Below are 72,089 nucleotides of genomic sequence, written 5' to 3'. Positions count from 1 at the left end.
CATATACGGAAATAACTCTCTCTCTCTCTCTCTGACGGTTGATTAGCAGAGTGTGTTTTTGTACCTCATTAGATCTATGTATCTAGTTCTGACACACGTACTAATCGAACCTACCGTTTATAAAACTGACAGTTAAACCCATTAGCGGCTGAAATGCACATAAGCCTCATTTCATTTCAGTGAAATATTTATGCAAGATGCAATGTACATACTATATGCCACCTGTTGAGGAATTATCTTGGTACGATCACTCAATACATTATCACATAATTAGTCTCTGTTTCTGTCTGTCTAATACTTTGGTTGCATATTTCAATATTTGTATGTAGACTAGTGTTTGTTTATGTTTTGGTTGTTACTTTCATTACAGATTTCCTATTGTAATCAAGTTACTGAGCACAACATTTAACTTCTGTGGAAGGAAAGAAAGAGGAAGTGGATGAGGTAACATTTACACAGCACCGTCCTTAACTAACGGGATTCGCGATTTTTATCATTTTGCCTCCCCTTCCCGGACTTACGCGTGGGGCCCCTGTGAGCAGGGCATTTGAAAATAAACTTTTAAACACGTTTTATATGATTTTAAAATTAAACTTTTATTCCATCACTTTAAAACTACTTTTTGTCAATATACACGTGTGTGTGTGTGTGTGTGGAAATGTACAAAACCAGGGTGTGAGTAAGAATGCGCAGAATATACTGCGAACACAATTTAACACGGGGACGTACCGTATTTTGATAGCGGCAGAGGTAGATTGCCACGACCTTACTTTGCTACAAAAAAAAAAAACAGAAATAAGAGCATCTAAGCATATCTCCGTTTGCTATGGATATTTTTGCATCATGCCATACAAACAAGCACTCACGTCCCATTCAACTGATAACGTTGTGTATGAGTCGAAATAAAATGCTTTCCAATCCAAAATAAATATATATATAAATCAATAAGCAATTAATACTGTAACAACTTAGATTAAGCTGAAATTAATGAAGTTTAGTTATACTGACTTTTGACTTGTACGAAGTAAATAACATTACTTATTTAAACAGAAAATATCTGGTTTGTAGCACCGTGCAGTCAGTGAGTTTGTGATTAACGTCGTGAACCAATCCGATGACAGAGATGCAGATTTAACGAGTACCGAAATACCTTTCCAGCAAAAAGTGTTGTGCTTTCTAATCTATCTAAAAACAAAACAGAGACATACCTATCACAGGCTAACTTTAGAGTGATTCATTGCAAATAATAATAATAATAATAATAATAATAATAATAATCATGATAATAAATAAATAAATAAATAAATAAATAAATCATTTGCTCAGCTAAAATCATAAAACCTGAATAAATGAATATGCGTAATTAGACATTGCCCATCATTAATAATTTATTCTCAGACCCTTTCTTTATTTAGTTCACTTTTCAAATGAGGGAGATTCATTATACTTGAAATAACCACAAATGGGTTGAGTCACACACAATATACAAAAAATACACTAAGCAGTGATAAATCAAATCTGAACCGAGACAGAACATAAATCCCCATTATATAGTGATGCACATTTCCCGTAGAAGTGTGTGTGTGTGTGTGTGTGTGTGTGTGTGTGTGTGTGTGTGTGTGTGTGATTAGGATTTTTAACGTAGCTTTAATAATTTTTCATTCACATCGCTACTATGTCTGTAGTGTGGTAGTTTATAGTCATGTCTAGCACTGGAGCATCATGCCGCAGACATGTAGCATGATGTCCTACCCAGTCGCATTATCCTGACACCAGGCCGACCAGTCCTAACACTACCCTCTTAATGCGGAAGCGTGGCAGCTGTTAGTACCATTTTTGCAAGTATGACTCGGCCGGGGTTCGAACCCAAGACCTTCCGCTTCCGAGGCGGACTCTCTAACTACTAAGCTACTGGAGCGGTCGGAGAAAAAACAATTTGACTAATAATTGGGTTGCCTTCGTACAGTCTATTATTTGCAGAATTTTATATGGGCCTTAACTTTCTTTACTGCTAGGTTTATTTAATTTTGTTCAGTAAGTAAATGAATTTAAAATATACAAAACCTTTAAGTAAGTAACATCGTGTTCCAAGATGCCGTTGCGTGCAAAAATAAACAATATCATCCAGTGTCTCTCAATAACCACTATATTTTATAGGTCATATTGACAAAATTTATCAATCAAAATGCAGCAGGAATGATTTATATTTTATTCTCATCGCACGTGCAATGTAGTGTATGTGTAACAAAATAGGTTAATCAAGTACATTTTGCGCTGTACTTATATATCTATGAATATAATACTATAAGTTATGACATTTATTTATGTATTTATTTATCTAACTTCCATTCAGATCTTAAAGCCTATGTCACTGTTGCAAAAAATGTATATTTGCCTATAGATTCCATTTTCCAATGGTGAGATACTTTTTATTGGAATGTTGCAGGCGTCTTCATCACAATCATTAAAAAGTTATTATTACACTGGACAACAAATTTTTACAAAAGTCATGTTACTGAAATAAAATTAGTCAATTCTTATCAATTTTTATGTGCTGAACACGAATATGACAGTCAAATTGCAAAATTGGCTCTAGTTTTTTTGTAATCTGCAAGAAATTAATGTTTACATAACAAAATGCATTCCAATAGTAAAAGGTCAACTGTCATAGCCTACCTATAAAAAATCAAGTCATTGACTACATCTTAGATTTCTTCGCCTGTCTCTTGTACAGCTGTTCGGGAGCATCTCTGAGGAGTGTCCAGCAGTAGTCAGCCAGCATTGTAGTGGACCATTTTCCCTGGTATCTTTGTTCCATTGTTGCGATATCTTGATGAAAACGTTCGCCGTGTTCATCACTAACAATACCACAGTTGCTAGGAAAGAAATCCAAATGGGAATGAAGGAAGTGAATCTTTAGAGACATATTGCAGCCAAGTTTCTTATACTTCATCAACATGTCTTCTACTAGTTCCTTATAGTTTTCTGCCCTAACATTTCCGAGGAAGTTTGTAGAAACTAGGCGAAAAGCATTCCATGCTTGTTTCGCGTCACCTTCCAGCAAGTTGTTGAACCGGTCATCTTTGAAAAGCTCTTGAATCTGAGGACCCACAAAAACTCCCTCTTTAATCTTTGCTTCGCTGAGTCGAGGGAATTTTTCATGCAGGTATCGGAATGCTGGCAAAGTCCGGTCAATGGCTTTCACGAAGTTCTTCATCAAACCTAGTTTGATGTGAAGGGGTGGTAGCAAGATTTTCTGAGCCTCAACCAGAGCTGGGTGTTGGATATTCTTCTCTCCAATGGCTACATTCTGCCTGTGAGTCCATTCCTTCCTCATGTAGTGCATTTCCCTTGCTCGGCTATCCCACTCGCATAAGAAACACATGTATTTTGTATATCCTTGCTGCAGTCCCATTAAAAGGGCAACTACCTTCAAATCACCACAGAGGTGCCAGCTGTACTTGTTATACTCAATGGAATTCAGTAGCTGCCTTAAGTTATCGTATGTCTCTTTCATGTGGACAGCATACGCTACTGGAATAGATGGAAGAATGTTTCCATTGTGCAAAAGCACAGCCTTGAGACTCAGTTTCGAAGAGTCCACAAATAGTCTCCATTCTTGTGGGTCATGAGTGATTTTTAAAGCATTCATGAGGCCCTCAATATCGGAACAGAATATCAGATTACTTTCCTTTCTGAAGAAAGGCTCCAATTGCTGGTGGCGCTTTCGATATGCAGTAATTGTGACATCTTCTTCTAGAAGATTCCATTGTTGGAGTCTTGATCCTAGCAATTCTGCCTTGTTCTTTGATAAGTCCAAATCACGAATCAGGTCATTTAGTTCTTCCTGTGTTATTCTGTGTGGGGTTGATGATGCACCACAGTGAAAATCTGGATCACTGCATGCTGATGGACCAGGAGAAGAACAGGTCGACTCACCTTTGTCTTCGTCAGATGAATCAAGAGAATATTCTGCTGGAGGTTCTGGAATAGGAAGTCCCTCACCATGTGGAACTGGTCTCAATGCAGACGGAATGTTTGGGTAGATTATTCTCGACTTCTTTCGCTTCGTTATTCCGCCGGAAAGAGGAGGAACCAAGCAGAAGTAACAGTCATTTAGGTGGTTGCTTGGCTCTCTCCACACCATTGGGACTGCAAACGGCATTGATGACCTTTTGCAATTCAACCACTGTGAAAGCTGTGTTGTACATGTAGCACAGCATATATGCGGAGCCCAAGGCTTGTCTTGGTCACCAACCTTGCATCCGAAGTAAAGATGATATGCCTTCTTCACTTGAGAATTGATACTTTTCTTCTGGTTGGCAAATGTCACTTCCCCACAAATATAGCAAAAATTGTCCGCGGTATTAACACACTTTCGAGGCATTACTGTTCTTTATTGTACGTAAATGGATAAAATAATAAGTTTTATGTAACAGTAGCTTGAACTGTCTCGCACAACGTCTAAAATATTTTAAATGCTGAACCTATCTGATTGGGCTTTATATAGTACACTGCTTACGTCAGCTTCAGCAGCCGCCTGGCATTAGTATAATAGGCCTACACATGTATAGTACACTGCTGACGTCAACTTACTTCAGCAGCCGCATGGCATTAGTATTGCATTGCATCAGAAAATGATGCAATCAACTGTGGATGATGTGAGCATGATGGTATTATGCAATGTTACATCATTATTCCGGATGTTGCTGCAGTCCTACTGGAGAAATTTACACAGTGAAACATAGAAAATGAGGTATATGAATATCTTCAAAACGAGAGCCAATACAAATTTTTCACGGTTATATTCGTGTTCGGCACACCAAAATACTACAGATTAGGGCCTTTTCAAGTCAGTAATGATTTCACTGTTGACCAGTGTTATTATTATTATTATTATTATTGATATATATAGAAACCAACATTAGTTCCATATTTCATAGAACAGACAGAGTTGCTTAGATCACTAAGGCCACAACGTTTACAAACATTTCTAAACGTATACACTATACAATAACTGAATAGACGCCATTTAATTTAACCGATTCAAACTCATCCTTTATTCCAATATGTTCATTAAGGTTACCGATGACAGCTATTTATTTAAATTATTTAATTAATATACTTGTAACTGGGAAAATAAGAATCTATGAAACTTTTCAATTTCACAATTAACTCCGCACACATTTATGCAAGTGAGAGAAAGAACAAATCTACTCTATTAACAACCGATGGACTTTCGTGTTGCATAAATGACTGTGGAAATTCACCCAGAAAACATATACATACATTTTGTAAAGGTTTGACTAACAAATTAATGTATGTCGATTCCTTTATCAACTTTTAACAGTGGTGATATGGGATGTTTGCTTCAAAGGAGATGAAGACATTTTGACAAGAGATATCAGATCAATGAGCACATATTACTTTATGTATAATAAATTAGTCCTCTGTTACGACCGCATTGTGGGCCTAGGTTTGTTTTAGCAATATATTTGTCTTTTTGCACGTTAAAGTAATTCAATACTGACAAAGTGAATTGATAACATAAGATTAATTAATATACCCACTCAAATACTCTTGCAACAAGTAGTGATTATATTTCAACTTATTTGAACAATGGAGCAAATAAGTTGCCTTTTTTATCTACACGAACTATTTACTACTATATCAATCCGAACTAGTTTACTGTGCGAATAGAGACTAAGCAACGCTGTCTATCGATTTAGATTATTGTGTTTAATATTAGATATTACGAAGGTGTGTGGGTCTCCCAGTAGTATCTTCGTGTACTTAGTTGACATATTATACATGATACGATTCAATTCAATCTTCATTATTTGATCAGTAACACCCTTCATTTGACAGCACGATGATCAATGAATTGAGTATATATCCAGATTACAAAAGGTGTGTGGTGGGGTGGGAGTGGGATATTATAGGTGCCAGGGTATCGAACACGCAATATAATATCGCTGGTTCGATACCCACTGGAGCTGCCCGGGTTGTCTGCCTATGTGTGTCCCATAGGCAATAAGCAAAGATGACTTAATCCCTTATATCTTGTGAGACACATAACTCAGATAACCATAATTAATTCAGTCCTAAATCACGTATAACAATGGCAATAGAATGTAACATAAAACAATATATTTTTTAAATGGTACTATTTTTTCAGTAGCGAGTCTTGGGCAACTAGGTCTAATGAGGATCAAGATGCTCATAGAAACAAACAAGTGTCTCCAAACCGTTCAATATATATGTGCATTTTATAGCTACGTCATTTCTCGTTGGCTTCGTCATATCTATTACATCCTAAATAATAGCCGTTTTTAATAATGGTATCTCGTTCTAGAAGACCACTCTTTTTACCACATATCCTAAGTACATTGTAGAAGATCAATGTCTCTGTCACGTCTGTTTTATTCTTGCATATCGCTGAAGATCGCTGCTTTTATCACATAACATATATTATATTCTATACGATCGCTTTGTCAAATCTATTACATTACAGAATATAGATCTCTGTATCACATCTAATACGTTCTACAACATCACTGTCTAACACACATATTACATTCCAGAAAATCACTGTCTTGATCACATCGCATACATTACATTCTAGAAGATCGCTGTATTTATTGCGTCACACAAAAACAAAAATTAAATAAATATGGGTCAGCTGTGTTCTAGAATCTTCCTGTCAAACCATAGACTAGATAAAATAAATAAATAAATAATGTTCCAGTGCTGTCAACGCCCCTTTAAGTATTGATTCATGTTATGAGATCTTGACAATAATACAACTATATTTATATTGATTCTTTACATCCTGTAGTGACGACACACGTGTCCAGCTAAGCCCCACTGCAAAATATACATATCAAAGAGTAATCCGTTGCTTCTCTGAATTTTGTTTTAATTATTTTCCACTGACAATTGTCTATTGACTGTTAAAAGTTGATCTTTATATCCAAATGTCCCCACCATTGGTATTAATTGAGGACACAAATCATGATAAACAAACATGCTAATCATCATGAATGCTTTGCGCTGCAGCGAAACGTTATCAGAATTATGGGCCATACTGGGTGAATGAAATGACTGTTGCCGATCTATGTTGTTGCCGACATCATTCTTACGCCAAGTCCGTATATCACAATGGCAATATTTGATTTACATGTTAATTTCACATAGTCAGAATCGAGCTTTATTTTACGATACTGAACACTCGTAGTGCACGCACTTGCAAGAGATGTGTGTCTAAAGGAACTACTTTGCAAACAAGCCAAGTACACTCATGTAGTAGACTTTAGGTTTCAGTTTATTATATTTGTCTGTGGATGAACTAAAACAGCTGATTAGTTTATTTAAAGGTAAAGACGATAAATGGATGTGCGAGAGTTTACCGAGTCACAAATGAAATTTTAAAACAAGCAAACTAATGAACGTGATCGCGCAGTATTCAAAATACCACTCTGATCATTTAAACAGTTATTTAGGAGACATGTTCGTAACATTTCGGTAATGGAATTGTTCAGACTATGACCAGTAATTTATGTGGTATAAAAAAAAACATAAAAAGCATACCGAGGGCAAGGGCTATCTCATATATATCAGATACGTACCATTGTCTACGTGAATGTACTAAATTCGTGCGGGAAAAAAGGAAATTACGGTATTATTTCCGCTGGGTGAATGTATTGCGATACAACAGACGCTTGTGTATTAATAGTATTGTTGTTTACTGATGAATCTGTGCGTGCGTATTTATTTTGAAATTCAGCATAAAATTAATTACCTTGTTTCTTGCATTGTGTTTTTGTTTATATAATTAAGCATTAGGTTGAATTAGGAAATGAATATAAATAAAAAGGTTACTACATTTGTATGGGAAAATATGAACTCGTTTTGTAGGATGGATATACTGCTATCCCAAGGTCGTGCAATATCCATCCAACAAAACTCGTTTACATTTTCGTATACAAAAGCGGTAACCTATAAAAATATTTTCTTTATCTAACTAGATTGTCTACAAGGCAAGAAAACCATTGATTCTCGAATACAATTGTACTATTTCTTTGATCACCAGATTCTGAGATTATTAGTAATATAATGCAGCATAACTTCTATCTTCTGGTAAAGAATGCTCGACATGCCAGGACCTTTTTGGTGCAAATATAACTACCCTGGCAAGTAATGGTTGGCTGATACAATTCCTGATTCATAACCACGTATCATATGTTGACTGTGAAAAAGCAAGTAACGCTGCAACAATGGCGCAACTACTATCAAAAGGCCCTTGAATATACAATCTCAGTTTTGAGTGAAGCACTTCTCAAAGATTACATGATGTTTCGTCTTTATAAAGTACAAGATAATAATTACAGCACGCCATAATTTTAAAATAAGTGGGTACAGCCGTGGGTAAGCAACGGGGAATCTTAACTCACGGATAGCTTCATAAACAATGAACAGAGGCAATATTTCCAGCTGAGTACATACTTTCGTTAAGAAGTTTTATAAAAGCAGGACCTGGTCACCTATTTTATTTCATTCCGACTTTTAATTCAGGCGAAGCTGTACAGTTCTTTGGCCATGTTGAAGTACCATCCAAAACGTGGCGAAGAGATGCAGGCATAAAATGTGTTATGGTAAACTAGGTTGTTGTGACCCATTTTTAAAACTGTCATTTTTAGTTCCACATTGACATTGGAACGGGCAGGTGAATGTTTATTATAGTTTATGTTTAGGCAACTACTACTATGTAGTAAATAACAGTGATTTGATATTCAATATCAGTCTTTCTCACATACACGTTATATCGAATTTCCACTGTTATAGCTCTTTGTCATACAATTTATTGTGCGATATTCAATATCCACTTTTCTAGCTCTTTGTCATACACTTTATTGTGCGATATTAAATATCCACTTTTCTAGCTCTTTGTCATACACTTTATTGTGCGATATTAAATATCCACTTTTCTAGCTCTTTGTCATACACTTTATTGTGCGATATTCAATATCCACTTTTCTAGCTCTTTGTCATACAATTTATTGTGCGATATTCAATACCCATATTTCTAGATCTATGTCATGTCATTTAATGTGCTAATATGTATTTTTGTGTTAATATCAACGAATAGTGAATTTATGAAGCTTCTAATCTATTAAGTATTAGCATGACGCAAATGGGCGATTGATATCCACTGAATACTCAAATTTCTAGAAAACTACATATTTCATAAAATAGATATCCAATAAACATTGTAAGATATCTCAAGAATTCTATAAGATAACCTATGAAATGTTTGATTGAATGTTTTAGAAGATATATATTATACGTTTATCATATGTATAAATGAATTTACCTGCAGTTATGTCCTCCACTGCAGATGCCCGGAGTCAAAAGAACCTTTCATTCTATCCATAGCTCTAAATATGGCATATTCTAGAAATGAAACTCCAATATCTTGGAATTTTTGAAACAGCTAAAATGTAAAAAGGTAAATAAAAGTGACAATGTCAAAACAACCAATATAATGTTGGTCAAGAGTTTATTACTTTCTTAACAGTTACATAAATGCAATAATTAGGTAGATGTTAATGTAATTGTAATATACACAATTCACTTAGTGGATTCCAGTCTATCTTCGGTATTTTTGCTAACTACATTTGAAGGCTTTGCAAACACAAAAGTGTATTGTATAATACTTTATTAATTACAGCCACATAACTTGGGAAGCACCAACACTTCTCTCTCTCTCTCTCTCTCTCTCTCTCTCTCCAAACCGATCGCCTTGTTCCACTCCTCCACATTTTTATTGCATTCATTTCTTGACAGAGTGACATCATCCTGGTATGAATAATTGGTTTTATAACATTATCTGTCACTCTGGAAAATATTTTTGTAAAACGACAGTTTTGTTATTAATGCAACGTAAACATGTATTTGTCACATTACTGGACAAATCAGTATCCCATGATCATACCAAAACAGATATTAAAGTCTAATTGCTAACCTGTTTAAACTTAATGAAGTGCACGCAATTACACACACACACATACACACACAAACACACACTGTATATAAATGTTATCTTATAATTTATTTAAAACACGTATTGCCTTTGTAGGGGTGAACATTTCAGACTCGATTTTCGAATGATTTCAGTTTCGCAAACTTTCGCTGACTGTCCTTGGATTGCGCTAACAGCTGCAGCTACGGCAATAGTTAAAGATGACATATTTAAGTATCTTCTGTTTGACCCAACAAAAGCAATCACAATCGCAGTCTTATCAGACAGGTATATATCCCAGACTAACCCACCTCCCGCCGTATCTGTATTGACTTACGAGTTCACTTTAGTACCACTCGTTTTAATAATTCAATTAATGGCAACAATATGATCGTCATTGTAAAGTTTTTATGCCACGAAGAACAAAGGAAAACGTCCGTTGTTATTACCTAACTATTGTGGATAAATGGGAGGAGTGTATATTACAAGGTATAACTGTACTCAGACACCGATACAGATGAACACTCAGCCATGCAACGACAGGAGATCAACGGCATTATTTTCATCTTTTCGGACCTGATTTCGACATAAAAACAAATAAAGGGTTGGACATAAAAACAAACAAATGTACTGTTATCTCCTGTTAAATACTCTTACTGGTTTCTTTGGGAGCATCATTGTCCGATGCCGCCATAAAATATTTGTAATCATTGCTTGTTATGAGAAATACTACTACTATTACCACTACTACTACTAATAATAATAATAATAATAGACATCGCTTAAGATAATAAGCATATGCAGACTGTGAGGAAGAACTGAGATGGTTTTTAAAACAAATAAAAGAGTGGAGGCTATCAGCCAAAAAGACAATTATTTATTGCAGGTACATACACATACACAATAACCAACTACAAATGCCACGGGGATGTATTTATTTCTTCCTTTCTCCTCCTACTACTACTTCTCCTCCTCATTATTACCATTATTATTATTATTATTATTATTATTATTATTATTATTATTATTATTATTATTTAATATTGAGTATCAAAATTCCTTATTTTCATAATTTATTATTATCTTTATCGTCAATATAGTAGTAGTAGCAGTAGTAGTAGTAGTAGTAGTAGTAGAAACAGTTGCACCATGCCTTAGGATAATGATATTATAATACACCGCGTTTGTCAGTAACTCGGCATGATATATTGATATAGTTTTGATAGATAAGTTGCTGATATGGAGACCGTATGAGTGCTTTCTATATTCCATCGCCTCCTCCCTGGATTCATTTTGATGTGTTGGTTATTGTACATTTAACCGCAGATCAGTATTATTGCGGGTGTGGGGCTGATTTATCGGCCTAATTAATTACATCAATAGCTATTTCATCCTGAGGAAAAGGGAGCTACAGGTCTTTCCGCAGTGTCACAATAACGCGGACGACTCAGGGCTGGTTCGTTATATCGAACCCGCTACACTTCAAGTACAAGTCAGAATTTCTACCAAATGAGATATCCGTGCTCTCTTGTTCATTAAGAGGGCTCACAGGTTCAATACAGGTCAATAACAACTACCGTGTGTGTGTGTGCGTGTGTGTGCTGCTTTTTATTCGCTTGGCGGGTTTTAGAAATATATCAACGAGTAATTTAATGTTTGTAGCCATAACAGGAGGGTAGTCAGGGGATGGAGGTCTGGTCTAATTTATATGGTCCGAAACCAAACCTGGAGTGCGAAAGGATAGTTCATATGGAAAAGATCGTTATTATTATTACTATTATTATTATTATTATTATTATTGTTGTTGTTGTTGTTTCAGAACATACTTTACGATTTTCAATGTTTAGGCATGGTTAGTGGAAGAGATGGTAGACCAAGGTTATATAGGAGAGAAAATCGGCAAAAACAGGATTAATAGAAATGTAACATTCGTCTACTGACAAAGAGACACAATATATAATTTTCAATGAATTTCGAAGACCAGAAAACATACTTCGATATCTTGTTGCTATGATGTCATTCGGAATTGGGATACAAATAAGTGATGTTGATACTTTTATTAAATGGAGTTGCCCAAAGAACGTTTTGAGTTATTGGCAAGAGATTTGGAGACGTGCTAGAGATGGGAGAAAAGGTTATGCTTGTCTCCTGCCTTACATAACAATCATGATGAAGACAACAACAGATGAAACCATAAATTAGTATGTATGTATGTATGTATCTATGTATGTATCTATGTATGTATTTATGTGTATGTGTGTGTATATGTATGTATGCATGTATGTATGTATGTATGCATGCATGTATGTATGTTAGCATATCTTTACATCTCATTACAGGTTTGATTCTTTTAAACATTTATTTATCGTTCTCTCGAGCTCGAATTTCCGATACGTCTGTTTTACTGTCTCTCAAAAGTCTGTCGTTACGATTAGACCGAACCGCAGTTCCGTCCCAAGCATTAGTTTGTTCCTAATGATATGCTCCTCGCTAGAAGGCTTCCGGTCGTTTTTCTTGCCTTGGAGTGATGCCGCTTTCAACTCATGCGTCAGCAATTTAAAAATAAGATCGGTAATAGATGTATACATAGATGTTCTGTTCTGACAAGGATTATTGCTAAAAAGTGAGTGTTCTGAAGGATTTAAAACCATGGTTCAAAATAAAAGGGATTTTAGTTACCATCCGCATACCAAGGTCAGCTGAAATAATTGTATTAATTACTAGCGAGCGTCCGATAGTCAGAACTGATGAGGAGGTTAAAATAGCCTAAAACTTCAGTATGGAATACGGTCCAACAACGTTGCTATCGCTGTCAGAAAGAAATAAATCTGAGACCTACTTGATGGTCCACTGTCAAAAACAAAGGGAGAGACCTGTTTGTTGGTCAAACTATTTAACACACAGAGAAATGTTTACGAAGCAATTTTTAACAATTTGTAGATAACATCTCAGTTGATATTCGGGTAATTTCCTAACTATTGATTAAAGAAGTATATAATTTAAGTAAATCTTTCTCCACGCACAACCAGAGGTCACCTATATAGCTATTCAGAAAGCGCTAAGAAAACATTAAATTAATATGACAAGAAATGTTAAATATTGTTCCAGCAAATGTCACATAATCTTGAGCATATGTAACGATAGGAACAGTGAAACAAACTTCCTGGTCTCAGTTGTGCCTCTCTCCGGGGGCAATGAGTGCCTCTTTTCCGTCCGCCTTGCCTCTGCTGCAAGTCATGTCAACATCCTCTGTGTCTACGCCCCCACCCTCATGCCTTCAGAAGACCAAAAGGATCAGTTATATTGGCAGGTGGACGAACAGATCAAAGCAAAGGATGCCCTAAAGACGAGACAATATTCCTCTTTGGTGACTTTAATGCCAGAGAAGGTGCGGAAAACAAGTCATGGCCTGCCTGCCTCAGACACCATGGCACTGGAAAGACCAACGAAAACTGCCAGAGAATGCTAGAGCTGTGCACCTACAATGATATTTACAAACACATTCTAAAAGTGTAAGCCACAACACAAAATGTCATGGAAACACCAATGTTTCATCGATGGCGCCAGGTTGACTTGGTCATCCTTAGCCGTTCTGCCCTGAACGGCGTCCTCTCCACCAGAAGCTACCATAGTGCAGACTGCGACTCCGATCACGCCCTCTTGATCAGCATGATGCACTTACAGCTACACACACTACACCGTTCCAAACCAACCGGTCGCCCTTGCGTCAACACTGCGCAGATGTGGGTCACCTACAAGATGGAAGAGGATGTGTCCGCCTAGGACAAGGCTCTCCAGGACCTGCCAGAGCACGATGCCACATCCAAGTGGAACAACATGAAGGGTGCCATCTACATTAGAGCCATGTCCACGTTTGGCAAGAAGGAATGGCCCAGGCAGGATTGGTTCAACGTACACCTATCAAGGATGGAACCAATTATCAAGGACAAACGAAACTCCTTCATAGCTTACAAAACATGCCCCAATGAACAGACGCTTGCCGTCCTCAGAAGTGCCCGAATCACCACTCAACGCATCGCCAGGCAGTGCGCGAACGAGTACTATCAACAACTGTGTGAAGGAATCCAGTGCAGGGCAGAGTCAGGAAACATCCAAGGCATGTACAGTGGCATTAAGAATGCCCTAGACCCTACAGTGAAACGGGTCGCCCCCTGAAATCTCTAACGGGAGAGAAAATCACAGATCGTGAGCAACATATGGCTAAATGGGTGGAGCACTACTCACAGCTGTACATCCGAGAAACATCAGTCACCGATGTGACCCATAGCATCATACAGATACTGAACACCATGAAAGAGCTCAGCAAAGCAATTGAATCCCTCCTAAACGACAAATTACAAGGTCACGACAGCATCCCGCCTGAAGCTATCAAACGAGGCAAACCAACATTGCCTCAGCCGCTGCATCAGCTACTCTGCCTCTGCTGTGATGAAGGAGAAGTCACCCAAGACATGCACGACACCACCTTTGTGACCCTTTACAAAACTAAGGGCGACCGCATTGACTGTAACAATTACTTATGGATCTCGCTCCTGATAATCGTTGGCAAAGTGTACGCACGCATTCTCCTCAACAGGCTTCAGCTGCTGACGGACCGTGTGTACTCAGAATCTTAGTGCGGCTTCAATGCAGGCAGGTCGACAAGATAAACGATTCTCTCCCTCTGACAACTTCAAGAGAAGAGCAGAGAGCAAGGTCAACCACTATACATGATGTTCATCGACCTCACTAAGGCATTCGACCTGGTCAGCAGGAATGGCCTATTTGAACTTTTCAGGAAGATAGGCTGCCCCCAAAACTCCGCAGCATGATAATCTCTTTCCAAGCCGAGATGTAGGGAACATACCTGTACGATGGACCCTCCTCAGACTCCTTCCCCATCAACAGCGGCGTAAAGCAGGTCTGCGCAGACCCTTTTAGGGATCTTCTTCTCAATGCTCATGACTTACGCCTTATACTCGTCCACTGATGGCGTATATCTGCACACCAGGTTCAACGGCAGGCTGTTCAACCTGGCACGACTGAGCTTGAAGACCAAAGTGAGGTCAGTGCTTATCTAGGAGATGCTCTTTGCTGATGACGCAGATCTCGTGCCCCACACTGAGATGCCCTCCAGAGTCTGGGAGACGGTTTCGCCTATGGCTGCAAGCAGTTCGGGCTCACCATCAGCCTGAAAAGGTTAAACAGCAGCCCGCAAGATGCCACCACTGCGAGCTTCTTCAGCGTGTAAGTATCCACAACATGTTCTCCCTGCTGAGCAAACGCCGCTTCCGATGACTGGGACACGTCCGACGCATGGAGAATGGGAGGCTGCCAAATGACATCCTATATGGACAGCTGGCCATTGGCAGTAGAAGAGTCGGCCGCCACTTACTTCGGTTTAAGGATGTGTGCAAACGGGACATGAGAGTATGCGACATTTCACTAGAGGCCTCGATAGTGCCGGCCGAGGACCGAGGCACATGGAGACTGACGGTCCAAAAGGGCATAGCAGTTTCTGATGTTCGGAATGGTCAGCTGTCAGCATACATCGTGAGAGAAAGAAGAGTGCGGCAGCATCCTCATCAACTCGGACTAACCAGTACATATGCACCAACTGCAATAGGGACTGTCACTTGCGCATAGGCCTGCACAGTCACAGCAGACGATGCCAAAACTCCAGAGACAAACGACACCCCAACAGCCTACTTGCATGTTCTCCCGAGACTGATCTGCCAATGATGATGATGATGTCGAGATGTAGCGATTGAAAGCGATGTTTGTAAAGACTCATTCATTCAAAGAACCAGTCACTGAAGCAATCACGGTGAAGTCACATTCACTTCGATGTAGACCGAATGTTGAGTCATGGAATTAGCACCTGTGTGTGGAAGACACGAAGCAACGGATACACTTTTTGAAAATTGACCGTTCTGAATCAGTAAGGTTGCTTAAATGGTCATGGATGAAAGGAGTGTAGTGTCTCCTCTACATTTGTGTACTTTATGAGTTTTGAATGCGCAGATAGTATCGGAAAATTAGATCAATGTCATCAAGGAGTTAGACTGTTACCGGCGAGAGTTAGTAACATTGTTTTAATTGGTGAGTGTACACATTAGTTTACGAGGGAAAAAAGTGCCATTGATGTCTAACCAAATCTTCTAAGAAGTTTAGTTTGTTTGAAAATTTGTCAGCTTTGTTTTTTTTTCGCACAGGTTAATTCAGAGTTAAATATGTTTCTCTAGAACACTCGAATACTTTGTACTTATTGTTTCTAATACTGTGATAGCAAATGTTTACTTTGTATAACATGCATATCGATTGCTATCTTGATTTGCAACTGATTATTCTGATTTCTTTGGAAGTAAAAATTTGAAAGGAAAGAAAATTATTTTGTTTTCATAATGTTATTGTTTCCGTATACACATATAATGCATTTCAGCAAAATACAGTTGGAATTATTATTATGTATATTTAAAAGACCTTACTTGGTAATTTATATGAATATATAATAGTCAAACTTGCTTTTTGTGATACAGTTTGAAAAGACTTTACATGGTAATTTATAAGAATATACCATAGTCAAACTTGCTTTTTGTGATACATTTTGAAATGACTTTACATGGTAATTTATAAGAATATACAATAGTCAAACTTGCATTTTGTGATACATTTTGAAATGACTTTACATGGTAATTTATAAGAATATACAATAGTCAAACTTTTGTTTTTGTTTGTGTATCATCATATATCTGTCTCCAATGTTTTGTGAGTCTTGATTGAAATAGAAACAGCATTTGATTTACAAAATACATGTTTTATAAGGTAGAATAGTCTTTAGTTCCATTCAGTATTGAAGATACTTGAAATTTGATAAAATACATTTCATCCTGGAAAAAATCTAGAAACGACCAGGAAATGTATCTTTAAATGCATTGCGTGAACCATGCAGTAGTCTTGTGTCAATATTAGAGACTTTACACTTAACATCTGCTGAATAAATAAGTCTTTAAGTCACCATAATGTGAGATACTATTAATATACAGTTGTACAAGTCCTGCCCACACATTTTAGCCCATGCAGACATGAAATATATAAAACTGTATATAGGAATATTTGCTGCACATGTACCATTATGACAGGATCATTGGTATCGGCTGTTTATGTTTAGTCAATTCAGGTGATAAAGGTAACATTGATATAATATTTTCAGATGTGGTGAAAGCAACTGGGGTTTAAGCCTGAAATGGAGTGTCTCCTGTATTGAATACCTATACAAGAATTCAAGAATTCTTAAGAAGTCTTTTCATGTTTTTTTAAAATTGTTTATTATTTATTCCATATCCTCTGCCTTCATTTATATCTACTGCATTTCACTGTTTCATTAATCAGTATGTAGATGGTGCTGTAAATGTTTGCAGTTGTAAGAATACACTAGTTGCTTCATTTTGGCTACATTAGTACAGACACATTAAACTGATTGCCTCAGTTTGCCTACAGTGGTACAGCCAATTTACCCTGTTTGCCTCAGTTTTGCTACAGTACTACAGACACTTTGCACTCATTTCACCAGCTTGGCAACATTACTACAGACACATTACACCAATTTCCGCTGTCTGTCTACAGCAGTAGAGACACTTTACAATGATTGCGTCAATTTGGATACAGTAGTACAGACACTTTACACTAATTGCCTCAGTTTGGTTACAGTAGTATATACAATTTGCACTGATTGGCTCATTCTGGCTATAGTAGTACAGACACTTTTCACTGATTGCCTCAATCTGTACTACAGTAGTACATACACTTTACAATGATTGCCTCAGTCTGGCTACCAATATTACAGACAATTTACACTGATTGCTTCAGTTTTGCTAAGGTAGTACAGAGACCTTACACTGGTTGCCTCAGTCTGGCTACAGTAATGCATGTAATTTACACTGATTGCCTCAATCTCCCTGGAGTAGTACAGACAACTTTGCACTGATTGTCTCATTCTTGCTAAAGCAGTACATACAATTTACGCTGATTGCCGCAGTTTGGCAACAGTAGTACAGGCAATTTACACTGATTGCCTCAGTCTGCCTACATTAATGCTTATAGCTTACACTGATTGCCTCAGTTTGGCTCCAGTAGTATAGACACTTTACAATGATAGCCTCAGTGTGGCTAAAGTAGTACAGACAATTTACACTGATTGCCTCAGTCTGGATACTGTTGTACAGACCCTTTACACGAATTGCCTCAGTTTGTCTTCAGTAGTACAGACACATTACACTGACTGCATCCGTCTATGTATATTAATACAGACAATTTACACTTATTGCCTCAGTTTCGATACAATGGTACAGACACTTATCAATGATTGCCTCAGTCTGGCTACAGTAATGCATGTACTTAACTGATTGCCAGTGTTTGGCTACAATAGTACAGACACATTTCACTGATTGCTTTAGTCTGGCTACAATAGTAAAGACACTTTACACTGATCGCATCAGTTTGGAAACAGTAGTGCATACAATTTACAATGATTGCTTAGTCTGGCTACAGCAATGCAGGCACTTTACATTCACTCTATCAGTCTGGCTACAGTAATGTAGGCACTTTACACTGATTGCCTCAGTCTGGCTACAGAGGTACAGATATTTTACACTGATTGTCTCAGTCTTGATATAGCAATACACACCTTATACTGATTGCCTCAGTCGGGTTACAATATTACAGACATTTTACACTGATTGCCTCAGTGTGGCTACATTAGTAGAGACACATTGCCCTGATTTCCACAGTTTGCCTACAGTAGTACAAACAATTTACACTGATTGCCTCAGTTTAGCTACAGTAGTACAGACACTCTGCAATGATTTCCGCAGGTTGGCTACAGTAGTACAGACACTTTACACTCATTGCCTTCTTCTGGCTTCGGTAATACAGACACTTAACACTGATTGCCTCAGTTTGGTTACTTTAGTACAGCTACATTAAACTGATTGCCTCAGTGTGCCTACAGTGGTACAGCCAATTTACACTGTTTGCCTCAGTTTTGCTACAGTACTACAGACACTTTGCACTGATTTCACCAGCTTGGCTACAGTACTACGGACACATTACACTAATTGCCGCTGACTGTCTACAGTAGTAGATACACTTTACCCTGATTGCGTCAGTTTGGTTACAGTAGTACATACACTTTGCACTGATTGCCTCATTCTGGCTATATTAGTACAGACACTTTTCACTAATTGCCTCAATCTGGCTACAGTAATGCATGTAGTTTGCACTAAATGCCTCAGTTTGGCTACAGTAATGCATGTACTTTACACTGATTGCCTCAGTCTGGCTACAGTAATGCATGTACTTTACACAGATTGTCTCAGTCTACCTGGAGTAGTACAGACAACTTTGTACTGATTGCCTCTTTCTTGCTAAAGCAGTACATACAATTTACGCTGAATGCCGCAGTTTGACAACAGTAGTACAGACACTTTAAACTGATTGCCTCAGTTTGGCTACTGTAGTACAGGTAATTTACACTGATTGCCTCAGTCTGCCTACATTGATGCTTATAGTTTACACTGATTGCTTCAGTTTGTCTCCAGTAGTATAGACACTTTACACTGATTGCCTCAGTCTGGATGCTGTAGTACAGACCCTTTACACTAGTTACCTCAGTTTGTCTTCAGTAGTACAGACCATTTACACTGATTGCCTCAGTAGTACAGACCCTTTACACTAATTGCCTCAGTTTGTCTTCAGTAGTATAGACACATTACACTGATTGCCTCAGTCTATCTACAGTAGTACAGACACTTTACAATGATTGCCTCAGTATGGCTACAGTATTGCATGTACTTAACTGATTGCCATTTTTTGGCTACAATAGAACAGACATATTTGAATGATTGCTTTATTCTGGCTACAGTAGTAAAGACAATTTACACTGTTCGCATAAGTTTGGAAACAGTACTACAGACAATTTACAATGATTGCTCAGTCTGGCTACAGCAATGCAGGCACTTTTCACTGACTGCCTCAGTCTGGCTACAGAAATGTAGGCACTTTACACTGATTACCTCAGTCTCGCTACATAAGTACACACTTTATACTGCTTGTCTCAGACTGATTACAATATTACAGACACATTACACTGATTGCCTCAGTTTGTCTACAGCAGTACAGAAATTTTACATTGATTGCCTGAGCTTGGATACAGTAGTACAAACACTTACGCTGATTGCCTCAGTCTGGTTACATTAATGCATGTACATTACACTGATTGCCTCGGTTTGGCTACGGTAGTACAGTCACTTTATGTTGATGGCTTCAGTCTGGGTAGAATAGTGCATACACTTTACACTGGTTGCCTCAGTTTTCCTTAATAAACAATTTTACTTATTACCCAGTGAAACAGCAACACACTCTTAACCAAATCAGACTACTTAGAATGTATTGTATGGGGTGATGGTGGAGAATTTAAGTTCTTACATAGAAAGAAAATAGTAAAGGAGAGATGTTACAAAGTCTGGTAACGGTAGGTGGCGGAGAAATCAGGTCCTGAGCAGAACGATATAGTGAATATATGTTACATTACAATAAGTTTTGTATTGTGGTGAGTATCAATGCATACATTTTGCATAGCATTGATCACAGTCATACAGTTTAAGCTACAAACGTATTAATAATAATACTTTACATAAAATGTCTTGAACTTAAAATATAAAGTTCATTTGGCTGTACCTGTAGTAATGTGAATCAATGGGAATTATAGTGCAAGGTTACATGCAGAGCTCAGTCTGTGTTCATTAAGGTTACAGGAATATAATTATATGACACTCTGTGTTCATTAAGGTTACATGAAGAGAATGATATGGCTCCGTTTGTGTTCATTAAGGTAGCAGGCGGAGAAGGAATTGGCATTGCTTCCTGTTCATTAATACAACTGTGCATTTATGTAAATTATAGTTGAAGGTTACAGCTGAGGCTTGCTTGCTATGGCTTAGTTAAAGTTTGGTTATGTGACTGGTACAAAAATAAATAGACAGACAGTGAATGAGAGATAAAATAAAAAAAGATCATGTAGGTTCTAGTACCAGATAGAGCGACAGAGAAATTGAGGAACAAAGTTAATAGCAGGTCACATGAGAATTATAGAGCTAGATAGACTGACTGTAGATGAGAGACAAAATTAGTGACCGATAACATATGATTTCCAGTGATAGACTGACTGACGGAGTGATTTAGAGATCCAATGAACGGCAGGTAGCATGAGAATTATAATACTGGATAGATTGAGAGGACAATTAAGAGATAAGCGTAATGGCAAATCATGAAAGTCCTAGTACTGAAGAGACTGATTGAGTGATTCTAGGAAAAAGTGATGGAAGGTCCCATGTGAGTTCTAGTATTGATAGATGGACAGCATTTGGGACAGAAAATAGACGGTAGCTCATCTGATAATTATAGTACAGGATAGAAAAAGAAGAACAGATATATCTGTTTTAACATGACACAGAACTTAATAACTAGGTATGAAAGTTAAATTATCTCTTGGTTTAACGTCTTTTACTTTTGAAAAGAATATGATTCCATGATTAATCTTCATGTGAACTACTACCGATCATCAGTATCAACAAAGATTTACAACACATACTTTAATAAATAAATTACATATAAGTGTTATAGGTAATTAGTAACAATACAGAGTTGCAACATGTACTTAGATTTTAATATATATATATATATATATATATATATATATATATATATATATATATATATATATACATATACATATATACATACATATATATATAAACAGCTCCGGTGACCTAGTGGTTAGAGCGTGCGGGTGGTCGTGGGTTCGATCCCCGGCCGGTCATACCAAATACTTATAAAAATGTCACTAACAGCATTAAGATGTTGATTAGTATTAGGACTGGTCGGCCTGCTGTCAGGATAATATGACTGGATGGGACATTATGCTATATGTCTGCGGCATGAAGCCCCACTGCTAGACATTACAATAAACTGTAACACTTCAGGCATGGTAGCGATATGACTGAAATGTTTTTAAAGCTGCGTTTAAAATCTAAATCACACACACATATTATTAATATTATATATATCTACATTACAATGTACCCAATCCGATCAAATTAGCAAACCTCTATAACATGGTATTATTAATACTATATATGTACATTACAATATACTCAAACCTGTCAGTAGCAAACCTCTATAACATGGTATCATTCCTACTATACATGTACTTTAGAATGTGCTCAAACCTATCATTAGCAAACCTCTATAACATGATATTATTAATACTATATATGTATATTACAATATACTTAAGCCTATCATTAGTAACCTCTTAAACCCATTTATACTATACATATGTATATATAGTATGTCTCAGTATATCTAAGGACAATTAGAACTTTGAGTTTTTCTTTATAATGATGTCAATGAATGTAATTTATTTTTGTGGGTGCCTCGGGCAGCCGAGTGGCTTAATACTCATGCCTTTATGAATCACTGCCAAATCACTGTGGGTTTAAGTCTTGGGTTCAGTCAATGTGGTGATGTGAGAAAGATTTCAACCAACTTCCTGTGTGTCAGTGGTTCTAGCTGGTGTCTTCTCAGATTCGTCCTCCGTCAGCTTTAATGGCCGTCGTGTATAACCTATGATGGACTGAAAAATTGCGTTAAACACCAAACAAAAGGTATTTTGTATGCACTATATAGTGTAGGACACTCTTTGTTTATGAGTTAAAAGTTTTGGGACACCTTTTCAATTATAATATTGATGCTTGGCTGGTAGAATAATTAACAAGGGTATCAACTATAGCATTTAAAAATGAAATTATTCAAAACTTGCATATCAAAACGTGCACTTAAACATTTATTACAAATAATAAAAAATAGTGTTTTCCACTTTTTCTGTTTTGTTGCAGTATTCATTGCAGTGGTGAAGGCTGATGTGGAATAGTATGCGCTATACAAGTCACACAGGAATAGTATTGGTGTAAGCTAGTGTAGAAAAGTGCATGATATACATGTCACGCAAGAATAATGTTCTTGAAGTCTGGTATGGAATAGTATGTGCTATGCATCTCACATAGGTATAGTAAACCTAGAACCGTGTGTGATATACATGTCATACAATAATAATATTGGTGAAGGCTGTTGTAGAGCAGTGTGTGCCATACATGTTAACAAGCAGTTAGGGCTTTAGTAAACAAGGGGCCTGTTTTTGATCATTTTCCGGGGTCCCCTGGATTTACGTATAGTCCCACCCCTACCCCTGTGAGCAAGGCATTTGGAAATAAACTCTTAAACAATTTTTTTTCTTCATGATATTGAACTTAAAATTTCTTCCATCGCTTTAAAATTACTCTCTCTCTCTCTCTCTCTCTCTCTCTCTCTCTCTCTCTCTCTCTCTAGACATATGTTTAAAAATGACTAACGTATGGGACCCCTGTGAGAGCGGGGCTCGATTGGGCAAAATATGTCCAATCAGCCTAAGGCCTGTAGTTTAAGCTTTAATTTCAGTAGCTTTGAAATATCACTTGACAGTAAAAGTAATCAGATATTCGACATTGGATTGGTTTAGAGCTGATACATACCAGCAGCTGGTTTATGTTATGCATTCACTATGGTTTAATTTCCTTGGGAAAAATACTTTCAGGGCAGTCCTTACTCACCTTCATAGCTGTATCGATGTGTTGTATTTAATAAATAGTATAGAGCGCATTCTGCACTTATTCTTCAATAACAAATAACATTACATGGTAGCAGCGGTAAAAACACAGCATTAACATTATCAGTGTTGAAAATGATTTCATTTCAATTACAAATCCGGACAAATTTGACTTTTCGAGACCTGAAACTTAGGAAACGTGGTTCCAGCGCTTTGAACGTTTAAGTCAAGTGTCTGGACTTATTGAAAAAGCGGAAGAAATGCAAGAAAATACCTTGATTTAGTCCATTGGAAGTGAAGCTGATGACATTTTGTCTTCCTTCATCCTTATAGAGGAAGATCAAAAGAAGTTGCAGCCCATGACAGATGGTTTCGTATGATATTTCATTCCAAAGAAGAATTTAATTTTTGAAAGGCCATAATTTAATCAAAGAAAACAGGAAAAGGGAGAAACAGTGGATAGTTTTGTTACAACTATCTATATGTTAGCAGATAATTGTAATTTCGGGTCACTACATGATGAAATGATCAGAGATCGACTTGTCGTTGGACTGCGAGGTTAAAACCTGTCGGAAAAAGTGCAGTTAGATGTAATTCTAACACTAGAGTAGTCCGCTTGTCACGCTCGACAAAATGAGCTGTCAAAACACAACAAGCAACTATACGAGCAAACGGAGAACGAATGACAGAAATGGATGCAGTAAATAGTCTTCACTGAAATATGGAAAACAGAAACATAAAATCCTCAAAGTTCAACAGAATAATGTCAGCAAAAACGGATTCATGAGATGTAGAAACAAAGTTAATCATTCTCGAGACCAATCTCCAGCAAAAGAAGCAAAAAATGTCACAAGTGTAAGAAAAGAGGACACTATACAAAAGCTGTCAAAATTAGCAGTTCGGTCAATATAATCGAGAGCGGAACTTGGATTTCTAATGACTGTTAGCACAAGGAAGGGTTAGCCGTGGATAACGCGTGTGATATTAAAAACGCTTCACTTTTATTCAAGATTGATACCGGAACTGATGTGACTAATTCCTGACCGCGATTTACGCTAAATCGGAGACCAAACACAACCAATATGTGATCGAAAATTGTATGTAACTGGAAACTCCGAACTTAAAGTGCTGGGAAAATTAACATGTGGACTGGAATCGAACGATGTGTTAAGTGTACAAGACATATTTGTTGTAAAAGGACTGATTCCGGCACTCTTGGGCAGGCCCGTGATTCACGATCATTGAACAGGTAAATGCTCAGTAAACGTCTCAGTTCAAAACTCAAAAGTGCAAGCAAACGTCGCGATAAATCCATAAATATAGATAGGGATTATCGCGATAAATTCCCAAATTTGTTTAAAGATCTAGAGAAAACAAAATGGTTCTTTAACATAAATCTTGACAAAAATGCAAAACCTTAAGCCTTATCTACTTCAAGAAAGGTTACTATTCCTTTACAGATGTTTCCAGATAAGGTAACTAGCAGACGATATTCTGTCCATTTTACCTGAACGATGGGCAATCTGGCAGTTTCTTCTATATGCGATCACCAAAATGTACCATTTTATTGACAAGGCACACTGAGGCAAAGTCAGTATATCAATCACAAATATAGATACTAACAGAAAGCGTGATTAGCGTTCTGTTTAAGTTTGTAAACTTCTTAAATGTTTCTTGAGATTCAATGAATATATTTCAACTTCCAAACACCAAATAAAGTCAACAGTAAATCTGCCCGCTGACCACAAATATGGAGGTTGATGACGTCATTCGGGAACTATATATTGAATAAAATTCAAAAGGAATTGGTTAGAATGGAAACAAGCTGGTGTTATTTCAAAAGTAGACGAGCCCACTGAGTTGTGCGCGGCAATGATTGTCGTTCCGTGGATCTAAATAAACTGAATAAATCAGTTAAAAGAGAGAGCCGCCCACTGCCAACAGTTAAAGAATATCATGCAAGACTAGTAGGTGCAAGGTTTTTCACCAGACTTGATGCAAACTCAGACTTTTGACAGATAAACCAATCGGAAAGATTCGCGCCGCCTTACAACTTTCATCACCCATTTTGGTAGGTTTTATTTTAATTGCCTTCCATCCAGAATCAGTTCCGCACCTGAATTATTTCAGAAAAGGATGTCAGAAACTCCGGAGTGACATGGCCGAACACCCTATCACATAGACGATGTTATTGTTTGCGGGAAAATGCACAAACAGCATGATGAAAGACAAGAAATGGTCATGAAATCAATTCAAATGGCCGGCGTCACTTTGAACGCTGCAAGGTGTGAATTTTCGAGGTCATCCATTAGGTTTCTTGGATATGTTGTTGACGAAAACGGTTGCCGACCTAATCTGGAAAAAGGCAGCGCTATAACTGAAATGGAAACTCTGAAATGCGTAATAGAGATAAGACGATTCCTCGGTATAGTAAATCAGCGTGGCAGATTTAGTCCAAATTTGGCAGAAAAACAAACAACATTACATGAGCTTTTCAAAGATAAAAACTTATGTACTTGGGGTCCAGATCAAAAACAAACCTTTAGAGATATCAAAAAGGAACTGATATCTTAATAATGATCCAAACAGAGAAATAGTTGTATCTGCAGATACATCTTCATTTGGACATGGTTCTGTCCTACGGCAAAAGAACGGCAGCATTCTGAGAACGGTGGCGTTCGCATCGCGAGGTATGTCAGAATCTGAGCAACGCTCTGCTCAAATATAACGAAGGCGTTTGCAATCACCTGGGCATGTGAACGCTTCAGTAGCTATTGAATTGGGTCACAATTCAAGCTTGAAACTGACAATAAGCCATTAGTACCACTAATAAGTACAAAAATCTTGGGAGATTTAACTCCTAGAATTCAACACTTTGGAATGCGTTTAATGAGATTCAACTTTTGTATAGTTCATGTTGCTGGCAAAAATATATTAACTGTTGATGCTCTATCCAGAGAACTTTTAACTTGTCTGTGTAAGAGCGAAAGAGAATTGTAGGCTGAAACTAACGCCTATGTTTATTTCGTAGTTAGTAATTTTCCTGCATCAAATACTCGACTTGAACAAATACAATCTGAATATCGAAGTGATTAATTTGCAAACAATTTATATAATTCTGTGAAAAGGGGTGGCCAGAGAAATCCGTTATTACCGGAAAAATGTAAATCCTACTGGGCAGATAGATGTGAATTTGCAACTCAAAATGGTCTTTTAATAAAAGGTACACACCTGGTCGTACCAGGATCACTTCAGAAAAATCCTAGAGAGAATTCACGATGGTCACCAAGGCATAGTTAAATGCCGAGAACGCGCCAAAACGTCAGTTTGGTGGAAAGGACTAAGTATTCAGCTAGAACACTTGTTAAAGTCTTGCCGAAATTGTATCTAAGACTCAAGACATCAAGCTGAACCAATGATACCAAATGAATTTCCAAATCGACCTTGGCAAAGAGTCCCCCCACACTTGCTTGAACTGAATGGTCAAACATATCTCTTGGTGATTGATTATTTCTCACGATCAATCGAAATAGCAAAATTGCAGGGCACATGTTCAAAAACAATTGTCAATCATCTCAAATCGATCTTTGCGCCACACGGTATACCAGACGTATTAGTTTCAGATAATGGTACGCAATACATATCCGCAATATTCAAAGAATTTGCAACAAATTGTGGATTCCGGCATATTACAATCAGTCCAAAATATCCACATAGCAATGATCTCGATGAAAGAGCTGTTCAAACAATTAAAACAATGCTTAACAAAGCAAACGATCCTGACATAGCTCTTTTGCCATTTTGAGCAACACCATTGCCAAATGGATACAGCACTGCAGAATTATTGACGGGAAGAAAATTACAAACTACTCTGCCAATGGCACCAAACAACTTAGAGCCGAAATGGCCAGATTTAATGAAGCTGAAGAAATCGAAAAACTATCAAAAGCAAACTCAAAAGAGAAATTATGATGATCGACATCGCGCCCGAAATAAGGAAAAAAAACTTCAGGTAGGGAATAAAGTATGGATTAAAGATCTTCTTTCTTCAGAAGTTGTTAAATCTGAGGCATCTACACATCGGTCATACATGGTAGTAACTGACGAGGGAGAGATACGGCACAGTAGGAGAAATTTAATTCCCATGCCTACCACATTATCGGAGCTTCTCATAGTGACTGTTTCAAACCCTAATCCTTTGACTGACTCAGATGACAGCAACACTACAAAAGCACACACTAATTAGCATCACTCCCAGACAAAACGGACTCTTGCAAAGTCACTTGGAAAACACTTGAAGGGAATCCATGGAAAGGAAACCAACCCTAGGACTTAATAGTCCCAAAGTGGTGTGTGAGTACAACCCTAGTTCCAGCACGCAAGGGTTGAAACCAGGCCCACTGCCAGCCTAGGCTCATATATAAAACATATTGAACATGTGTATAATATGTCTCTATACATTTCGTGGCTCATATATATACCATATTGATAACGTGTTTTATGTCTCTATACATTTTGTTGCTCATACATATAACATATTGAACATGTGTATAATATGTCTCAATACATTTCATGGCTCATATTTATAACATACTGAGTGTTTTATAAGTCTTCGTACATTTCATGACTCATATTTACAACATACTGACAATGTGTTTTATGTGTGTCTATACATTTCGTGGCTCAAATCTATAACATACTGACTGTTTTATAAGTCTCCATACATTTCATGGCTCATATTTATGACATATTGAAAATGTGTTTTATATGTCTCTGTACATTTCATGTCTCATTTATATAATATATTGAACATGGGTTTTATATGTCTAAAGATGTATCATGCAACATGTGAGTAATATGTTGACCATGTCTATTATATGTCTCTTGACTTAACTTGGCCCATGTGCAATGTGTTGACCATGTGTTTTATATTTCTGTAGACTTATCATGGTCACTATGTGTAATGTGTTGACCATACTTGTATGTCTATGTATATGTATTATGGCCCCTTATATGTAATGTGTTGACTATGTGTTATATGTGATGTGTAGTGATCATGGCCCATATATGTAATGTGTTGAACATGTGTTTTTTATATCTGTGCACACATCATGCCACTTTGTACAATGAGTTAAATATGTGTTTTATATGCCTCTATACTTACCATGGTCTTTATGTGCAGTGTGTTCAATATGTTTCATATGTCTATGCATATTTTTCATGGCCAATATGTGAATTGTGTTGTCCCTGTGGTTTATATTTTTGATATCCTATGTACACTTTAAATAGCCACCTAAATATATGTCTGATATCCAATGTGAACTTAAAATTGCCACATAAATATATTTCTGAATTTTTGTTTACAATGAGCTTAATTTGAGATATTTTTTACCTTGAAAACATTTACTGAGGTTCAGTTAACAAAACTGGTTTTCTGCCTGGTGAAATGTTTATAGAAAGAGAGAAAATTTTGTTCACTTTCACGTGACGGTTTATAACATTGTTCCTCACAGTACCAATAAAGCAATGCTGGTAGTATATAAAGAATGTTTTAGATATTTCTACGATTTTATAGTTAGCTGTGTGAATACTCTAATATAACAGGGTTACACAGAACTAGTTTTAATGAATCAATAAAACTGACATAATTACATATACAGTAAACATTGTATGTAAATAAGTATGGGGACATGCCCATTTTGCTTAATACAACACATTTTGTGATAAAGAGTAAGGCTTTTAGTAGTGTCATATAGTGTCCCCAGGGGACATGACATATTAGCTTAGAAAAAACATAATGATTGATAATGAAGTCAGGGACACATGAAAGTTTCAGCTTCCTGGAGAATGAAAACAGGATATGTGCAAAGTTTTGCTGTATCAGGTCTAGCTGTGAGTGATGTTTGCTGTAACTGTGAGTAATATTAACTCATGGATAAACTCTCCTTGAGAAAATGCATAGTCTTGGACATTGCATATAGTCAAGAGGATATTTTACTTTGTGACATGAAATTTCATCTTCTGTATGATATCTTGGTAAAATATATTGTGGCATGAAAGTTCATCTTCTGTATGATATCTTGGTAAAATACATTGTCATGGATATTACATATAGTCAACAGGACACCTTGCTTTGTGAAATGAATGTTCATCTTCTGTACTATATGAAAAATATGTAATATGTTACAAATGGCAGTCAGTGAGGTTATGTAAACCAGTCATTGCTATTTACCAAAATCTACATACTTAATGTATCTTTTATTATGATGCGGTTGTGCTATTATTACTGTAAAAGTATGCTGTCAATTATTACAACTGGATTATGTTATATGTTATTACAATGAGATTATGCTATATACTATTAATATATTATTATAATGAGGCTGTGTTATGGGTTATTACAATGAGGATGTATTGTCTGTTCTTACAATGTGGTTATGTTATATAGTTTTGCCTATGAGGTAATAGTGTCTATTATTATAATGAGGCTCTGTAGTCTTTTATTACAATGTGATTATGTTATATATTATTACAATGTGATTATGTTATCTATTATTACAATGAGTCTTTGTTACATGTTATTACAAGGAGAGCATATTATCCCTTTCTAAAATGAATTTTGTGTTAACTATTTTTAATGTTTTCAAAACATGAAATGTTTGACGTTACGCCTAGTGTACATCATCAGTCACATTGAAGTGAACTAGGCAATGCATCAAACATCTTGACGCTTTAATTACAGTATAAATTTTCATGTAAGTATTTGTAATTTAAACGCTTTTCTTGGGCTGCATTGATTGCCTTGACTGTTTTGTGATTGCCTTTCACATGGACTGTGAAATTTGAACATGCTATGATTAAAAACTAGTGTTCCAACTCTCACTGTCAGTTTGTTATATATATATATATATATATATATATATATATATATATATATATATATATATATATATATATTTATATATGGAAGATAAAAGGTGTTCGTTAGTTTTAAAATTGTTTTTAAAAATTCCTGTTATATAATATAGCAATGTGAATTTGCTTACTGGAATTTGACATTTTCCAGAAATTAGTTTGACCTGATTGTTTATCATAAACACCTAATAATAATACTTTGGATCTTTATGCTGACTAGTTCGTGACCTTGATTTAGAGTCAATATGTGTTCATATAAACAACTTCTTTTTTATTCATTTGTATTGTTGGATTGATAGAGTGAAATCAATGTTGAAGGAGAGTACGTGATTATAAGTGTATGAAGCTTCTGTCTTATTCTGGAAAGTGATCACATGACCCTCATACGGGAATCTGTTTTGCCTCTTAAGCTAGTGCATATCCTTTCCTATATAGAATTTAGACAGTTGGACCTTTTACCTTGGACATTAAAAGGTGGTTTTTTTCTGTTGTGACCAGTTGTAGTTACATTTTAAATTTTCTTTAAATTATTTAGATTCTAAGAGATCAATTTTTTTTTCCTGGAGAATATTTAAGTGCCCATACAGAATTCTTGGAAAGAGACATTTATTGATTTTTTATTTGGAATTCAAATATTATTTCATGTGGTACATCAAAGAACCATAGAAACATTAGTTCTATACTGGCTACAGTATATGTCATCGCCTTCTATTTTGGATTTTCATCAGGGCTTGAACTGAAATCCATTAGAACAATCTATTACTTGGACTTCTAATTTATAATCCTTTATTATTATTAGATTATTTTTGCATTTTATTCTTAAAACCGAAATTCGTTTTTCCATTTTTCCATTTATACTTTGTTTTCTATGGAAATAAACTATTTGTTAAATTTTACAAAGGTTGCTGTCTTCACTCTATTCATGTTTTGCTGTTTATGAGAGCCTAAACATGTAACATCCAAGAACTGATACCTCTGTTAAGTGTCCTGCTTTGCTCAATAATATAGTTGTAGCTCAAAATCTTATCTTAGTTTTGTCAGCTTTTTCAAAGGTAATAAATACACCTTGATCATTTTGACTGCACGCTTGTGTTTTCTTTTGTAACAATGGTTAAGGTTTGGTTACACATTTATACTGTTATGTCCAAATTGATACAGAGACTGTTTTAAAAGGACTTTGGGATCAATTTGCCCATGTATACCCCAGACTCCGTCTGCTCCTGCATTCAAGTCAAAGTCATTGAAACATTTAAGCTTGGTATTTTACTTTTGTTTCCTCTCCCATATGCACCAAAGAAATTGGAATGGAATGTCTATATAGTTACTATTTATTTGGTGAAAGAATTCGGTCTTTAATAAAATAAATATCTGAAAAGTTAAAATCTTGTTTATCAAATGTTTCACATTCCCATCATATCCTTTCACAAATATATATATATATATATATATATATATATATATATATATATATATATATATATATATATATATATATCAAGTCTTACAAATTCCCATCATATCCTTTTACAAATATATTATCTTGATATCAAATGTTTCAAATTCCCATCATATCCTTTTACAAATATATTATGTTGATATCAAATGTTTCAAATTCCCATCATATCCTTTTACAAATATATTATCTTGATATCAAACCTTACAAATTCTCATCATATCCTTTTACAAATATATTATCTTGATATCAGATCTTACAAATTCCCATCATATCCTTTTACAAATATGTTATCTTGATATTAAATCTTACAAATTCCCATTATATCCTTTTACAAATATATTATCTTGATATCAAGTCTTACGAATTCCCATCATTATCTAGATATCAAATCTTACAAATTCGCATCATATCATTTTACAAATATATTATCTTGATATCGAATCTTACAAATTCGCATCTTATCATTTTACAAAACTATTATCTTAATAAGAAGAAGATACGACAATTTGACTGGTGATATGAACTATACTTAGTACAAATGGTAACATGATCTGTATTTCGGTCCAATGAAAATATGATCCGTATTTAGGTGCAATGGTGATATGATCTGTATTTAGTCCAATGGTAATATGATCTGTAATGAGGTCCAATGGTAATATGATCTATATTTAGGCCCAATGGTAATATGATCTGTATTTAGGTCCAACGAAAATGTGATCTGTATTTAAGTACAATGGTAATATGATCTGAATTTAGGTAGTATATAATCTGAATTAGGTGCATTGGTAATATGATCAGTACTTAGGTACAATGATAATATAATCTGTATTTAGGAAGATTGGTGTGTGTGTGTGATTTGGATTTTTAACATAGATTTAACAATTTTTCAGTCATATCGCTAAGATGTCTGCAGTGTAATAGTTTATAGTGATGACTACCACTGGGGCATCATGCCGCAGACATGTAGCATGATGTACAACCCAGCCACATTATCTTAACACCAGGCAGACCAGTCCTAACACAAACCTCTTAATCTGAACGCCAAGCGAGGCAGCTGTTAGTACCATGTTTGTAAGTCTTTGGTATGACTCGGCTGGTGTTCGAACCCATGGCCTCCCGCATCCAAGGCAGATGCTCTAACCACTAGGCCATCGAAGCGGTTGGAACATTGGTAATATAATCTAAATTAGGAGTGTTGTTAATATGATCTTTGCGTAGGTACATCAAAATATTATGTGTACTTAAGTACATTGGTATTATAACCTATATTCAGTGCCGTCTTAAGGCATGGGCACACTGAGCAGTTGCCCAGGGCCTCACGCTTCTAACCTTTTATTCCTGTGGGTGGGTAGGGCCGGAAGGAGGCTCCAGTGCATTGCTTTGCCCAGAGCCTACAATGTTGTGAAGACGGCCCTGCCTATACTTAGGTATTTCGTAATATGATCTCTATTTAGGTGCGTTGTTAACATGATCTGTATGTATTTACAATGGTAATATATATAAGTAAATCGCATTTTTTTATAATAATGGAATTTGGGGAAAAAGTGTCTAATAAGCAGATTTATTATTTTACAAGATTAGTTATATTGCAAGTTCTTTTATTAATTGTTTGCTAAATACTAGATTATACAGTTTAACCTACTCCCAATATTAGTGAATAATGTTTTGATATATATTCATGTAGTTATAATTTTTACAAACTATAATACAATAACTTATTTATGTAAAACATTACATACAATACATTGTACTTGTGGGGGTGTAGTGGTTGTCTAGGGGTGGGGTTCTTCTTATAGACTTTAACGAATTATGAGAAGTTCCCCTGGTCCTTATTCAGAAGGTTAATTCTGGACACTATATTATTTATTGACTAAATATATTTATGGCTACGAGCCCCCAGTCAGCAATGCCGACAGTTAAATTAAAAGAAATACAAAGATGAAATTTAAACAATAACAATTTAATAAATGAAATTTAAAAGAATTTAAAGTAATCAATGTCTCTCTTTCACCCAATGATCCCTTTGATCATCATTTGAGTTCACAGTGTGAGGAGATTTTTCCCTTCTTGAGTGCTACTCATCTAAATCTCTTCGTTCCCTTGTCTTTCTCTCCTTGTGTGATCTCCACTTCCGCTTCCTCTTCTATAATCCTTGTTCCTTGCCGTTATCTTGACTTCCGGTTCCTCTTCTAGTATCCGGAACCCTTGACGGTATCCCTTGAGGTCACCCGAAATTCACTCGGTATCTCTCACCGTCACCCGAAATTCTCTGAACTTCTCTCGTCCCCCGAAATTCTCTGAAATTCTTTCGTCCCCCGAAAGCTTCCTGATCGAAGCTATTTCATGAATTTCCTAAATTCCGCCAATTTTTACGAATGGCTAACGGAGTGTGTGTCACTGCGACTCTTAAACACCAACTGACGAATTTCAGGCTTGTACAAGTCTTATGCCAGTTTCTCGAATCAAGTCCCACCTACAACGTATCCCGATTGGATGGCGACGGACTCTGGTCATTTGATCGAACTGTCAATCATAAAAATGTCAGTCTGTGTGTCCCCATGTACTGTCCAGCCTACCATTGTCGGCTTCCGGCTCTTTGAAGTTGTCTACGTCACGTGTTCCCATGTACAAAGATTTCCGCCAGATTTCCACTCAAGAGCTCAAACAAAGACTGGGTTATGTAAGAGGATTAGCCAACTTAGGTACTTGGAAAACCAAAGCTTACCTGGCTCCCCTTACAGACTTATAAATACATGTATAATACAAGGGGTTGGGGTAAAACATCACAGTACTGTATATTAATAATGATGATGCGAAACAAAATAAAATGAAGAATTTTTTACTAACTTTATATTGAATCAGTTAAGTCATTAGTAACTCGACATTGTCTGAATAAATATGTAATAACCCTCCATCATGTCCAAGTCTTTCCATTGTGTCTCTAAGCTTGTAGTTCACTCCCTAATTGTATCTCTAAAATTTTAGTCACCCAAAATTGTTTGTAAATGTGTAGTTATGTTACACTGTGTATGCACCAAGTCTGTAGTTACAATCCGTTGTGTGCGTGTATGCAAAGAACTTGCAAATGACATATATAATTCTGTTGAAATTCTGTTGAACACAATGCATGTTTGAAATTTGCTGACCTCAACAAATGGGACCATTGATATCTCTCTCTCTCTCTCTCTCTCTCTCTCTCTATATATATATATATATATATATATATATATATATAGCATTCATACGCTTAAAATAAAGGGCACCTCTGTCTGCGGCAGTTTGAATCTTGGATTCAGCCAATGTGGGTATGTGAGAAAGCTTGCCAGTACCTTATCGTGGGTCGGTGGTTCTTTCCGGGGTTTTCCCGCGTTCTTCCTCCACTATTAATACTGGCCGTCACGTAAAGCCTACCGTTTGCTGAAACATGGCGTTAAACCTCACAACAACAACAAAAACAATAAAGATTATACAAGTTTTGTCAGAAAGAACGAAAGTTATTGTAAGCAAAGTGGTCTGTATTATTGATATGTATGATGAGATGGTGAAAATAAAATGTGCATACACAAGTGTACTCTTTCTGACAGCTATAGTTTCTAAAGAAAGAAAGATAGGACAAAGACAGAAATCATTCACTAGATCAGTCATGAACGAATATTCAGTCAAAAGTATACGAGTATATAAATACAACAAAGATCAATGTATCTTTGGGTGCTGGGCATTTTAATGACTTTGCATTGAACATGAAGGATAAACCATAGTGAATCATACATAGTATATTTACATTAATGATTTGTAGTGAACCATAACTTAATTTTGTATTTACATGATAATATGTAGTGAGCCATAAATTAATTACATATTTACAGCATAACCTAACTGTATTGACAAATTATCTTGAGTAAACGTGCTAACGTAAAAATAAGACAGTGCATTACGTAGTAATATTTCGGAGGCTACAACTGCTGTAAACAGAATACAGAAAATGGATCTTACTGTATTTCTATACACGCAAAGTTTACAAAATATGAAAATTGTAGCAAATTATATGAAATAAATCTGTGAAATGAGGCTGGAACAAAAACTATGAAACAACTGTGAAGTGAGACTGTATGTATGTATGTGTGCATTTATGCATTTGTAGATATGTATGTATGTATGTATGTATATATATATATATATATATATATATATATATATATATATATATATATGTATATATATATATATATATATATATATATATATATATATATATATATATATATGTACGTATTATGGGTATGTATATAATGAATGTATGTATGTATGTATGTCATTGTTTTTGTGACATTAATGTTTACGAATTCTTATGTGCCTGTCTGTGAGACAGATGAACTGTGTGTGATTTATGACTGCGATATATAGGATTTGCGTCCTCTCTTAGGTTGGTGGCCAGCTTGTAGAGGTGAATCTGAGGCATTCGAAGATGAAAAAGGGGGGAATAGTGTAGCTGTCGGTGTGCCAGTATATAAAGTCACTAACTAACCAGAGTTGCTTGTTCAGATCCTTAAGTCTTAAGTGATATGTGTGCCCAACGCCAAGTCAGGTAAACTGGGTTCGATTCCTGGCCATGATAGTTGGTAGTTTGCTACCCTCCTTTTTTTGCACAAATGCCAGCAAACATGCCAATTTATTTTTATCCAGATTTTGTCAATTTAGTAGAACTGTAATAAGTTTTCATCCCAAGATGTTTATGCTTAACCAATAACAATCAACAAGAAAACAATCTTGTAATGGCAGGCAAATATCACCCTGAACCTTCTTTAAAAGCAATAAAAAGCAATTGATGCACAAATAAATAATGGCACAAAGGTGCTTAAAAATAATTTCCATATTTTCAGGATGTGAGGACTCGTGAAGCTTGAAAATTGAACATGCACACACTGGGTCAACAGATGTAGTGAATGACAGAACTTTATTTTAATATACTCTTACAAATAGTGTCAAAACAGATGAATACATACACTAAGACCCTGCTATAGCATGAAGGTTGTTTCATAGAATGTCATGTTATTATGTAGTGCATTACACAATGGCGCAACAAACGTCGATTAACTCATCTCTTTGTCTGTATGCAGACCTGCCAACCCTGACAAGTCCGTCTCAGTATGGTAGTTGATTTTTCTTCTGTAAGATTGACCAGTTTTCTGTTAGGTGTAACACATTATCAATATCTGCCATTGTAAAGCTTGAAAACGTAATTAGCGACGATAAACATTATGTTCAACTGAAAAGGTTGTATAGTACGCGTAGATTTTCTTTACCACTAGTACATCTGCAAATACTTTAGTTCCAAACCCTATACAAGTCAATGGCTTGTTGTTTTCTCTCAACTTAACGTAATTCTTGGACATTCTTTTTCCATTTCACATGACGACTGTAATCATATCTCCCGCCACGAGACATACTCAAATTCGCACGTGATGTCCAATACACGTAATTATGTCCTTTCCAGCATTTAATCATAAGAATCTGAATACTCCTTTTTATTCTTCTGTGTTGATTATTAACACTTTTCTAGAAGTTTATTTTCCCGTTGGTCTTTAACATGCATCTCTTTCTGGATGCCATTTAAAAAAATATAATCATGCAGATGCTTTGAATGAAAAAATAGGTGCAGTTTAAAGCGTACTGGGTGCTGCTGTAAAGTTATTCTGGTTACCTACCTAATTTCACAAATTCCAAACACGGATGAACCAATTATCCGGACTGTTCGGCAACAATCATTTTTTGTAGTTTTTACTTGTATGCCATAAGTCCGTATTTTAAGAGCAATTTTTGTAAGACTTATGGCAAAATTGTAAGGGTTGGCAGATCTGTGTATGAATAGGAAGGGAAGTGTAAGATATGGTGCCAAGCTTGTCCTTCAATGACACAACTGCCTTCTTAAGTCCGTGCACATTTAATGAGAAATATTATAAATACATTGATTATACATTTGCTATTTGAATTTAATCAGACAATGCCATGGTATATACATGACTATAGCATGAATACCGTCATTAATGCATCGATACTCATTACATCCATGCAGAGAAACCATAATAACTCATTTCAAAATATGCATAATGAAGCAAACATTGTGGTCATTTCAGTGTAAATCAGTCATCCAACCCTTTATAAACTGGCAGAAATGCGTTAAGTAATTTTAGTCATATACTGAAAGACTTGAAGGAAAGAACATAGAGGCATGTTTTATGAACAAGAGTTATCTCTCTTTGACAAACAGTGGACATACAGCTGGAGTCTCAAATTCAACCACCTTGATGGCCACATGAGCGCATTTTCGATTGGACAAGAGCCGTACCACCTTTGTTATCTCTCGTGACACCTTGTGATGCTATTCATATTGTGGGCCACACAGTATGGATTGGTGGGCCGCATGCAGCGTGCGGGCCACATGTTTGACACCCCTGACATACAGGTATATTTTATGAATAAGAGTTATCTCTCTTTGACAAGCATGCAATATACAAGTTTAAATACATTCTGAAGACTGAATGAATGAATTGTTAATGGGCAGGTATTTATGAAACGGAAAGGATTCAGTGAATTGTGTGACAGTTGGCAACCAGCAAAAAACACTGCAATATTAAAAGACATGCTGTATCAATGAGATAATGTGCCAAAAGTACAGTGCACCTCTGGAGGTACAGGAAACACTATACAAGAAATAACAATTTAAAAAGTGTGTTGAAGAAAAATAACGATTCTCTCAGATTTATATATAAACATTGCATTAAATAGCAAATCTCAAAACATCAACAGTAAATAACAAAACAGTAAATATGAAATGTGACAAGATTGTTAAACGTAAGCATTGTCCGAGTATGAAAATAAATGATATTATGGAAGAACAGAAAATGATATTCATACATATTAAGCTCATTTTAAGTACATCATAAAAAGCTGAAAAAACATGTATCTGAAAAAGCTACACATACTGTATCTGGAAAAGCATGTTTACCTGGAAAACACTTTTTAAAAGTAAATTAAGTTTTTTTCTGAAAAAACTTACCAGATCACAATTAGTTTAAGATATAAATCTACTGCCTCCTGTATCAAGCCAACTAAAAAGACAAAAAAAAGTCTTTTTCATCTATTTAATGGACAAAGGCTAATAAATCGTGCCCGTTACCTCCATTTGTCCAAACCAGGTGTCACTAGCTTTTAAGCTGAACGATATGTCAACAAGGATGCTGGCATGACAAGGTGGTTGGGAAGAATGTAAGCAATGCTAGTGAGCAAGTCCGGAGTAGGAATGAACTTGCCTAAGTATATTGCCATCGTTCTAGAAAACCCAATGGCTGATATTGAGGCCAGATTGTAGGACATTGAACTGATAACCAAGTTACAGTAAGTAAATTAAATGGAGTGTTGTGACTGGGTGATAGGGACATGAAAATATGTGTCGGTCAGATCAAGACTGACGGCATTCTCATCCTTTCTGATGTAGAGACAGATTGATCTCACCATCTTCATCTTGAATTTTGATGGTATAATGTACTGGATGACACAACTCAGGTTGATGATTGTCTCAATGTCAGTCACATTCTGAAGAGAACGAAGTCTCAAATAAAACACTGGATATTGTGGTTTTTGCACAATCTCCACTGAAAGTTTAGGGATGAGTGACCATATATCTTGCTATAAAATGTCATCTTTCAAAAGGCCTTACGGTAATTGCATAAGAAGGGGTGAAGCGTAATGGGGAGGGCAGTGGATACATAAATCTGAAGCTCTTCTAAAATGACCTTCATCACCCAATTATACTAAGGAAGATGGTAATCCATTGAGATTGAAAATGTTGGAGATGGCTTATCGCCGGTAGGCTGGCTGTGGGTGGTGGGGTTAATATGTCAACATCTGGCTCTAGAAGGCTTGAAAGCCAAGAAACTTGGTGTTTTGCCTCCATGGTAATTATGCTTTCTAGTCTGATTAGATGGGTATAGTCTGGTAGTGGATTGGGATCTACACCACACTGGGATCTATACTGCGTAGATGACTGTAAATATCCCTTTCCCCTATTCCACCTATCAATCATCCTTCTTTTGTGCCTGTGCCAGATTGATATGAAAATCTGGAGTGGGGAGTACAGCCAGTCGGACAAGCTGCTCCTGATATACTTGCCTCTGAACTTCTTCAATCTTCTATCCCAAATGTAAAGGCGTTCCAAATGGGATTTTCCATATAATCGGATTGGGATGCAGCTTAAGAGACGTGGAATGCAGGCATGCATCACATCTAATCAAATTCAAATTGGGGGAAGTGAACAACGAATTGGCCATGGAGTAATGCATGATTCTATTGATGACCCGAACAATATAGGCTATCCCCTCCCAGCCGTAGTAATTCCCCGATTTGTTCTGCCAGTCTGAAAATGGCCAATAAACCCAGAGTCAAGCATAGAAAAGTGGCAAACACGTTCCTAACTAGTTTGGAAGTGGCCGTAACACATTATTTTCCACTTTATAGAACAGTGGCAGGGACGTATACTGCCACTAGTTTTGTATCTAGCACCAGGACAATTATACAGACATAATACACAACTCCAAATTAGACAGTAGCTGCTGATAATTTTAATGGAAATACACTTGGCATGTTTGGAAGGTAATTCTGTTGATGTACTACACGACTGCAAAGGTTACCTATTGACAGCAAGGGGAAGAAATGTACAAGAGTTAATAACCTTTATCTACCTGAAATGGACGGAAAAGCCGATTTTTTTTGTGTTTCTAGTAGGGCTGGATTTGGGAAATAGTACATTTATATCCTAATGTTAATGTCATTAGGGAATGTGTTTGAAGGAGAAACTTATAATTGATGATCTAAAAGACAACAAGCTTGTATAGAATGTTCTGATCAAAATAAACTGTAATGAAAATAAATGTCAATACAATCATGAAGATAATGAAGAGCAGATCAATGTTTACACAATCATGGAGTTATTTATGCTTCTTTCATTCCAAAAAGGTATAACGATCATGTCAGTTATAAAGCAGATTGTGTAGCTTTTCTGGACCAAATGTTTACTATGTATAATTCTACCACAACTTTGCTGGCCCAAATCTGTACCATATGCAATTCTAATATATATGTAAAACCTTTTGCAATGAATTATCACAAATTATTCACAATCAGTTAACATACAAAGATTTTTAGTTCTATAAACTGTATTTAGGATCAAACTTAGTAACAATATTTAAATCATCACGATATAAGTTTCTCATCAATATCCATGTATACACACATCTTTCACCTGATTAACCTCTCCTGTGGACATCGAATTCACATATCACATTTTGTAAATAGGCTATATTCATATATCTATACAAATTTCATTAGGCATCCTATACATATGAACAGGGTGACCTTTGCATTTTAATGAGGTGATCTTGCATATTAATGAGGTGACATCTGCATATTAATGTGGTGATATTGCATATTAATGAGGTGACCTTTGCATAGTAATGAAGAGAGCTTGCATATTAATGAGGTGATCTTGCATCACTTTACACTTCTTGCCACTCCCTGACAAAATTTCTGATCCATTTTAATCTGCATTGATACATAGGCCATTTTCATCCGGATGTATCTCTGCATATCTATGAGGAGATCTTGCATAAAGTGACTATTTTTAAATAATACTTTGCTCTTACATGGTAAATAAACTTAATTTCACCAAGATGTAGGACATGCATGTGAAATCCTAGCATATCGCTGACTTGCTAAGTAAACAATTTCAGCAGCATATGTAACTTGTCTGCGTAATTATAAATATCAATGACATGATCTCTGCATTCAATTGGCTGTGCTGTTGAGTACTATAGGAACTATATTTTTTATGAGATTTTGATGCATATTGATAGGCAGTATTATATCATCAAGATGTCACACGAGTTTGACTATGAGCAAAATTTACTCAAATGTAAGAGGTTATCTTGTAACAGAGTGGGATATTTAATATAAGGCAGGAAGATGAGGATGTGGAGATGCACAGCCTAGAGATCTACAGAGACTGTCTGCTGTATTGCAATGTGCCATTCCTGATTAATGCTGTCAACTCCATTTCTGAACATTCTCCCCTCAGACATTTGTCTAAGATGGAAAGAGTGGTTATGAGTTGAAACTTTCAAACTATTTTGGACACCAGAAATATATAGTAGAAATCCGGATTTTATTAATTCTCCACCCCTTTGACTGTGAGTTTCAAGTTTTCAGGGTCGGTACTCATCTGATAGACTAACCAGTTTGGATTGGTGAAAGAGAATATGAGTCCTTGTTAAAGGCATATTGTAGCCAGAATTAAAGTTTGAAAGCTGTCCCAACCCTCAATGAAGCAGAATGAACTCATAACTGAACAAGGTGCAAAATCATTTCAAAACAGCAAAATGCACACAAAAAACCCTCAAATAATGCAAAGAACTGGGAGAAAAACAATATAAATAACACAATGACTGACTGACAATATGTATAACAATGAAGGCTAAATCCACTGGATCATCTTAAAATATGAATTCGCATAATCAGTCCAAGAAAAAAATATATGTTGGCTATTACTAACAACTGCAGTTGTTGGAGCCTTTTTGTTATTGTAGCCTTGTTGAGGCCTTTGGTATATATATGTGCATGTGTGTGTATGTAGGTAGGTATGTAGGCATTAGAGTTTATGGCACATCAGCACTGTAATTGCTATATTTCGCTGACTTAAAGTAAAGTTTTCAGTAATGTAAACAAAAGAAATTGAAGAATATCTTTGGGATCATAGTCTCTCTCAAAACAGATGTAAAGATGAAATACTGCAAGAAAAAAATCAATGGTGTATATGTTACAATTCTGTAAAATGCCTAAAAAGCAAAATGATAACAAGATACAAGGCAACATCCTTAAAATACTGGGTTACAATATGTTATGAAATCACATTCCCTCAAAGAATCAAATACATTGTTCTGGTGTATTTCATAAAATAGTTCCACAAGTTCACATAAAGACCATGCCTTTGATTTGTGTACTTGGGTAGCTGAATTCATGGTTGAGGGAGGGTGCAGTAGTTGCTACTACTTTTTTCTTTGATGCAGCAGTTGTTAATGCATTGGTTGTTGAAGTCTGTACCTTTAAAGACTAGGTTGTTAGTATCATAGGTATGGGTGCAGTTGCTATTGCTTTTGTTGTTGATGCATTAGTTGCGGTAGCTTTGGCTGCTGATGTCTGAACCTTTGGAGTTTGAGTTCTTTGGTTGTCAAAATTGTAATGCTTCTACTGTTCACACAGCTGTTGTTAAAGCCCTGGTTGCTCATATCTGGACTTTTAGAGATTAAGTTGTTTATGCTACAGTTGTTGATGCAGTTGTTGCTACTGCTTTTGTCATTGATACGGCAGTTGTTGAAGCTTTCACTGTTGATGCCTGAACCTTTGGAGATTGAGCTATCAGTGGCGTAGTTGTTGATGATTTTGTTGTTGATGCTTTTGTTGTTGAAACTTTGGGTGTTGATGTCTGGAGTTTTGGAATCTGACTTTGTTGTGCCATTATGTGGATGCAGCAGTCGCTAGTTTTTTTCTGTCGATTTAGCAGGTCTTGAAGCTCTGGATTTTGGTCTATTGACTTTTGAAGACTTAGATGTTTCTGCAGGAGTTGCTACTGCTTTTGGCATTGATGCAGGAGTTTTTAAGGATTTGGTTGCTGATGTCGGGGCTTTTGGAGACTTAGATTTTTTTGTTGTAGTTGTTACTGCTTTTGTCACTACAGTTGTTGAAGCTTTGGTTGGTGTCTCAACTTGTGGAGACTGAGATGTTTGTGATGTAACTGTGGGTGCAGCAGATCCTATAGCTTGTTTTGCTGATGCAGCAGTTATTGAATCTTTGGTTGTTAATGTCTGAACGTTTGTCTTCTGAGTTGTTTGTGCCATCGGTATGGGTGCAGCAGTTTTCAATAACTCATCGCTTGGTGACAGAGACATTTGTGCGGTAGTTGCAGGTGCAACTGCTGTCTTTAATCTTTCTGTTAGTTTGGGAGATGCTGAAGCTGAAAAGAAACTTTTAAAGTAGATCATATCATACAACAGATATGTTATTAATATGAAAAGTTCAAGGTTGCTAATCAGATTTAGTTTCTAATCAAAGCATTTTCATGTTACTGAAAGATGTGCAGAATCACCCATATTGAATACACATGGATGGCTGTGATCAATCCTGAGTACACATTGATGCATTTGGTCAATAATGAGTACATATGGGTACATGTCATCAATACTGAGTACACAGTAATGCATATGGTCAATATTGAGTACATATGGGTACATGTCATCAATACTGAGTACACATTAATGGATATGGTCAATACAGAGTACATATGGGTACACATGCTTAATACTGAGAACATATGGATTCATATTATACATGCTTTAGTGACATGTTTGATGGGAAATCTCTGAAAATGAATACAGTTGCAAATGTGTAGGACTCCGATGTTTGTACTACAAGATTAAGATGCTGGTAAATTAACCCTACTTTATCATCAGTTACAATACTTTCCTAACATAATATTAACACATCTTAACCTAACTCAGATTAATATATCAGAGTAGTAAAAACCTGGATGCATTATAAAATGTATAACAATGATCGAACCAGCTGAGATTACTAAACCAAAGCAGTAAAAATTCAGGCGTATTGTGAAATGTACAGCAATCATCAAACTAACCCAGATTATTGTATCAGAGTATTAAAAAACTCAGGAGTATTATGAAATGTACAACAGTGGTCAAACTAGCTCTGATTACTTTATGAGTAGTCAAAACCCAGGAATATTATGAAACATAGAACTGTGGTCAAACCAGCTAAGCAGACCTGGCATTACAGTCAGGTGTATGGACAATGGATGATGCATGAAAGACAATGTCATACGCATACTTGGCATTACAGTCAGATGAATGGACAATGGATGATGCATGAAAATATTACCATAAGCACACTTAGTATTACACTCAGGTGTATGGACAATGGATGATGAACGAAAGACAGTGCCATAAGCACACATGGCATTCCAGTCAGCTGTACGAACAATGGATGATGCATGAAGATATTACCATAAGCACACTTGACATTACACTCAGGTGTATGGACAATGGATGATGCATGAAAGACAGTGACATAAGCATACTTAGTATTACACTCATGTGTATGGACAATAGATGATGCATGAAAGACAGTGACATAAGCACACTTGGCATTACAGTCAGGTGTCTGGACAATGGATGATGCAAGAAAACATTACCATAAGCACACTTACATAACAGGTTGATGTCTGAACCTTTGGCTTCTGAGCTGTTTGTGCCATAGTTGTGGGTGCTGCAGATGATACTGCCTTTGTCACTGATACGGCAGTTGATGAAGTTTATGTTGATGTGTGACGTTTTGGAGGCTGAATTGGCTGTGTTGTAATTGTGGGTGCAGCAGGTGCTACAGTTTTTGTTGCTGATGCAGCAGTTGTTGAAAGTTTGGTTGTTAATGTCTGGACATTTGGAGACCGGATTGTTTTTGCCTTGTTACGGGTGTAGCAGTTTTCAATAACTCAACTTTTGGAGACATAGTCGTTTGTCAATATTGAGTTTATATGGGCACATGTGATTAATACTGAGTTCACACTGATGCATGTGGTCAATATTGAGTTCATATGGGTGCATGTGATTAATACTGAGTTCACACTGATGCATGTGGTCAATATTGAGTTCATATGGGTACATGTGATTAATACTGAGTTCACACTGATATATGTGGTCAATAATGAGTTCATATGGGTACATGTGATTAATATTAAGTTCACACTGATGAATGGGGTCAATAGTGAGTTCATATGGGTACATGTGATTAATACTGAGTTCACACTGGTGCATGTGGTCAATATTGAGTTTACATGGGTATATGTGATTAATACAGAGTTCACACTGATGCATGTGGTCAATATTGAGTTCATATGAGTACATGTGATTAATACTGAGTTCACACTGATGCATGTGGTCAATATTGAGTTTACATGGGTATATGTGATTAATACTGAGTTCACACTGATGCATGTGGTCAATATTGAGTTCATATGGGTACATGTGATTAATACTGAGTTCACACTGATGCATGTGGTCAATATTGAGTTCATATGGGTACATGTTATTAATACTGAGTTCACACTGATACATATGGCCAATAATGAGTTCATATGGGTACATGTGATTAATATTAAGTTCACACTGATGCATGTGGTCAATAATGAGTTCATATGGGTACATGTGATTAATAATGAGTTCACACTGGTGCATGTGGTCAATAATGAGTTCATATGGGTATATGTGATTAATATTAAGTTCACACTGATGCATGTGGTCAATATTGAGTTCATATGGGTACATGTGATTAATACTGAGTTCACACTGATGCATGTGGTCAATATTGAGTTCATATGGGTACATGTGATTAATAATGAGTTCACACTGATGCATGTGGTCAATATTGAGTTCATATGGGTACATGTGATTAATAATAAGTTCACACTGATGCATGTGGTCAATATTGAGTTCATATGGGTACATGTGATTAATACTGAGTTCACACTGATACATGTGGTCAATAATGAGTTCATATAGGTACAAGTGATTAATAATAAGTTCACACTGATGCATGTGGTCAATATTGAGTTCATATGGGTACATGTGATTAATACTGAGTTCACACTGATGCATGTGGTCAATATTGAGTTCATATGGGTACATGTGATTAATACTGAGTTCACACTGATACATGTGGTCAATAATGAGTTCATATGGGTACGTGTGATTAATAATAAGTTCACACTGATGCATGTGGTCAATATTGAGTTCATATGGGTACATGTTATTAATACTGAGTTCACACTGATACATGTGGTCAATAATGAATTCATATGGGTACATGTGATTAATAATAAGTTCACACTGATGCATGTGGTCAATATTGAGTTTATATGGGTACATGTGATTAATACTGAGTTCACACTGATACATGTGGTCAATATTGAGTTCATATGGGTACATGTTATTAATACTGAGTTCACACTGATACATGTGGTCAATAATGAGTTCATATGGGTACATGTGATTAATAATAAGTTCACACTGATGCATGTGGTCAATATTGAGTTCATATGGGTACATGTGATTAATACTGAGTTCACACTGATGCATGTGGTCAATATTGAGTTCATATGGGTACATGTTATTAATACTGAGTTCACACTGATACATGTGGTCAATAATGAGTTCATATGGGTACATGTGATTAATAATAAGTTCACACTGATGCATGTGGTCAACATTGAGCACATATGGGTACATGTGATTAATAATAAGTTCACACTGATGCATGTGGTCAACATTGAGCACATATGGGTACATGTGATCAATACTGAGTACACACTGATTCATGCGGTCATTACTGACTACATATGAATCCATGAAGTTATTGCATGATGTTTTTAAAATATGCATTCTTTAGTGGAAACATGTTTCATGGAAAATTACTGAAAATTAATACAGATACACTTGTGTTGGATTCCAGTGTTTGTATGGTGTTTGTACTGCAGGATTAAGTTGTTGCTAAATTACACCTACTCTATCATAGGTTACAATACTTTCCTAACATCTTAAACTAATTCAGATTAATATATCTGAGTAGTAAAAAGTGGATGCATTATAAAATGAACAAGAATGATCAAACCTGCTGAGATTGCTGTAATCATAGCAGCAAAAGCCCAGGCATATTGTGAAATGTACAACAATAGTCAAACTAGCACAAATTACTGTATAAGAGTAGTAAAACCCTAGGAGTATTCTGAAATGAACTAGAGTCATCAAACTAGCTCAGCTACGGTATCAGGGTAGTAAAAATCTAGGAGTAGGACAATGGTCACAAGAAAAGTTATAGTCTAAATACTATAAACAGAAAATAACAATGTTGATAATATAATTTATTACTTTTTCATTCCTGAGAAACACATCCTGACATTCTTTATCTGGGCACCATTAATATAAACATTAAAGTCCCCTGCCAGGATTCTTTCTGTCAAATCCAGTTGAGTGGTTTTTATGTCATTTGATGGTTTCAGAAGTGTTTGGTGTTGGACAACCATATTGGAGGAAAGACTAGCATCATTTAAACAAATCTTAAAAGTCTTTGTGCAGTCCGTTAAGTTTTGGTGAAACTGGTATTGTGATTGTTTGTTTAAAGCAAGGTACAATAGCACTTATTGTCGACAGATTCACAATGTTTTTGGTTGTTTTGCTTTTAGCAGCACTTTTAACACGTTAATGACATCCTTTTCAGGAGTAGCCATTCTTGGCTGGCCTGGGCAGTTATTCAACCTGCCAACCTTTCATTGTGAATCTGACACTTTTCCAACTGAGCTACTGTGATTCTCCAGATACACAATGCAATGACAATAGATGCAGAGCCATACTATAATCTCACTTGGCCACACAGGTAATCTAACAAGATTCTAAAGTGGGCCCCTATTTACTTAACACACAAGTTACGAATGTAAAGTCATACATATGTAAACTGAATAGTGGAAGGAAATGTTTAGAGCACATAGTTGCTTGATATATATATATATATATATATATATATATATATATATATATATATATATATATATATATATATATATATATATATATGGTACCATCTTGTTCTTGAAAAGGGACACGTTATCCATAAAATCGGCATTCTTGCTGACTCTCTACTTGAAAAGCTGCCCTAACTAATATTGTATCAAAGTGTTCATAGCCCCATCCTTAAAGTATAGATGCTTACTTAGCTTTAGAAGATGAATTCCATGCAGTCAGCTAAATGTTTATGGTCGATTTGTAAAACTGTACCAAAGCACTTTGTACCTAGGTGATTTCTGTCAAATTTGACCAAAGTATTTTGAGTGAATCTGAGTTGTTTTTAAATTATTGTTACGGCGGCTTGATCTGATGGCAGATTTGCATCAGATGTGCAAATTTAAAAGCCATCTGATTTCAGGATGCTTTTTGTCAAATTCAATACAATTTTGATCAGCACGTTTTAAAAGAATTGTCAGAAAAAATTAATTCTCAGCAGTAGCAGCCATATTTGATACTGAATTGACATTCTTTAACAAATGTAAAGACCTTTATGCCAGGATTTTGGTAATAATGTGTTGTGATGTTTTTCATTTGTTCTAGTAATGATATCCGATAGTGTTGAGTGATATTTGACATGATTTGTTGTAGTATTTCATATCAGATTGGCATCAGATGTACAAAAGTTAACTTCATTTATCATATGAAACTTTGTATCGAATCGGTAAATTTTCTGTAGAGCAGTCTGAGAAATCATTCAAATTTATTTTCCTTTTATTTAGCAATGACAACATCTCTTCAAGGTTTTCTGTTTTTCGTAACAGAGGGCATGCTTTATAGCATATCAACATTATTGAACAAATCTAAAAGATATTCACGCCAGTCTTTTAGTCAAATTACATTAAAAATAATTTTTTTAAAATGTTTTTCTATTATTAGTAATGGTGACTATATTTAATTATGAATTGTCGTCCTTTGAACAAGTTTGTATGAGCTCATGGCTGGATGAATTCCTTTAAATCTGGTCAAATTAAATTAAGTGATATTTGTGAAGTAGTTGTAAACAGTTGTCTATAGACAATGAATGATGCATGAAGGACCGTTCCAAAAGCACACTTGGCGTTACAGTCAGGTGTATGTACAATAGATGATGCATTAAAGACCATGCCATTAGTCAGGTTGTTGTTGTTGTGGGGTTTAATGCCATTTTCCAGCACACGATAGGCTATACATGGCGGCCAGTATTAATGGTGGAGGTAGAACCCGAGGAAAAACCACCAACACACAAGAGGCTAATAGCAAGCTTTCTCACATACGCATATTGGCCAAATCCAAGATTCGAATCCATGCAGACAGAGGTGAGATGGCAGTGATCCATAACGGAGAGCGCTTTTGACCACTCGACCACTCAGGACCCCCAGTAAGGTATATGGACAATGGAAGATGCATGAAAGACCATACCATGCACACTTGTCATTATAGTCATGTGAGCTAAAAACCAACCTGTGCCCTGATGTTTTCCTTGCATTTCTGTTGTACGTTTTGCCTCCTCTTCTTCCAGCATTTCTTTTAAATCAGCTTGTCTGGCCAGGACCAGACATTCTTTAAACCTTTTATAGGTACGGTGGCTTCTTTTCTGGACCAGTTGTATGAGCATTGATATGGAATCATATGTTGTTTTCTGCTCCTTTAAAATCATACAAAGTAAACAGTGTTAAATGACATGATGTAAGATGTTATCCATTGTTCCTATACAATCATACCAAGGAGACAGTGTTCAATAATGTCAGATGTTACTCATTGTTCTGATAAAATTATATAAAGAAAACAGTGTTAAATTGTTTTCAATATTAAATAATTTGAAAAGAAAAAAACATAAAATATGCATAACCAGGCCCAAGTGTTACCAACAACAACTGAAGTCTAGAATTCAATAATCTGATTGACTAAAACATGTTTGACCTGAAAAAGAATAATCCATGGTCCTATGTCTAGCCTTTAATTTTCAAGTCTTCCCCGAAAATCGAGATATGTATGCAGAATCACATTTCCAACTTGGCTACTGAACACATACCGTTATTATTATTATTAGTAGTAGTATTCTTATTATTATTAAGCCATCAATTGATGAAGTTTGAGTGGAATATTCAACACAGTAATATAATAAATGTATATGGATTTTCTCTCCCAAAGTTGTATCCTACAAGAGATTACTATATCGTGCTCACTTTAATGAAATCTATAAATTAAATCGTTACACTGACTCTTAACAAGAAATAATCACTTATCTGTTTAGTTAGTGCACCATTGCAAAACACTGATTTCATTAAAACCTAACAGCATATGTACACTATAAAGCAGAAAAATGACACTGTTCTGCAAACCTGCATACATCATCATAGGAAGAGCTGTTCACACAACACTGTTAGCATCACACAAAACAATATTTGGATTATATTTACTGGCAACTTTTGTATGCACTGAATAATCCTTATTTTTTATTGCTTTTACAGGCAAATTGTGTAAACACTGAACAACCCTAATTTGGATTGCCTTTACATGCAAGTGTTTTGTGATTTCAATTTTTAATGTAGCTTTTACAATTTTCCAGTCATACAGCTACAATGTCTGCAGTGTGGCAGCTTACAATGATGTCTAGCACTGGGGCATCATGCCACAGACACAAAGTATCATGTCCCACCCAAGCTATATCATTCTGACACCAGGCTGACCAGTCCTAAAAGTAACCTCTTACTGATGAGTGCAAAGAGACGCAGCTGCTAGTACAATTTCTCAGTCTTTGGTATGTCTCAACTGTGGTTCGAAACCCGTGAACTCCCGCATCCATTTTGGACGCTCTAACCACTTAGGCCACAGGAGCGGTATTGTGAACACTGAATAACCTTAATCTGGATTGCCTTTACAGGCAAGTTTAGTAAGCGCTGAATAAGAATATATATATATATATATATATATATATATATATATATATATATATATATATATATATATATATATATATATATATATATTGTTTCGCATGATAAACTCGTATCGAAAAGATGCATTCCTCATCAAACAAATGTTTATTCTCCATGCATTGTCCACTTAAAGGATGTATAAATAATTATTTGGTTACAAAACATTTTGCTTCAGACTATGGAAAGCATGTGACCATTTAGCCCCACCACCCCCAAAAAAGGAAATATGTGTGTTTTCTGTCAGCTAAACATACCTGTTTCTCATAACCAACCATAGAAGTTTTTCCTCAATAATATAAAATCATAATAATAAATCAAATGAATTATATATGTATGTATATATGCATATATGCTTTATATAAATTACTTTTATATAGTACATTTGTTGTTGGGGTGGATATGGAGGGTTTGAATCAGAATGGCTGTTGTGACCATATGACCACTGCATAAATGTAAGTGTTAGGACAGGTTCGATTGATTAGACAAATGCAGAAGGATTTAGACAAGCAATATGCCCAATTTACCATCACCAGACCATATTATTTCATGACACTACATTGTCAAAACTTAAACTAATTTTTTATTAGTGCATAAAATATATGGAGAATGGGTAGGTTTGTTTTCTAAAGCTAAGGAAAAATAAAATATTCAACTTGGAATGTAACTAAGGAATGTTTACCCATATTCAAAATAATGTAACTTTCGGACTATGAAACTGCTTTGATCTGAAGAAAAAAGCAGCAATACAAAGTAACTCCTATGATACATTCCAACACTGGACCCTGTCTGTTATGCAAAATACAATATTAAATACATGATTTGCACAATGCTCTTGTTTCTGGACAAGTAACTTCACTTTTGTGCAACACAGAAAAGTCAACGATAGCTTGATGAATATATAACTATATTAGCAGTACATTGAACCAAAGAGTATGGCTAAGCACCTTCATCAGGATCAGCAGCCCGAGATCAAGGATCAGAAGTGGATGGGAGTGCTTCGAATTTACCTTGCTTCTTATATAGTTGATTTTATTTTTCAAATATCAACCACTAATGCAGTAGCTTCAAGCATGTTATCAGTTCTGGTGAAAGTACTCTGGACATATTATAATTACAACTGACACTTCATATCAATGCAATCGGCAGCTACCATCTCTTTCTAAATGAATTTGAACATAATATAATGACGTTAGCTCCTTTTGGCTCATCTCTCCCTCCCCCACCCTCAAAAAATAAAACTCCTGGCTTAATTTATGTGTCAAACAATATATATGTACTGCTTGATATATTTAACCAGCAATGTGTTACATCAGCATCAGCTGTGAGACATTGCTTTGTTCACACAAAGTTGATATATTTTGAACAATTAAATTGACATTTTCAAAATGTGGGTAGATTTAAAGACTGGGCACAGCAAGTTCTGAGTATTATTAATTTACAAATGTCTTTCGAAACATATTAACATACAAATTCAGCACTTCATTGACAGGCTCAAGATTTCCTTCAGACAAATTATATAACACTTTATTTTGGAATATCTCGATGGACAAATCACTTATAAAATGAGTGGGACTGGATCTAGATTTTGAGGGGTCCCGGGAACTGAGCTCATTGATATTTTGAGCTCTGTATATACCACAGGGTGTATGATTTGTCATAAAAGACCTAATTTATCTAAGAATTATGCTTTTTATCATTTTGATAGCAGCACATGGGGAATGTCAATATCAGCAGATAATAATTTTGTACAAAAATTACACTAATATAAAAATAATAATAATACAAATAATAATAATAATAATAATAATAATAACAACAAGTAAACAACACATAATAATAAATTAATAATAATAACAATAACTTTATTTTGAGAGGATAACACAATTAGTTGCATGGAATATTTTGAGAGGATAACACAATTAGTTGCATGGAACTAATCCTCCTTTTGGCCATCTATCATTTGTGATCAGCATACAAACCACAAACAAACAATATCAAAGTTTATACAACAAGCACCCATTAATAATAATCTAGATTGCACACAGAATAATGATAGTGATAAGAAAATGTTTATATTACATTGCAGGAACTAAAATGTCGTTGGATAAAATGTATTGATTCATTAGGGATATGCCTGCTGTTATGAATTATTAAAGAAGGTTATTCATAGTTTGGGTTCAAGAAACTTTAAATGAACCAGGTGACACAAATGGTGAGTGAATTGCATGGTAATTTTCACGTCAGCAATGGTCAAATACTACAAGAAACAACAGTGAGGTGTCATAAATAAAACAGGGAAAAAAGAAAAGAAAAGGAGAAAAGGGGCCAGTCATAGATTCTTTGGAAGTAAAATGATGCCCAAATTAATGCTAGATGATGATTCTGTAATACCCAGCCATGATGATATATTCAGAAAGTGATCCTATATATATAAATATGAGAAGAGGCAGATGTGTTTTGTACCACGTTGGTTGAAAACATTGGAAGTCACAAAGAGGTTGTTCATACGTGGATCTTGAAGAGTCCTTTCAAAGCAGAAAAGTATGTAGCAACTTGACCTGATTCTAAAGCTGCTTGAAGGATTTGTTGTTGTTGTAGTATGGTTTAACGCCATTTTTCAGCACAAGATAGGCTATACATGGCGGCCAGTATTAATGGTGGAATAAGAACCCGGAAAACCCCCGAAAAGAACCACTGACCCACGAGAAGCTACTGGCAAGCTTTCTCACATAACCACATTGGCCGAATCCAAGACTCTAACCAATGCAGACAGAGGTGATATGGCAGTGATCCATAACGGCAAGTGCTTTAGACCACTCGGCCACTCGGGGCCCCTGCTTGAAGGATGGATGGTCTTTATATATATATATATATATATATATATATATATATATATATATATATATATATATATATATATATATATATATATATATATATATATATATATATATATATGTATATATATATGGTAGCAAATTATCCTTGTATTGACTCAACTCAAAGGTTCAAAGGTACTTCACTTTATTCTTCATACTGTTAATTTCCTCTTCATGGATTAGGCAGCTGATCACTGCTTAACTTAGATCACATTTCATGGTTTTATTGGTTTTATGGGACTTCTAGTTTTACTGTAATATTTTAAAGTTATATTTTTTTTATGCTTTGTATTTTCTTTTCAAAGATCCATGTACTTTTCATAGCTTAGTTTGTTGGTCCTACAGTTGTGCAGTTACTTGATTAAGTAACTTATTTTTCTGAATTAGGGCTATAATAGTTTTTTCTGTCAAGTGATTTCCCCTCATGGATCAATTTGTTGAAATTATCCAATGAGACTGAAAGAGACGGTTTGCATATACGCCCTAAGATACAGATTTGAAAGCTAAGTTCAGATGTCTAAGAAGTAACCATGGAAACTAAGTCAAAACAATGAATCTATTGTTACATTTCAAAGTTTGTGTTCACTGATAAAGGATGTCTGTTCCTTTCACACTGAGAAATACATGACAATCTCGGATCTTCAATGTCTGTTGAAAGCTGTGATTACAGGAGAAGAGGCAGATGTGTACCATGTTGGTTATACCAGTGAAAGTTCCGAAGAGCTTGTTCCCACTTGGAGCCTTTCATAGCAACGAAGTATGTAGCAAGTTGACCAGATTCCAAAGTTGCTTGAAGGATGGATGCTTTTTATTGATTCAGAGATGGATCATCTGTATTGACTATGCTATCAATGGATATTGTAAGTGGTAAAATGCCACCATTACTTTTTAAGGTAGAGAGAGCTCAGAGACAAAAGCTAGAAAGCATCAAATCTTCTACAGACATCATGTGATCAAAGTAGACAATGCATGTGATAGTGAAACTTTACAAATGGACAAGTGGAATGATGTAATAGTCTTCTGTACCGGGTTTGATGACTGAGCAGCTGAGAAGTCTATCTATGCTGGGATACAGTCAGAATGCATGCATTTGCTATGTCTAACACGTATTGTCTTGGGTTATAAGACAGTGGCAATAACCCCAGGATCAAAGGGGCAAGGCTCCATTTAACAGAGTGAGTTGTCTTAGCTTTATGATAGTTAATTCCAAGTATTATGAAAAGCCATCATGCCGTTTTGGAAATAAGAGCCTAAAGCTAAAATTAATAACATAATCTTAAGTTTAATGTCATAAATGTCATGTGTGTGTTGTGAAATGGACTGTCATATTTCATAATGTTCAATTTCAAGCATGATGAAAAACATACATGGGGCCTATGAAATATTAGCAAATGAAACATCAAAAAAGAAACCAACACAAATTTTCTATCACTGAAATCCAGTTCCCTCCTTGCAAATGAAATGAGGTGAATAATCATTTCAAAGAACACATTGTTTCACTGAACACAGGTAGAATGAAAACTAAACTCTGGAATGGTACTGAACACAGGTATTATAAAAGACCACCAAACATATTTTTCTATAAAACCATTAAAATGCAATGACAGTGACAGATCAGTCATCATGGGCATTAATTTTCGCAAGAGAACATCTGTTTCAGTGTGAAATAGATTAGCTCTTTTATAGTCAAACTTAAACCACCTAGAAATCGTAGCTGTCAATATACTAGAGGTACCTTCGAAAGGAAGATAGGTTTCTGGCCATTTTGTTTACCTTTGATTTAGCCAAGTACCAGAAATAAAAGACATTTAAGTCCAATGCCAAAGTCACTTTCTTCACTTTGAAAATCATCATTTTTTACTAAGATAGATAGTATGAAATATTATGTCTGGTGTGGCACTGATCGCAAGTAAAATACAAATAAACCCTGGTGTGTCAATGAACACAAATAGAATGAAAAATAAAGTCTGGTGTGGTACTGAACACTGGTATAATAACCAATAAAGTCTGGTGTGGTATTGAACACGGGTATAACGAAAAATAAAATCTGGTGAGACCACTAAAATTACTGTTCTATGAAATGAATTAAAGGAAAATTAAGGCCCAAGATCCATCAACAGAATGACCTTCCTGATCTTTGATTTTCGTAACGAAAATACATGTTTTAGAGAGAGATGGATTAGCTCTTTTATTATCAAACTTTAAAATCAACCTAGAAATTGTTGCCGTCAAGATACCATAGCTACCAAAACCAAGGAAGAAACATTTCTTGCTATTTTTTCCGATTTGATTTAACCAAGTATAACAAAGAAATAGAACAAGTACAATTCATTTGTCACTTTCTACACTTGGAATATTGTACTGCTTTGACATGACTAATGAATATCAAAACTGGGAGGAAGTCAATTCAATCATACTATAACAGCATTATTTATTACATAATTAAAATTTGCTTTTGGTCCCAAAAGAAACTTTTAATAGCAGTAATACAGTATCTGTTTTTACTACATCAGTCACTTTTCTAACACTGAGGGAGGCTGAAGGCTCCTTAAGAGCTGCCAGAGTTAATAGCTACTATCAATTTTCAACTAATACTGAAGGTACTATTCTCTAAAGAAGTCTCATTGAGAGGTCAAAGGATGGTTTATATAAAAACAAAAACAAAAACATTAATGGTTTCACTTGAGCATTGATTGGGGGAGACTGATATTTAGAGATTACATCAACTTTTAAGTTCTCACAGATGTGGGTCTGACCGCAAAGTAGAGTATTTGAAAAGGCTGCTATATAGCACTTAATGGTTGATGCTGAACCATCATTTCTTTGAAAAGCAAGAGATAGGGTCATCATAAATCTGGTCTTCATGCCTTAATGAAGCTATCTGACAGATTTAAAGAACTTCAATTGGCTTGCATATCCAACTGTATTGGCATCTCCTCCACTCATTGTAAAGATTGTTGGTGTTGTTGTTATTAGTTAAACACCATCTTACATCACACACATCGCTGCCATTTTATCTGGTGGAAGAAGAACCTGGAAAAAACTATAGAAGAATCGCCAACCCATGGGATGCTACTGGAAAGCTTTTCACATACCAACGTTGGCCAAGGCCGAGACTCAAACCCTTGTGGGGCAGATTCTAGATGTGGGTGGGTGGTTCTTAATGGGGGTTTCCCAGTTCTTTCCTTCACCTGTACTGGTGGCTATATAGCTGCCTAAAAATGGCGTTAAACCCACAACATCAACAACAATCGTTAATATGAGTTGAGAAGATACCAACACGGTCAGGGCTTTAATCCCATTAGTTCATTAAAACTGTTTAATATCATGTCCTCATTGGGGCAATACAGGACTGTCTGTACTTCTCTTCCTCCAAGGAGAGGCAGATGGAAATCCCTCTTGATGCAGAAGCAAATGATGGGTAGACTCCCTTCCATTCCTTGAAAGATGAGCTGCATGAGGGGATGGTAAGAAGTATGAATTGCACTGACTGCTAATCCGTGCATCACTTTCTTTAAAGGCAAGTATTACTTGTTGGTCTTGGTCATGGAACTATAACGTATTATACTGGCAAAAACAAATGCTTAACTGCATTCATCATAATGCCCAGTGACTAGTCCCCATAGCTTGTTATCCAGTGCCTAGACCAGGAGTCCAGTGACACAAGCCAAATGACATATACATGTCACCATGGGGACCTGCACCCAGTAATTGCACCTGGTCAGCAGTGTCCTGTACTGAGGGCCTATTTTTTTCAAGGGTTTCTAGTTCTATAGTATAATTTCCCTTGCAAATTTCTCTCTCTATTTTTACTTATTTTATTACTGCATATACATGAATAACAGCAGAAGAAAAATATATCAGTACTAACTTCAAAGCGATGCTCATTCACATGATGACAACCAGTATCATATGTCTACGATCCACCCAAGGTTATCCAATTTAATGCTTTGTTCCTTATTTTAGGAATATGGCTAAATAAACAAACAAAAAAATGTAAAATGTAATACACTTATAATCAATTTAAAGATTTGCATTTTATCTTGTCAAAAAGCTCAAGTACTTTACAAAACAGGCATTTTTTGTCAAATTCAATGATATTTCATGGCAACCCCTCAAATTTATGGTAATTTTAAGATCAGGTGACAACGATCATCAAAAGGATAAACATAACATTCTGGAAGAAAGGGTGCTGGAACTTGTTTTGGAGTGTTAGTGATTTCCTTAAAGAGGGAAATGTACAACGTCCATAATGGGATAAGCACATTGCTTACATCAGAGGGGACCCCGAGTGGCCGAGTGGTCTAAAGCGCTCACCGTTAAGGATCACTGCCATCTCACCTCTGTGTGTTCGAGTCTCGGAGTCGGCTATTGTGGTTATGTGAGAAATCTTGCCAGAAGCTTCTCGTGTGTCGGTGGTTCTTTCCGGGGTTTTTCCGGATTCTTCCTCCACCATTTATACTGGCCGCCATGTATAGCCTATCTTGTGCTAAAAAATGGTGTTAAACCCTACAACAACAACAACTTACATCGGAAAGTGCCACTTTTGCCAGTTAGTAACTTTCTTATGCTGGGATGTGCTGTTGATCCTCACTGGGATTAGCATAGTGGTGGCTTACAGACTGAAGTGCCACTGTTCCTCCCTAATAATTTGTCTCTTAAGAAATGTTTAACAATCTATCTACAAAATATTTAAATTTGTAAGTACCTGTATTAATAGAAATGGTGTCAAGACGTAGGTCAACTCTGGAGAGGAAGCCTACATTATAAATGTTATACTAGATGAAAAGATGTGCAGGTCTAGGATCAATTGACAGGGTTCATACCTATCAGGAGAGCTGAAATTCAATGACTTTTCAATGACAAGTTTTCAGTTTTCAATAACTACTGATGATATCAAGTGTTCTGCTTCAGTTACTAATTTAAATACAAGAAACAAATATGAAACAACAGAGAAATAAGTGAATGTAACACCATTTTGCAGCACAAGATAGGCTATACATGGTGGCCAGTATAAATGGTGGAGGAAGAAGCCATGAAAACCCCAGAAAGAACCATCAACCCATGAGAAGCTACCGGCAAGCTTTCCCACATACCCACATTGGCCGAGGCCAAGACTAGAACCTATGTAGACAGAGGCCAGATAGCAGTGATCAGTAATGGCAACACTATAGACCACTTGGCCACTCGGTGCCGCTAAATGTAATATGGAAGGGAAATTATATTTAAAATGTGTGTGTGTGATTAGGATTTTTAACGTAACTTTAACTATTTTCAGTCATATAGCTATGATGTCTGCAGTGTGGTAGTTTCTAAAACTAACACTGATAAAACTTATGGTTTGCCAATTCAAGATATAAATGAATAAAAATGTATTAAGCTAGTCTTTTAACTTACGTTCAGTGATGCAGGTCGCTATTTATAGATTTCAATAAATAACTAACAAATGTTGATAATGAATACCCAATAATAATTAAAATTAATAATACACATTCTTTAGGACTAAAATTAGAAGTGACTGTACACTGGCTGCAGCTAATACTGAAAGAATAGTTGAGGTAGCTGTATTTAAGCAACAGTAACATTTCTCCCTTTTCGCCAAGTAACCATCCAAAAAATCTGGCCTGCGCCACTAAACAACTGCTCTCTCGAAACGCTTGAAGCTGGTGCAGACGAATACCGTTTAGCTAATTTGGCAAAGTAGGGGAACTGAAACCTGTGAGTGCTCCACCAGCTGTATATGTCTTCTTCTCGTGGCAACTGAAGGCTGGCAGATACAATTCAAACATCGCGTCAATGGCGTCATCCAAGTGAGTTATTGTGTTGATGGTATGGACAGGTTCATCACAGACCACATAAAACAGATCCCGGAGACGTCATGTTGATGGTCCAGTGGCGTTTGTTTCAATTTCAGTTTTTCTTTTTTGGGTCAGGGGTTCCTCCTGCTTGTCAGCTAATGCAACTATGATGCATTCTGCTCTAAGCCATTCTTTGGATCTTGTCACAAGTAATTCTTCGCTGGATAGGCGATGTTTGAATCGTGGATCCAAATGGTGACCAAGACAAGCTTCTTGTTGCTGGCAACATCTGCAAAGCGTATGTTTAGTGACGTCAACATATCATGGTGCATTGTCTGAATACCTTGATTTGCTTCATGCTCTCAAGCCAGCCACATTTAGAGCTTTTTCAGCATAGGAAGAATGACAGATACTGATGTTTCGCTATCAATTACTTCCATGTTAATGTGCTCGAATAGACCTAAAGTGTCCATAATATTGTTAATCAAGACCAAATGGTGAGCTGTTATGCTAGGCAGGTATTAGAGAGTAGTGTAAGCCCCCAATACTTGTTTCTGTTCATATAATGAAATCATCATATTGCATGTAGAACTTCAGCATGTCTAGACATCCTGGACGAGTTTCTTATGGGCAATGCTAAAATTTTCCTGCTGCTCTATGAGCTGCTGTTGTGCCAAGATGGAGTGCCGGAACTTGCTAAAAAATTGAATGTGAAATCACCAAAACATCTTTGACAGCTCATTGTAACAGAAGGTCATCACTGACAACGAGCTGCATCATTTGTGCAAACAGCTGATGCTGTCAACTTCAGCCAGACATATTGCTTTAACCATGTTTATACCTCCGAAACGCAGAAGAACATGGATCTGAGTTTTGGAAATGTTGTATTCCTCGCATAATTTGTCCAGTTTGCTCGCCAAATATTATCCTATGTGTGATTCATCGAGAGGCATTGATGCTAAAATTACGTGTTTCCGCTGCAAGTCTTTTGTCGGCCAGTGTGCCGTAAGAGGCAACAAGGCTACATCAATGAATGGGTCTGACCACGAATCAGAGGTCAAACTAAGGTCAGAGTGGGCAGAAAGTAAATCACGCACCTTGGTTTTTATGTATGTCAGGTATCAAAAATGTGGCAAAGAACTTCCGTCTTGGAATATTATTGCGCGGTTCTGCCTTGGCCATCAGTAGGGCTGTCAACGGATGCCCGGGTAATTGGGTACCTTACCGTAGTGAAAAACGCGGGTATTGAAAATAATGACGAGTACCCGTTCACAAAAATAATTTGTTGACAACACTATCAAAATATCATATATCATCAGCAGTACGCTGGTCTGAGTTGCAGCTCCAGTCTATATTTAGGAGTAGGACCACCCGTTATGCATCAGCGGCCCACTACTAAATGGCTGATGCACGCTGGGCTGTGCAAACGGCTTCACAGTTCAAAACAATACTAATGTTTTATAATTTAACATTGTAATATTTTGCTTACTTAAGTGTAAACCTCCTTTTAGTATTGAAGTTCTCAACCGGAAGTTGATTTTCACCGCCATTCGCCATGAGTAATAAATAACAAAACACGCTGTGGAAGTTGATGAAAGTTTATTAATAAGTGAAACAACATGGTAATATTAATTCATTATTATTGACATATCAAACAAAATATTATAGCACAATTTATAATAGACAATTTGAAGTACAACAGGAAAACAAATTATGTTCGTCGACAGACTATCAGCCGTCTCCCACTGGGTGTGGGTAAAGTGCGAATTGGTAAAATGCGAAAAAGAGAATGTGAAATAGTGGATGAAGTGTGGTAAACAACATGCAAAATGATGTAAAGAGTCCGTTCGTTTCGTCACAATACAACAATCCAGGTTTATAAAAATCTGACAGTTGGGTAACTAGGGTTGCACATGTCTTTCATGTTCTAACGGGTACCCCGTTACCCTTTAAACGGCGCAATGGGTACCCGGGTGAAGTTTTCCGAGGTTTTCGACAGCCCTAAACATCAAATGTAAAAATCCAATGTCTTCAACGATGGAACATGGTTGCACATCTACTGCCATGAGCTCTGCAATAGCTTTGTGCCAACTAATAGCTCTCGGGTCGTCAAATGCAAATGGCTGCTTCTGGTTCAGCAAGGCGTCAATAGTCAGAGCATGAGGAGTTGCTGCAGCTACTGAGGTTAACTGTGCAGCATCCTTTTCTTTTTTATCTGCCAGAAACAAGCTATGCCGATGATGTGCATGCAGCACAAGTGCTGGACAAGAATTGATGTTGTATAGTTTTTAGAATCCTTTCCACCTCTGGAAATGTATGCTTTATAAAGTGTATTTGCTTTGGACTTGTCGATTGCATTTACTTTGACGTAATTCCAGGCTAAACTTGAGTGTTTCGAGTTCAAAATTATGCATAATCTTAGTAGTATATTTAATAGTGTACAATCGCTAGTTAATATTAATACTCCAATCGATTAGCTCTCTTGAAACAATGCTTTAAATGAAGTAAGATAATACTAAGTTGTCCTCGTGGCTGAATGGATGCATGCACTATGCTGAGAGTCGCGCACTGAAACAGCTCAGCATCTGGGGTATCCAGGGGTAACGTCGCTGGAGCTGGCATGTCAATATCAGTGCTGCATAATACTTGTATGTCAGTGTTTAGCTCCTTCAGCATCCGACCGCTATTCGTTGATTAGCAGCATTGCAGTACTGGCTAAAGAACAGATAACTATAGTGAGTCATAGTTTCGTAGTAGTTGGAAAGTTCGCTAGCTATCTAATCTGCCTAGCTCTCTGCTAATGTGTATTTTGGAAGTTCAACAGCCACATGAGGCCTCATTGGCTGGTTGGCTACTGAGATTGGGATGAGTTCTTGATTGGTATTGATAATTTTTTGTGTGCAGACAAAAAGCAGTAGTTTACAGCAAATGTGTTAAAAAGTATTTACTTTTAAGAATATATTGTCTTTCAATTAACCCCCAAAACAAATGTTTGTTCCTGCAGAGGTGTCGGAAATGCTTAATCACTCATATTTGGATGCCAAATTTGTATCTGGGATGAAGAATCCTGCTTCAGCCACCTGCTTAGTGGGAAAATGTGTTGATCAATTAGATGTGCTGATATTTACAATGAAAGAATTCAGTGGCTGAAAGAGTACATCAAAAGAGCATGTTACAATAGCTGAGCGGCAAGTTTAAGGACTTTGACTGGTGGCTGGGTGGTAAAATGCACTAATATTTACAATGACAGAATTCAGTGGCTGAAAGACTCCTTGTAGCACATGTTGCCATTATGAGAGAACATCAAAATAATATGATGCAACAGCTGGACTGCAAGTTCAAGGGTTTCCACTACTGGCTGGGTTTGATGCCCCCCCCCCCCCAGTTTAAAAAAGTGTTTTCATGTTGCTATGTTACCCCCTAAGGTATGCATGTGCGTTTCATTTTAAAATAGAATTTTGATCAAAAAATTTAAAATTTGTGATGGGCTATTTCTTTCCCCTAGTGTACCCGGTATTCTAAATGGCTGTTCATCCATCCTGGACTTCTATTGCCCAGCCGAATTCCCTTCCCTTTTCAATTTCAAGTAACCTTTGCTAAAGGTCTCCTAGGTCCTATGTGTGCTATATGTGTAGTGCTATTTTGTTTGTATGTTATAGATCTGTGTGCAAGGACATCATTGGTGTCAAATTTCCCCTCGAGTTTTCTTATATTTTGGTTTATTGTTTTAAGAGAGATAGGGGCAAAAATTAAATGCTTCTCCCTCCTCTCATATCTAAATTAATATTTTCAGTCCTAATTGTAATCTAAATAATTTGTATTTATAATTTCAGAACTTTACATTTAATTTAGATTTCTAATTGAAAGGGAAATGGTTGCAATTCTACTTTAGCAGAAAATAAATAAATCCTATTGTTTTAAAAGTGTGGTAATAGTGAGAAGTTTCCCGTATTTATGATTGTGGTAGACAGCCATGCCCTGTTTTAAAAAACCGCATTTATTTTATTTTTGTATGCTTCTCTTAAATTGTGGCATAGGCAAATCCCCCATTGTTATTGAATTGGCCAAACAATCGCCCGTATATTATTATTTTGAGAAATAAAGAAAAACTTTGGATTGGTTATTATTCTGTAGGTTATTAGGGTAACCATGCTTACTATGTTTTGCCCCGTCTTTGTATCATGTTTGTCCATTTCCTATGCATTGGTTTTTCTGAAACTCTTTCACATGCCTGTTCAATTGTATAGCGCCATGTGACTTAGCCCTGTGATGTATGTGCCTCATACTTTCCCCATGCGTAGGTTCCTTGTCCTTCTATATAACAATTGAATGTTAAAGGAGCATTCTTAGTTCCCTGGTGTTTATTGGTTTCCAGCTGGTGTTTTCTTAATGGATTATAATTCCTGGATTTTGTTAGAGTAATTTTTCGGGTGAGGGGTGAAGTGAAGGCTTCAGCCCATGCACTGACAGAACATATCCCTTTTTGGGCAGTAAACCGAAGCCCTCCCCATCCCCCCTTATTGATCGATTTGTTATTACTATTAGGTATCTTCTAAGTGTAATTATCCATGCTAGCCTTCATTTTTCTTTTCAAGGTACATGATTTTTTATATTTACAGTGACTGAAGTCAGAGACAGAAAGACCCGAGATGTACATGTGGTCATTTATAAAAATGCATCAAATAAACAAATTTAGCTTTCATTTCCGAGTGTAGCGGAATAAGTTGTGCAAGTGACCACATAATCAGTTCACACTGATGCATGTGGTCAATATTGAGTTCATATGGGTACATGTTATTAATACTGAGTTCACACTGATACATGTGGTCAATAATGAATTCATATGGGTACATGTGATTAATAATAAGTTCACACTGATGCATGTGGTCAATATTGAGTTTATATGGGTACATGTGATTAATACTGAGTTCACACTGATACATGTGGTCAATATTGAGTTCATATGGGTACATGTTATTAATACTGAGTTCACACTGATACATGTGGTCAATAATGAGTTCATATGGGTACATGTGATTAATAATAAGTTCACACTGATGCATGTGGTCAACATTGAGCACATATGGGTACATGTAATTAATAATAAGTTCACACTGATGCATGTGGTCAACATTGAGCACATATGGGTACATGTGATCAATACTGAGTACACACTGATTCATGCGGTCATTACTGACTACATATGAATCCATGAAGTTATTGCATGATGTTTTTAAAATATGCATTCTTTAGTGGAAACATGTTTCATGGAAAATTACTGAAAATTAATACAGATACACTTGTGTTGGATTCCAGTGTTTGTATGGTGTTTGTACTGCAGGATTAAGTTGTTGCTAAATTACACCTACTCTATCATAGGTTACAATACTTTCCTAACATCTTAAACTAATTCAGATTAATATATCTGAGTAGTAAAAAGTGGATGCATTATAAAATGAACAAGAATGATCAAACCTGCTGAGATTGCTGTAATCATAGCAGCAAAAGCCCAGGCATATTGTGAAATGTACAACAATAGTCAAACTAGCACAAATTACTGTATAAGAGTAGTAAAACCCTAGGAGTATTCTGAAATGAACTAGAGTCATCAAACTAGCTCAGCTACGGTATCAGGGTAGTAAAAATCTAGGAGTAGGACAATGGTCACAAGAAAAGTTATAGTCTAAATACTATAAACAGAAAATAACAATGTTGATAATATAATTTATTACTTTTTCATTCCTGAGAAACACATCCTGACATTCTTTATCTGGGCACCATTAATATAAACATTAAAGTCCCCTGCCAGGATTCTTTCTGTCAAATCCAGTTGAGTGGTTTTTATGTCATTTGATGGTTTCAGAAGTGTTTGGTGTTGGACAACCATATTGGAGGAAAGACTAGCATCATTTAAACAAATCTTAAAAGTCTTTGTGCAGTCCGTTAAGTTTTGGTGAAACTGGTATTGTGATTGTTTGTTTAAAGCAAGGTACAATAGCACTTATTGTCGACAGATTCACAATGTTTTTGGTTGTTTTGCTTTTAGCAGCACTTTTAACACGTTAATGACATCCTTTTCAGGAGTAGCCATTCTTGGCTGGCCTGGGCAGTTATTCAACCTGCCAACCTTTCATTGTGAATCTGACACTTTTCCAACTGAGCTACTGTGATTCTCCAGATACACAATGCAATGACAATAGATGCAGAGCCATACTATAATCTCACTTGGCCACACAGGTAATCTAACAAGATTCTAAAGTGGGCCCCTATTTACTTAACACACAAGTTACGAATGTAAAGTCATACATATGTAAACTGAATAGTGGAAGGAAATGTTTAGAGCACAAAGTTGCTTGATATATATATATATATATATATATATATATATATATATATATATATATATATATATATATATATATATATATATATATATATATATATATATATATGGTACCATCTTGTTCTTGAAAAGGGACACGTTATCCATAAAATCGGCATTCTTGCTGACTCTCTACTTGAAAAGCTGCCCTAACTAATATTGTATCAAAGTGTTCATAGCCCCATCCTTAAAGTATAGATGCTTACTTAGCTTTAGAAGATGAATTCCATGCAGTCAGCTAAATGTTTATGGTCGATTTGTAAAACTGTACCAAAGCACTTTGTACCTAGGTGATTTCTGTCAAATTTGACCAAAGTATTTTGAGTGAATCTGAGTTGTTTTTAAATTATTGTTACGGCGGCTTGATCTGATGGCAGATTTGCATCAGATGTGCAAATTTAAAAGCCATCTGATTTCAGGATGCTTTTTGTCAAATTCAATACAATTTTGATCAGCACGTTTTAAAAGAATTGTCAGAAAAAATTAATTCTCAGCAGTAGCAGCCATATTTGATACTGAATTGACATTCTTTAACAAATGTAAAGACCTTTATGCCAGGATTTTGGTAATAATGTGTTGTGATGTTTTTCATTTGTTCTAGTAATGATATCCGATAGTGTTGAGTGATATTTGACATGATTTGTTGTAGTATTTCATATCAGATTGGCATCAGATGTACAAAAGTTAACTTCATTTATCATATGAAACTTTGTATCGAATCGGTAAATTTTCTGTAGAGCAGTCTGAGAAATCATTCAAATTTATTTTCCTTTTATTTAGCAATGACAACATCTCTTCAAGGTTTTCTGTTTTTCGTAACAGAGGGCATGCTTTATAGCATATCAACATTATTGAACAAATCTAAAAGATATTCACGCCAGTCTTTTAGTCAAATTACATTAAAAATAATTTTTTTAAAATGTTTTTCTATTATTAGTAATGGTGACTATATTTAATTATGAATTGTCGTCCTTTGAACAAGTTTGTATGAGCTCATGGCTGGATGAATTCCTTTAAATCTGGTCAAATTAAATTAAGTGATATTTGTGAAGTAGTTGTAAACAGTTGTCTATAGACAATGAATGATGCATGAAGGACCGTTCCAAAAGCACACTTGGCGTTACAGTCAGGTGTATGTACAATAGATGATGCATTAAAGACCATGCCATTAGTCAGGTTGTTGTTGTTGTGGGGTTTAATGCCATTTTCCAGCACACGATAGGCTATACATGGCGGCCAGTATTAATGGTGGAGGTAGAACCCGAGGAAAAACCACCAACACACAAGAGGCTAATAGCAAGCTTTCTCACATACGCATATTGGCCAAATCCAAGATTCGAATCCATGCAGACAGAGGTGAGATGGCAGTGATCCATAACGGAGAGCGCTTTTGACCACTCGACCACTCAGGACCCCCAGTAAGGTATATGGACAATGGAAGATGCATGAAAGACCATACCATGCACACTTGTCATTATAGTCATGTGAGCTAAAAACCAACCTGTGCCCTGATGTTTTCCTTGCATTTCTGTTGTACGTTTTGCCTCCTCTTCTTCCAGCATTTCTTTTAAATCAGCTTGTCTGGCCAGGACCAGACATTCTTTAAACCTTTTATAGGTACGGTGGCTTCTTTTCTGGACCAGTTGTATGAGCATTGATATGGAATCATATGTTGTTTTCTGCTCCTTTAAAATCATACAAAGTAAACAGTGTTAAATGACATGATGTAAGATGTTATCCATTGTTCCTATACAATCATACCAAGGAGACAGTGTTCAATAATGTCAGATGTTACTCATTGTTCTGATAAAATTATATAAAGAAAACAGTGTTAAATTGTTTTCAATATTAAATAATTTGAAAAGAAAAAAACATAAAATATGCATAACCAGGCCCAAGTGTTACCAACAACAACTGAAGTCTAGAATTCAATAATCTGATTGACTAAAACATGTTTGACCTGAAAAAGAATAATCCATGGTCCTATGTCTAGCCTTTAATTTTCAAGTCTTCCCCGAAAATCGAGATATGTATGCAGAATCACATTTCCAACTTGGCTACTGAACACATACCGTTATTATTATTATTAGTAGTAGTATTCTTATTATTATTAAGCCATCAATTGATGAAGTTTGAGTGGAATATTCAACACAGTAATATAATAAATGTATATGGATTTTCTCTCCCAAAGTTGTATCCTACAAGAGATTACTATATCGTGCTCACTTTAATGAAATCTATAAATTAAATCGTTACACTGACTCTTAACAAGAAATAATCACTTATCTGTTTAGTTAGTGCACCATTGCAAAACACTGATTTCATTAAAACCTAACAGCATATGTACACTATAAAGCAGAAAAATGACACTGTTCTGCAAACCTGCATACATCATCATAGGAAGAGCTGTTCACACAACACTGTTAGCATCACACAAAACAATATTTGGATTATATTTACTGGCAACTTTTGTATGCACTGAATAATCCTTATTTTTTATTGCTTTTACAGGCAAATTGTGTAAACACTGAACAACCCTAATTTGGATTGCCTTTACATGCAAGTGTTTTGTGATTTCAATTTTTAATGTAGCTTTTACAATTTTCCAGTCATACAGCTACAATGTCTGCAGTGTGGCAGCTTACAATGATGTCTAGCACTGGGGCATCATGCCACAGACACAAAGTATCATGTCCCACCCAAGCTATATCATTCTGACACCAGGCTGACCAGTCCTAAAAGTAACCTCTTACTGATGAGTGCAAAGAGACGCAGCTGCTAGTACAATTTCTCAGTCTTTGGTATGTCTCAACTGTGGTTCGAAACCCGTGAACTCCCGCATCCATTTTGGACGCTCTAACCACTTAGGCCACAGGAGCGGTATTGTGAACACTGAATAACCTTAATCTGGATTGCCTTTACAGGCAAGTTTAGTAAGCGCTGAATAAGAAATATATATATATATATATATATATATATATATATATATATATATATATATATATATATATATATATATATATATATATATATATTGTTTCGCATGATAAACTCGTATCGAAAAGATGCATTCCTCATCAAACAAATGTTTATTCTCCATGCATTGTCCACTTAAAGGATGTATAAATAATTATTTGGTTACAAAACATTTTGCTTCAGACTATGGAAAGCATGTGACCATTTAGCCCCACCACCCCCAAAAAAGGAAATATGTGTGTTTTCTGTCAGCTAAACATACCTGTTTCTCATAACCAACCATAGAAGTTTTTCCTCAATAATATAAAATCATAATAATAAATCAAATGAATTATATATGTATGTATATATGCATATATGCTTTATATAAATTACTTTTATATAGTACATTTGTTGTTGGGGTGGATATGGAGGGTTTGAATCAGAATGGCTGTTGTGACCATATGACCACTGCATAAATGTAAGTGTTAGGACAGGTTCGATTGATTAGACAAATGCAGAAGGATTTAGACAAGCAATATGCCCAATTTACCATCACCAGACCATATTATTTCATGACACTACATTGTCAAAACTTAAACTAATTTTTTATTAGTGCATAAAATATATGGAGAATGGGTAGGTTTGTTTTCTAAAGCTAAGGAAAAATAAAATATTCAACTTGGAATGTAACTAAGGAATGTTTACCCATATTCAAAATAATGTAACTTTCGGACTATGAAACTGCTTTGATCTGAAGAAAAAAGCAGCAATACAAAGTAACTCCTATGATACATTCCAACACTGGACCCTGTCTGTTATGCAAAATACAATATTAAATACATGATTTGCACAATGCTCTTGTTTCTGGACAAGTAACTTCACTTTTGTGCAACACAGAAAAGTCAACGATAGCTTGATGAATATATAACTATATTAGCAGTACATTGAACCAAAGAGTATGGCTAAGCACCTTCATCAGGATCAGCAGCCCGAGATCAAGGATCAGAAGTGGATGGGAGTGCTTCGAATTTACCTTGCTTCTTATATAGTTGATTTTATTTTTCAAATATCAACCACTAATGCAGTAGCTTCAAGCATGTTATCAGTTCTGGTGAAAGTACTCTGGACATATTATAATTACAACTGACACTTCATATCAATGCAATCGGCAGCTACCATCTCTTTCTAAATGAATTTGAACATAATATAATGACGTTAGCTCCTTTTGGCTCATCTCTCCCTCCCCCACCCTCAAAAAATAAAACTCCTGGCTTAATTTATGTGTCAAACAATATATATGTACTGCTTGATATATTTAACCAGCAATGTGTTACATCAGCATCAGCTGTGAGACATTGCTTTGTTCACACAAAGTTGATATATTTTGAACAATTAAATTGACATTTTCAAAATGTGGGTAGATTTAAAGACTGGGCACAGCAAGTTCTGAGTATTATTAATTTACAAATGTCTTTCGAAACATATTAACATACAAATTCAGCACTTCATTGACAGGCTCAAGATTTCCTTCAGACAAATTATATAACACTTTATTTTGGAATATCTCGATGGACAAATCACTTATAAAATGAGTGGGACTGGATCTAGATTTTGAGGGGTCCCGGGAACTGAGCTCATTGATATTTTGAGCTCTGTATATACCACAGGGTGTATGATTTGTCATAAAAGACCTAATTTATCTAAGAATTATGCTTTTTATCATTTTGATAGCAGCACATGGGGAATGTCAATATCAGCAGATAATAATTTTGTACAAAAATTACACTAATATAAAAATAATAATAATACAAATAATAATAATAATAATAATAATAATAACAACAAGTAAACAACACATAATAATAAATTAATAATAATAACAATAACTTTATTTTGAGAGGATAACACAATTAGTTGCATGGAATATTTTGAGAGGATAACACAATTAGTTGCATGGAACTAATCCTCCTTTTGGCCATCTATCATTTGTGATCAGCATACAAACCACAAACAAACAATATCAAAGTTTATACAACAAGCACCCATTAATAATAATCTAGATTGCACACAGAATAATGATAGTGATAAGAAAATGTTTATATTACATTGCAGGAACTAAAATGTCGTTGGATAAAATGTATTGATTCATTAGGGATATGCCTGCTGTTATGAATTATTAAAGAAGGTTATTCATAGTTTGGGTTCAAGAAACTTTAAATGAACCAGGTGACACAAATGGTGAGTGAATTGCATGGTAATTTTCACGTCAGCAATGGTCAAATACTACAAGAAACAACAGTGAGGTGTCATAAATAAAACAGGGAAAA

The 72,089-nt window shown here is 35.9% G+C and overlaps 1 protein-coding gene across 1 annotated transcript; it reads right to left on the bottom strand.

Annotated features, from left to right (window-relative positions):
* Nucleotides 1-37,031: 37,031 nt before the first annotated feature.
* Nucleotides 37,032-68,451, bottom strand: LOC149794614 (uncharacterized). Its single transcript, XM_089968899.1, has 3 exons — nucleotides 68,306-68,451; nucleotides 50,268-50,451; nucleotides 37,032-44,155 (listed from the first exon to the last, which is right to left on the bottom strand). The coding sequence occupies exons 2-3, from the start codon at nucleotides 50,419-50,421 to the stop codon at nucleotides 43,680-43,682; spliced, it is 630 nt and encodes a 209-aa protein (XP_089825025.1). The 5' UTR covers nucleotides 50,422-50,451; nucleotides 68,306-68,451; the 3' UTR covers nucleotides 37,032-43,679.
* Nucleotides 68,452-72,089: the final 3,638 nt, after the last annotated feature.

Source organism: Sinohyriopsis cumingii, chromosome 8 (assembly GCF_028554795.1).
Source record: "Sinohyriopsis cumingii isolate HCF-2022 chromosome 8, ASM2855479v2, whole genome shotgun sequence".
Lineage (NCBI taxonomy): Eukaryota > Metazoa > Mollusca > Bivalvia > Unionida > Unionidae > Sinohyriopsis > Sinohyriopsis cumingii.
This window is presented reverse-complemented; position numbering and strand designations above follow the sequence as displayed.

Excerpts from the sequence above, each read along its gene's own strand:
- LOC149794614 (XM_089968899.1), bottom strand. The coding sequence starts at position 50,421 with ATGCTCATACAACTGGTCCAGAAAAGAAGCCACCGTACCTATAAAAGG. Across the intron at positions 44,156-50,267 it reads AGGAAAACATCAGGGCACAG|CTTCAGCATCTCCCAAACTA; the intron begins GTTGGTTTTTAG and ends GTTTCTTTTCAG.